Source organism: Lolium rigidum, chromosome 3, assembly GCF_022539505.1.
Source record: "Lolium rigidum isolate FL_2022 chromosome 3, APGP_CSIRO_Lrig_0.1, whole genome shotgun sequence".
NCBI lineage: Eukaryota > Viridiplantae > Streptophyta > Magnoliopsida > Poales > Poaceae > Lolium > Lolium rigidum.
In genome coordinates this window covers 172,549,335-172,619,779 of record NC_061510.1, presented here as the reverse complement: position 1 = coordinate 172,619,779, position 70,445 = coordinate 172,549,335, and the positions used below count along the sequence as shown (strand labels likewise).

Below are 70,445 nucleotides of genomic sequence, written 5' to 3'. Positions count from 1 at the left end.
ATACTTTGCACCCATTAATGAAGAAATACTTAGAGCTTGTTAATTTGGTTTGCATATTTGGTTTCTCTAGAGTCTAGATAGCATCTAGTATTGAGTTTTGAACAACAAGGAAGACGGTATGGAGTCTTATAATGTTTACCATATGTTTTTTATGTGAGTTTTGCTGTACCGTTCATCCTTGTGTTTGTTTCAAATAACCTTGCTAGCCTAAACCTTGTATCGAGAGGGAATACTTCTCATGCATCCAAAATACTTGAGCCAACCACTATGCCATTCGTGTCCACCATACCTACCTACTACATGGTATTTATCCGCCATTCCAAAGTAAATTGCTTGAGTGCTACCTTTAAAATTCCATCATTCACCTTTGCAATATATAGCTCATGGGACAAATAGCTTAAAAACTATTGTGGTATTGAATATGTACTTATGCACTTTATCTCTTATTAAGTTGCTTGTTGTGCGATAACCATGCTTCGGGGACGCCATCAACTATTCTTTGTTGGATATCATGTGAGTTGCTATGCATGTCCGTCTTGTCTCGAAGTAAGAGAGATCTACCACCTTTATGGTTGGAGCATGCATATTGTTAGAGAAGAACTTTGGGCCGCTAACTAAAGCCATGATTCATGGTGAAAGTTTCGGTTTGGACATATATCCTCAATCTCATATGAGAATAATAATTGTTGCCACATGCTTATGCATTAAAGAGGAGTCCATTATCTGTTGTCCATGTTGTCCCGGTATGGATGTCTAAGTTGAGAATAATCAAAAGCGAGAAATCCAAAATGCGAGCTTTCTCCTTAGACCTTTGTACGAGCGGCATGGAGGTACCCCATTGTGACACTTGGTCAAAACACGTGCATTGCAAAGATCCGGTAGTCCAAGTTAATTAGGACAAGGTGCGGGCACTATTAGTATACTATGCATGAGACTTGCAACTTGTAAGATATAATGTACATAACTCATATGCTTTATTACTACCGTTGACAAAATTGTTTCATGTTTTCAAAATAAAAGCTCTAGCACAAATATAGCAATCGATGCTTTCCTCTTTGAAGGACCATTCTCTTTACTTTTATGTTGAGTCAGTTCACCTATCTCTCTCCACCTCAAGAAGCAAACACTTGTGTGAACTGTGCATTGATTCTTACATACTTGCATATTGTACTTGTTATATTACTCTATGTTGACAATTATCCATGAGATATATATGTTACAAGTTGAAAGCAACCGCTGAAACTTAATCTTCCTTTGTGTTGCTTCAATACCTTTACTTTGATTTATTGCTTTATGAGTTAACTCTTATGCAAGACTTATTAATACTTGTCTTGAAGTACTATTCATGAAAAGTCTTTGCTTTATGATTCACTTGTTTACTCATGTCATCACCATTGTTTTGATCGCTGCATTCACTACATATGTTTACAAATAGTATGATCAAGGTTATGATGGCATATCACTTCAGAAATTATCTTTGTTATCGTTTTACCTGCTCGGGACGAGCAGAACTAAGCTTGGGGATGCTTGATACGTCTCCGACGTATCGATAATTTCTTATGTTCTATGCCATATTATTGATGATACCTACATGTTTTATGCACACTTTATGTCATATTCGTGCATTTTCCGGAACTAACCTATTAACAAGATGCCGAAGTGCCGGTTCTGTTTTCTGCTGTTTTGGTTTCAGAAATCCTAGTAACAAAATATTCTCGGAATTGGACGAAACGAAGACCCGGGGCCTATTTTTCCACGGAGCTTCCGAAGACCGAAGAACATACGAAGTGGGGCCACGAGGTGGCGACACCACGTGGCGGCGCGGCCAGGGGGGCCCGCGCCGCCCTGTGGTGTGGGCCCCTCGTCCGGCCCCCGACTCTGCCCTTCCGCCTACTTAAAGCCTCCGTCGCGAAACCCCTGATGCGAAAAACCACGATACGGAAAACCTTACTGAGACGCCGCCGCCGCCGATCCCATCTCGGGGATTCTGGAGATCTCCTCCGGCACCTCGCCGGAGAGGGGATTCATCTCCCGGAGGACTCTACACCGCCATGGTCGCCTCCGGAGTGATGAGTGAGTAGTTCACCCCTGGACTATGGGTCCATAGCGGTAGCTAGATGGTTGTCTTCTCCTCATTGTGCTTCATTGTTGGATCTTGTGAGCTGCCTAACATGATCAAGATCATCTATCCGTAATTCTATATGTTGTGTTTGTCGGGATCCGATGGATAGAGAATACCATGTCATGTTAATTATCAAGTTATTACATATGTGTTGTTTATGATCTTGCATGCTCTCCGTTTCTAGTAGAGGCTCTGGCCAAGTTTTTACTTTTAACTCCAAGAGGGAGTATTTATGCTCGATAGTGGGTTCATGCCCGCATTGACACTGGGACAGATGACGTGAAAGTTCTAAGGTTGTGTTGTGCTGTTGCCACTAGGGATAAAACATTGGCGCTATGTCCGAGGATGTAGTTGTTGATTACATTACGCACCATACTTAATGCAATTGTCCGTTACTTTGCAACTTAATACCGGAAGGGGTTCGGATGATAACCTCGAAGGTGGACTTTTTAGGCATAGATGCAGTTGGATGGCGGTCTATGTACTTTGTCGTAATTCCCAATTAAATCTCACTATACTTATCATGTCATGTATGTGCATTGTTATGCCCTCTCTATTTGTCAATTGCCCGACCGTAATTTGTTCACCCAACATGCTTTTATCTTATGGGAGAGACACCTCTAGTGAACTGTGGACCCCGGTCCATTCTTTTAATACTGAAATACAAATCTGCTGCAATACTTGTTTTACTCTTTTCTCTGCAAACAATCATCTTCCACACAATACGGTTAATCCTTTGTTACAGCAAGCCGGTGAGATTGACAACCTCACTGTTTCGTTGGGGCAAAGTACTTTGGTTGTGTTGTGCAGGTTCCACGTTGGCGCCGGAATCTCCGGTGTTGCGCCGCACTACATCCCGCCGCCATCAACCTTCAACGTGCTTCTTGACTCCTACTGGTTCGATTAAACCATGGTTTCTTACTGAGGGAAACTTGCCGCTGTGCGCATCACACCTTCCTCTTGGGGTTCCCAACGGACGTGTCAACTACACGCATCAGACGTCGTCTTCATCAACAACCGAACGTGTGACCGAGTACGGAGGTGCTGCCCGTTCGTGGCGCCGGAAGCGATCGTGATCAAGATCTTCTACGCGCTTTTGCAAGCGGCAAGTGAACGTCTACCGCAGCAACAAGAGCCTCATCTTGTAGGCTTTGGAATCTCTTCAAGGGTGAGACTCGATATCCCCTCGTTGCTACCGTCTTCTAGATTGCATCTTGGCTTGGATTGCGTGTTCGCGGTAGGAAATTTTTTGTTTTCTATGCAACGTTATCCTACACTTATAGTGTTGATGTTACCTTTTCCATAGGGTTTGTAATTAATTACCAAAACTACACGTGGAGACTCTTTCAGCCTTGAGGTGAAGTAGTTTATTTTATAGTTTTGAGTCACATGAACAACTTTGCTATCATGAGGAAATTTTCGTTCTTTGAAATCATCATCCTTATCCGACTGTGAAGTGCTCATGTAAACCTATACACCAAATATACATAACATATTCAAAATCCCCTGAAATCTCATGAAGTGTGAGAATAAGCTTAATATCTCGAAGCACTATTTTGCACACATGGTTGAAGCACGAGTGCATGATAGATCTAACCTATGTTGGGATCAATGCTTCATGTCTATTTGCTGATGCTTGAAGCACAGCTGTGTCTTCATGACCTAGAGAGGACAACCTCCACATTGAGGATAACCTCAAAATATCAGGACTAACCACTAAGGTTACTGTTCCACTATCCTTAGCTCCAAAGCACTTTGCATCTTGTGATCGTTACTCCACATCGTGTTACCGTTGCGATGCCTTGTGTCTACCAAGAAATTTTGTAATGGCTATGCACACACTTTATGTAAAGGCTATGCACACATGATGTCTACGCACACTTCTATTCTTATAGACAGTGTTGGGCCTCCAAGTGCAGAGGTTTGTAGAACAGCAACAAGTTTTCCTTAAGTGGATCACCCAAGGTTTATTGAACTCAGGGAGGTAGAGGTCAAAGATATCCCTCTCAAGCAACCCTGCAATTACGATAGAAGAAGTCTCTTATGTCCCCAACACATCCAATACACTTGTCAGATGTATAGGTGCACTAGTTCAGCGAAGAGATAGTAAAATGCAAGTGATATGGATGAATATGAGTGGTAATAACAATCTGAAATAAATATGGCAGCAAGTAAACATCCAGTAAAACAGTAAATAAACGGTGATTCGATGCTTAGAAACAAGGTCTAGGGATCATAATTTGACTAGTGGTCACTCTTAAATATAAGCACTTCACTATGCTACTATGAACTACTCTCCGGTTGGATAATGAACACTAATTCACCGCGTAGAGCTGCAAAAGCAAACCTTAAAGATGTATTCCCAAGTACTAATGAACACCCCACTCCGTCACTTTGAGCATTCATAGGAGGTACCAACACACCACAATTTCATAGAGACATCCAACTCAAATCATAATTCAGTGAACAAGTATTCTATGAAATATAGCCTAAGAGAGCCACACGGTGCACACACCATCATGTTTACACACGTGGGACAAGGAGTCTCCGGAGATCACATAAGTAAAATCCACTTGAATAGCATAACGACACCTAGATTACAAAGCTCATGGTCACATAAAGATCACACCATGAGAGAGAGAGAGAGATAAACCACATAGCTACCGGTAGAGCCCTCAACCCCGGGGAAGAACTACCCCCTCCTCTTCATGGGAGTCAGCAACGGCGATGGAGATGGCGGTGGAGTCGATGGATATGGCTCCGGGGGCAATTCCCATCCCGGCAGGGTGCTGAAACAGAGACTTCTATCCCCCCGGATCTTGTCTGCGATGGCGGCGGAGCTACGGAACTTTTCGTGGATGGAGGCCGATATATTTAGGGTTTTTGCGTCGGGAGCTTTATATAGGCGGAAGGGCGAGATCGGCGGAGGCCTGGTGGCCCCATACCACCCCTAGGAGCGGGCTAGGGCCAGACCGCGCCTAGGGTAGGCCTGGCCACCCGTGGCCCCCCTTCGTCTCTCCTCTAGACTCCATCTTCGCTCCGGGAAAAATTGGAACTTTGGCTTTTGTTTCATCCAATTCTGAGAATATTTCCTGTACAACTTTTCTGAAATACAAAACAACAGAAAATGGGGGAACTGGCACTGTGGCATCTTATCAATAGGTTAATTCTGGAAAATGCATAAAAGTTCCACGAAGTGTAAACAAAACATATAGCAATTGGTGTAAAAGAAGCATAGAGCATCAAAAATTATAGATACGTTTGCAACATATCAACATCCCCAAGCTTAACTCCTGCTCGTCCTCGAGTAGGTAAGTGATAACAAAATAATTTTTGAGGTGACATAAAGCCAACACAATCTTGATCAAGCATTGTAATCTGGGATTAAGTACTCTAAACATAGGCATGATAGATATAATTCTAACAATAGAACTTAGCAACTATGTTATAACATGAGAAGTAACTCAAACAAAAGAGCATGAATAATAGTGCATTGAAAACAACTGTTTGTTTATGAGCATAGAGAAAACATAGCAAAGTGGTACTCAACATGTCCTTTATGAAGTAGCAAAACATTGCTAGGACACCTTCAAAGTTAAAAGGGTGACTAGATACAAGTAATTTAAAAACAAGTAGTAGCATAATCATGAATCAATCAATAATAATTTTGGGACTATGCACATTTGATAGGGCAAAAGTGTCCGATCTTTCGATGAGATGAATATAGATCGATTTGTTGGTGGAGTTCGTGCTTGACGATCTGACTACACGTGCCAAGCTCGTGCGCCAATGCGATCGCTAGGACAATCTCCGGGAGTTACTGATCTTCCGGATGCGTGATCAGCCTGACCAGCGAGGGTCTTAATTCCTACCTGAAATCGAGAACAAGTAAGAACTAATGATGCAATCAGAATATTGCGGATATAGATGAAAGCTTTATTGAATAAGGTGGGATTCCGAATAGTCGGTCTTGTTATGGGCGTTGGCCTCAAAAGAAGTACACGAGAGTTGCAGCAATGGCTAACTTTTTGTCTAATCAAAATCCAATTTCTAATGACGGCTATAGAGGGATATATATGGGGGAAGTGAAGGGATTTTCATCCAACCAGCTAGGGTTGGGCAAAAACACCCCTAAATGGGCCTTCCTCCACTTATATGGCCTCTTAAAATCCCCTAAAATACCTAATCCAAAAATACATGGGCCTGGCCCATTAAACAAGGTGACGCAGCACCAAAAATAACTCTTTGGACGAATTTTATGATTGGGTAACTTGTATAAGTCATCCAAGCATCGTTGCTTCACTATGGTGGCTTCAATGTTCTGAAATCCTCGCTTGCAACATCATTCCGAATCCTTGCAGGCCTGCTGCCATCTCCATGCACGTTCCTAATCCAATGCTTGACGTCCATGCTAGATCCATTCCTAAATAATATAAATACATTCGATTGAGGCAGCATCATATTCTCATAAATATCAGGAAGGATTCCTAGTAACCAATGTACCTGAGATGTGGTTGTAGGAGTATTGGTTGTATCTATCATAGATATGTCCTCATCATCCTCCCCTTCTTGAATTGAAGTCGTCCTCGACGTAGTCTCATCTTTTTCACCAAGATATGCCTTCAAATCAGAGGTTGTGATGTCCTCATCGTCCTCCCTTTCTTGAAAGAAAAGCCATCCTCGGCGATGTTTATTCTGTAACATGCTAACAAAAGAGACAAGGTATATGCATGGTATATGTATATGTCATCCGTTTTAACAGCTCTGTCATGTCGCCCATTTAATTTTGTACATATTGCAGTATTGTAGTAGCTTAGAAGATCATTAGTCCCCATTAAACATTCATCACAACTCAGTTTGCAGATATAAGTGAAGCACATATTAACTCCTGTCAAATTGTAATGCTCATCATTAAACCATCCCAAAGTTGATAAACCGAAATGTAAGGTCTCAAATTTACTAGCTACGCCATGTGGATTTAAACAATTTTGCAGCAAGTTAATTGGCATAGAATGAATACCAACATTGGAGGTCATATCAAAATGAGAAAGCATATACACAAATTCAGTTTTATTGGAACTATAAGAATCTTCACACATGATGCAAATCCTATGTACCAAAAAAAAATTGGTGCTGACATACTCCCCAATCAAATTAAAATTAACATCGGGGGCGTAGACACTCTTTAAACAAGGAAGTTCTTCAATTTTATTTCTAGCATGTGACAAAGATATAGGTGGATCCATCACAACATAAAACAAAGAATTAGCAAGAGAAATCTTAGCCAACACTTCATTGTTCATAACCAGTTTTATATGATCCATACTAGAGTCAACTTTCAAGTCACAAGGTGCATTATCAGGAGGAAGAATTTCAGTTTGTACAGTCATAGATATGGAGGCATTAACTTGTACAGCAGGTGTACTCAACATAGTTGGTATATCATTTACACAAGTTCCTAACACATGGTCATCCTTGTAAACAAAAGTCTCCGTTGGTACACTCATATCAATAGAGGAATGATACGTCTCCGACGTATCGATAATTTCTTATGTTCCATGCCACATTATTGATGATATCTACATGTTTTATGCATACTTTATGTCATATTTATGCGTTTTCTGGAACTAACCTATTGACAAGATGCCGAAGGGCCAGTTTCTGTTTTCTGCTGTTTTTGGTTCCAGAAATCCTAGTAAGGAAATATTCTCGGAATCGGACGAAATCAACGCCCAGCATCCTATTTTTCCACGAAGCTTCCAGAACACCCGAGAGAGGCCAGAGGGGGGACACTGGGCCCCAGATGACAGGCCACCGCGGCCCTAGGGGGGGGCGCCCCCCTAGTGTGTCGTCGCCTCGTCGACCCTCCGACTCCGCCTCTTCGCCTATATAAAGGTCCCTGACCTAAAAACCTCGACACGTTCGACGAAACCAGAGAAAACCTTCCAGAGCCGCTGCCATCGCGAAGCCAAGATCCGGGGGACAGGAGTCTCCGTTCCGGCACGCCGCCGGACGGGGAAGTGCCCCGGAAGGCTCCTCCATCGACACCACCGCCATCTCCATCAACGCTGCTGTCTCCCATGAGGAGGGAGTAGTTCTCCATCGAGGCTCGGGGCTGTACCGGTAGCTATGTGGTTAATCTCTCTCCTATGTGCTTCAATACAATAATCTCATGAGCTGCCTTACATGATTGAGATTCATATGATGATGCTTGTAATCTAGATGTCATTGTGCTAGTCAAGTGGATTTTACTTATGTGATCTCCGGAGACTCCTTGTCCCACGTGTGTAAAGGTGACGAGTGTGTGCACCGTGTGGGTCTCTTAGGCTATATTTCACGTAATACTTATTCACTGTTATGAATGGCATAGTGAAGTGCTTATTTATATCTCTTTATGATTGCAATGTGTTTTGTATCACAATATACTGTGTGCTACTCTAGTGATGTTATTAAAGTAGTTTATTCCTCCTGCACGGTGTAATGGTGACAGTGTGTGCATCGTGTAGTACTTGGCGTAGGCTATGATTGTGATCTCTTGTAGATTATGTAGTTAACTATTGCTATGATAGTATTGATGTGATCTATTCCTCCTTTCGTAGCGTGAAGGTGACAGTGTGCATGCTATGTTAGTACTTGGTTTGGTTATGTTGATCTGTCATGCACTCTAAGGTTATTTAAATATGAACATTGAATATTGTGGAGCTTGTTAACTCCGGCATTGAGGGTTCGTGTAATCCTACACGATTAGTGGTGTTCATCATCCAACAAGAGGGTGTAGAGTCTAGCATCTATCTATTTATTCTGTTATGTGATCAATGTTGAGAGTGTCCACTAGTGAAAGTATGATCCCTAGGCCTTGTTCCTAAATATCGCTATCGCTGTTTGTTTACTCGTTTTACTTGCATCTATACTTCCTGCAATATTACCACCATCAACCACACACCAGTCCTGGACAGCAAAGCACTTTTCTCGGTGCCGTTGCTACTGCTCGCATTTATTCATACCACCTCGTATTTCACTATCTCTTCGCCGAACTAGTGCACCTATTAGGTGTGTTGGGGACACAAGAGACTTCTTGCTTTGTGGTTGCAGGGTTGCATGAGAGGGATATCTTTGACCTCTTCCTCCCTGAGTTCGATAAACCTTGGGTGATCCACTTAAGGGAAACTTGCTGCTGTTCTACAAACCTCTGCTCTTGGAGGCCTAACATTGTCTACAAGAATAGAAGCACCCGTAGACATCAAGCACTTTTCTGGCGCCGTTGCCGGGGAGGAAAGGTAAAAGGCATTCATACTCCGGTCCCAGGTAAAAGTACTTTTCTGGCACCATTGTGTAAGTGCTCAAAGCTATTTCCTTTAGATCCTGCAATTGCATCTTTTTGTTTCTTGTTTACACTAGTTTGGCATAATGGACAACAATGAGCTTCTTATTCTATTTCCTGATTTAAGACATGGATGGTTTGATGCGAAAATTAAAAAACCCATGGAACATATTAGTATGAACGCTTTGAACACCATTGTTGATAATGATATAGAAAGTTCTAAGCTTGGGGAAGCTGGTTTTCATGATCTTTTTAGTCCCCCAAGCATTGAGGAGAAAATTTTCTTTGATGATACTTTGTCTCCTATTTATGATGATTATAATGATAGTGGTCTTTTGGTGCCACCTACTATGGAGAGTAAATTTAATTATGATTACAATATGCCTCCTATATTTGATGATGAGAATAATAATGATAGCTACTTTGTTGAATTTGCTCCCACTACAATTAATAAGAATGACTATGCTTATGTTGGGAGTAGTAATAATTTTATGCATGAGACTCATGATAAGAATGCTTTATGTGATAGTTATATTGTTGAGTTTGCTCATGATGCTACTGGGCATTATTATGAGAGAGGAAAATATGGTTGTAGAAATTTTCATGTTACTAAAACACCTCTCTTTTTTCTGAAAATCTTGAAGCTGCACTTGTTTTATCTTTCTATGCTTGTTGCATTATGCTTCATGAATTTGTTTATTTACAAGATTCCTATGCATAGGAAGCATGTTAGACTTAAATGTGTTTTGAATTTGCTTTTTGATGCTCTCTTTTGCTTCAACTACTATTTCTTGCGAGTGCATCATTAAAACTGCTGAGCCCATCTTAATGGCTATAAAGGAAGAACTTCTTGGGAGATAACCCATGTGTTTATTTTACTTCTGCACTTTATTTCATATTTGAGTCTTGGAAGTTGTTACTACTGTAGCAACCTCTCCTTATCTTATTTTATTGCATTTGTTGTGCCAAGTAAAGTCTTTGATAGTAAGGTTCATACTAGATTTGTATTACTGCGCAGAAACAGATTTCTTGCTGTCACGAATCTGGGCCTAATTCTCTGTAGGCAACTCAGAAAATTATGCAAATTTACTTGAGTGATCCTCAGATATGTACGCAACTTTCATTCAATTTGAGCATTTTCATTTGAGCAAGTCTGGTGCCTCTTTAAAATTCGTCTTTACGGACTGTTCTGTTTTGACAGATTCTGCCTTTTATTTCGCATTGCCTCTTTTGCTGTGTTGGATGGATTTCTTTGTTCCATTAACTTCAGTAGCTTTGGGCAATGTACAGAAGTGTTAAGAATGATTGTGTCACCTCTGAACATGTGAATTTTTATTATGCACTAACCCTCTAATGAGTTTGTTTCGAGTTTGGTGTGGAGGAAGTTTTCAAGGGTCAAGAGAGGAGGATGATATACTATGATCAAGAAGAGTGAAGAGTCTAAGCTTGGGGATGCCCCCGTGGTTCATCCCTGCATATTTCAAGAAGACTCAAGCATCTAAGCTTGGGGATGCCCAAGGCATCCCCTTCTTCATCGACAACTTATCAGGTCACTTCTCTTGAAACTATATTTTTATTCGGTCACATCTTATGTACTTTACTTGGAGCGTCTGTGTGCTTTTATTTTTGTTTTGTTATTTTCATTCTATGAATAAATGCTTGTGTGGGAGAGAGACACGCTCCGCTGGTTCATATGAACACATGTGTTCTTCGCTTTATCTTTTAGTGTTCATGGCGAAGGTTGAAACTGCTTCGTTAATTGTTATATGGTTGGAAACGGGAAATGCTACATGTGGTAATTGGTATAATATCTTGAATAATTTGATACTTGGCAATTGTTGTGCTCATATAGATCATGTTTAAGCTCTTGCATCATGTACTTTGTACCCATTAATGAAGAACTACATAGAGCTTGTTAAAATTTGGTTTGCATGATTGATCTCTAGAGTCTAGATATTTTCTGGTTAAGGTGTTTGAACAACAAGGAGACGGTGTAGAGTCTTATAATGTTTACAATATGTCTTTTATGTGAGTTTTGCTGCACCGGTTCATCCTTGTGTTTGTTTCAAATAACCTTGCTAGCCTAAGCCTTGTATCGAGAGGGAATACTTCTCATGCATCCAAAATCCTTGAGCCAACCACTATGCCATTTGTGTCCACCATACCTACCTACTACATGGTATTTCTCCGCCATTCCAAAGTAAATTGCTTGAGTGCTACCTTTAAATAATTCAAAATTTATCACCTCTTATTTGTGTCAATGTTTTATAGCTCATGAGGAAGTATGTGGTGTTTATCTTTCATTCTTGTTGGGCAACTTTCACCAATGGACTAGTGGCTTCATCCGCTTATCCAAATTTTTTGCAAAAAGAGCTGGCAATGGGATTTCCAGTCCCAAATTAATTAACCTAAATAGACACTCCTCCATGGTATGTGATTGTTGGACGGCACCCGAAGGATTCGGTTAGCCATGGCTTGAGAAAGCAAAGGTGGGGAGGAGTGTCATCATAATAAAACTAAAATAAAAAGGCACTCCTTCATGGTATGAGATTGTTGGCGGGCACCCGAGGATTCGGTTAGCCATGGTTTGTGAAAGAAAGGTTGGAAGGAGTGCCACCCAAAAATAAAAATAATTCATGGGAGCCGCTCTTTGAAGGTTTGTCTGGCAAGGGGGTTAGAGTGCCCACTACCATTCGTTGACAACAACAAACACCTCTCAAAACTTTACTTTTATGCTCTCTTTATGTTTTCAAAAACCAAAGCTCTAGCACAAATATAGCAATCGATGCTTCCCTCTGCGAAGGGCCATTCTTCTACTTTTATGTTGAGTCAGTTCACCTATTTCTCTCCACCTCAAGAAGCAAACACTTGTGTTAACTGTGCATTGATTCCTACATACTTGCATATTGCACTTGTTATATTGCTTTGCATTGACAAACTATCATCGAGATATACATGTTACAAGTTGAAAGCAACCGCTGAAACTTAATCTTCCATTGTATTGCTTCAATGCCTTTACTATGAATTTATTGCTTTATGAGTTAACTCTTATGCAAGTCTTATTGATGCTTGTCTTGAAAGTACTATTCATGAAAAGTCTTTGCTTTATGATTCAGTTGTTTACTCATGTCATTACCATTGTTTTGATCGCTGCATTCATTACATGTGTTTACAATAGTATGATCAAGGTTATGATGGCATGTCACTCCAGAAATTATCTTTGTTATCGTTTACCTGCTCGGGACGAGCAGGAACTAAGCTTGGGGATGCTGATACGTCTCCGACGTATCGATAATTTCTTATGTTCCATGCCACATTATTGATGATATCTACATGTTTTATGCATACTTTATGTCATATTTATGCGTTTTCCGGAACTAACCTATTGACGAGATGCCGAAGGGCCAGTTCCTGTTTTCTGCTGTTTTTGGTTCCAGAAATCCTAGTAAGGAAATATTCTCGGAATCGGACGAAATCAACGCCCAGCATCCTATTTTCCACGAAGCTTCCAGAACACCCGAGAGAGGCCAGAGGGGGGCCACTGGGCCCCCAGATGACAGGCCGGCGCGGCCCTAGGGGGGGCGCGCCCCCCTAGTGTGTCGTCGCCTCGTCGACCCTCCGACTCCGCCTCTTCGCCTATATAAAGGTCCCTGACCTAAAAACCTCGACACATTCGACGAAACCAGAGAAAACCTTCCAGAGCCGCCGCCATCGCGAAGCCAAGATCTTGGGGACAGGAGTCTCTGTTCCGGCACGCCGCCGGGACGGGGAAGTGCCCCCGGAAGGCTCCTCCATCGACACCACCGCCATCTCCATCAATGCTGCTGTCTCCATGAGGAGGGAGTAGTTCTCCATCGAGGCTCGGGGTTGTACCGGTAGCTATGTGGTTAATCTCTCTCCTATGTGCTTCAATACAATAATCTCATGAGCTGCCTTACATGATTGAGATTCATATGATGATGCTTGTAATCTAGATGTCATTGTGCTAGTCAAGTGGATTTTACTTATGTGATCTCCAGGAGACTCCTTGTCCCACGTGTGTAAAGGTGACAGTGTGTGCACCGTGTGGGTCTCTTAGGCTATATTTCACAGAATACTTATTCACTGTTATGAATGGCATAGTGAAGTGCTTATTTATATCTCTTTATGATTGCAATGTGTTTTGTATCACAATATATCTGTGTCCTACTCTAGTGATGTTATTAAAGTAGTTTATTCCTCTTGCACGGTGTAATGGTGACGGTGTGTGCATCGTGTAGTACTTGGCGTAGGCTATGATTGTGATCTCTTGTAGATTATGAAGTTAACTATTGCTATGATAGTATTGATGTGATCTATTCCTCCTTTCGTAGCGTGAAGGTGACGAGTGTGCATGCTTGTGTTAGTACTTGGTTTGGTTATGTTGATCTATCATGCACTCTAAGGTTATTTAAATATGAACATTGAATATTGTGGAGCTTGTTAACTCCGGCATTGAGGGTTCGTGTAATCCTACACGGTTAGTGGTGTTCATCATCCAACAAGAGGGTGTAGAGTCTAGCATCTATCTATTTATTCCGTTATGTGATCAATGTTGAGAGTGTCCACTAGTGAAAGTATGATCCCTAGGCCTTGTTCCTAAATATCGCTATCGCTGTTTGTTTACTATTTTACTGCATCTATACTTTACGCAATATTACCACCATCAACCACACACCAGTCCTGGACAGCAAAGCACTTTTCAGGTGCCGTTGCTACTGCTCGCATTTATTCATACCACCTGTATTTCACTATCTCTTCGCCGAACTAGTGCACCTATTAGGTGTGTTGGGGACACAAGAGACTTCTTGCTTTGTGGTTGCAGGGTTGCATGAGAGGGATATCTTTGACCTCTTCCTCCCTGAGTTCGATAAACCTTGGGTGATCCACTTAAGGGAAACTTGCTGCTGTTCTACAAACCTCTGCTCTTGGAGGCCCAACACTGTCTACAAGAATAGAAGCACCCGTAGACATCAAGGAACGAAAAACAACACATGGTACACACAAATCTGTAGGTCTGTCGTAACTAGAGTCAACCAAAAGATTGCTAGTCATATCAATGATAATTTCAATGGGTGCACTCATATTCCAAGACAGATTAAAGTGATCAATTGGTACACCCAACCCAAAATCTCTCTTACAATGTAACTCATGTAGGGCACTCGAATTGATAGATGCATGAATGTCCGCAAAAGAAGCACCCAAAACATTTGGTATTGTAGCATGCAATTCAGTGGGTGTACTTAAATCAATATAAGAATCCATTTCAGCATTAATAATTTGAGTGGACGTGCACATCGTCAAAGAAGAATTGAAAACATGACTAATTGCGCTCACAACAACATCAATCTCAGTGGTATGATCACATGGTACTTTCAAATCAGTAGTATGATCCTCTAATATAGGCGGTGTGGCCAAATCATCAGCGAACTCAACACATGGTATATTAATATCAACATTGCATTCATCAATATCATGTGGAGGGATAAAATTAGTACCTTTACTTTTACCTTGTAAATCCGACTTAGAAGATGTTCGCAGGGATCATACTTTCACTAGTGGTCACTCTCAACAATGATATCATAAAGGAATATAAATATAAGCACTTCACTATGCTACTCTGAACTACTCTCCACTTGGATAACAAACACTAATTCACCGCGTAAGGCTGCAAAAGAAAACCTTAAAGATGTATTCCCAAGTACTAATGAACACCCCACTCCGTCACTTTGAGCATTTATAGGTGGTACTAACACACCACAATTTCATAGAGACATCCAACTCAAATCATAATTCAGTGAACAAGTATTCTGTGAAATATAGCCTAAGAGACCCACACGGTGCACACACCGTCACCTTTACACACGTGGGATAAGGAGTCTCCGGAGATCACATAAGTAAAATCCACTTGAATAGCATAACGACATCTAGATTACAAAGCTCTTGGTCACATAAAGATCACACCATGGGAGAGAGAGAGATAAACCACATAGCTACCGATAGAGCCCTCAGCCCCGGGGAAGAACTACTCCCTCCTCATCATGGGAGTGAGCAACGGCGATGGAGATGGCTCCGAGGGAAATTCCCCATCCCGGCAGGGTGCCGGAATAGAATCTTGTTTGCGACGGTGGTGGAGCTACGGAACTTTTCGTGGATGGAGGCTGATATATTTAGGATTTTTGCGTCAGGAGCTTTATATAGGCGGAAGGGCGAGGTCGGTGGAGGCCTGGTGGCCCCAGACCACCCCTAGGCGCGGGCCAGGGCCAGGCCGCACCTAGGGTAGGTCTGGCCACCCTGTGCCCCCCTTCGTCTCTTCTTTGGACTCCGTCTTCGCTCCAGAAAAATAGGAACTTTGGCTTTTGTTTCGTCCAATTCCGAGAATATTTCCTATACAACTTTTCTAAAATACAAAACAACAGAAAACAGGGAACTGGCTCTGTGGCATCTTGTTAATAGATTAGTTCCGGAAAATGCATAAAAGTGCCACGAAGTGTAAACAAAACATATAGCAATTGGTGTAAAACAAACATGGAGCATAAAAAATTATAGATACGTTTGCAACGTATCAACACACTTTATGCAACATCTAGATCCTCCCCTTGAGCCTATAAATAATACCGTGATCTACATTTGCGAGCCACTCCTACTTCTCTCATTTATCTAGACATATCAGTTGGGGAGAAGACATTTTTTTTTGCCTGAGCACCAAATATGGAGCATTCTGGGGTTGGAGCAAGAACCTACCCTTGGAGATTCGACATCTCCTAGACGGTTAGGTCTCAACATGTGAGCTTCCAAGGTGTGAAAGGCCGAGGTTACTTATGAGCACCCAAGGTTCGGAGCGGCCACAGAGAGGTCCGGGGTTCACCTATCGAAGATCTACCTATAGTGATCAAGCGGAGCTGATGAGCTTGCGCTAACGAGGAATTGGGTTTGGTTGCTGAGGGGTGGGGTTGGTAGAACCTAGGTGCATGCGTGCATACCCCTTCCCAACGGAGACGTAGAGTTGGTGTCAACGGCTCGAACTCCAGGAAACAAACAAGTGTATTCATATCATGTACTTTTTGCACATTTAGGAATTGTTTATTAGCTTTGTTTTGATATGCGCCGTGCGCTGAGGTAGTTTATCATCGGATTACTCATAGTGCTTCAAACACTCATATCTATTGCATGTGCTTCATCATGTATCTAACCTTTAGCTCATCGGATGTCTTTCAAGATGCCTCCATGGGCGGACCCAGGTATAGCTAAGTGGGGGCATAGCCCCCCCCCCCACTCAAAAAAATGGATTTCCTTAATATTTGTACATATTTTGAAAGAAATTTACAAAAATCTGCAAATTCAGAGAAGAACTGCCCCCAATCAAATAACATGCCCCCAGTCGGGATCTTTTGTGGGCCTGCCCTTGGATGCCTCCCTATTGAAGTTTGCTTACCATTGTTTTCATAGTATTTATCCGTTGCGTAGCTATTCACCAATATATGTGCCTTTCCACTACACTTAAATTTAATTTAATGATAGTTTTAGATAACTTCTATCCATTCTCTCTAGTACACCCAGGTCCAGCCGAAGCCTACCATCCGTTCATAGACAAGTCTTATGTGGATCCTCTCCTAGGTATTTTTAGTCACTTGGTGTATTTTGGGTGGCCCAAGCCTAGCAGTTGGCAGCCCACCGTCCGAACTAAACTTTGTAGAGAGGTGTGGCTGACAATATATGAAGTAGAGGTAGTGGTGGTATCCAAGTTAGCGATGTCCTCATTAGGTTAGCATATCACAAAACATTAGAATGACATGTATCACAAAACCTTAGATTTGGTTCAACTAACGCCATTTTCAGCCATTTTTAAAATAGCGCAAGCTTGTGAACGCTTTTCACCAAAAAGCATGCATTTTGAAGCACAGAAAATGTGATCTCTCGTTTTTAAAGTATTATATTACATATTAGTGTTGGTCAAAGTTAAATATTGTAAATTTTAACCAAGTACATAAATAATATCAACATCAATGACACCAAATATATATTGCGTACTAGGAAGTGGGAAAAATATCCATACACACGAATTCCTCAAGATTGACTCAGCTCAGAAACCAAATACAGACTAGTAGATGGGGGACACGTCAGCAGACAGCTTGAAAATTGGACCTACAATTGTCGGCATAAAACCATGACAGGGCATGTACAATGGTTGATAAGACTGTCTTATCTTAATCCTGCCACGTAATCTAGATATTACAATAAAACATGATGTATAATGGGTTATTTTTTAGTCTTTTCTTTTGTAATGAGACATCCTAAATTTATGGTGAGAGAGATTGTGCTAAGAGATCATCTCTTAGCTAAAAGAAGGCAAAGTCTTTTTTTATCTTTCTCTATCCTCCACCTAAACATTTATCCTACGTGGCACTGCTAAGATATCACCATTGTACATGGAGAGAATTCCTTATATGACACTAGTCTTAAATTTGATGCCTTATATGACACTATCAACTTTTTTGCTTCCTCATGTGACCTGTTGTGACACTGTCTTATCTTAAATTTGATGCCTTATATGACACTGTCTTATCTTAAGTGCAATGTTGGCTATTAGGTAATATAGATTACTTTTTCTTGCTTCTCTTATTATTTATTTTGCAATTACATGTGTTAACTACTTTTTCTATTGCTCATGTAGAGAACCACTAAAGAAGAGGACAAAGACTAGCAAAACTGCCCTGCCCATTGTGCCTTACGAGGATGGAGCACCAACAAGGATGGTTTTTCCACCACCAAGATTAGCACTTATAAACTTCTGCCAATGAATCTAAAAACTCAGTTTATGTCATTCTAATTTGTTTCTTTCTCATCATAGCCAAAGCTTGGAAACTACAACTAAGAAAAAGAGAGAACATGACAACACTGAATCTGGAGATTCAAAGAGGTACTTTTCTGTATTACATATCTGCTGCCATGAACTTGTTGCAGCTCTAAACTTGCAACCTTACTGTGCCAGATCAAAAACTGTCTCCATTAAGAAGGCCAAGACAAAAAACAAGGTTGTTGAGAAGATTTCGGTGCCACTTGACAGCCCAGCAATGGGCACAAGGAGCAGAAAGTTTAACCCTCCTAGCCCGGCTATGAGCACAAGAAGCAAAAGAAGGCTCAGCTTGTAATTTTCATATGCTTCTATGCTCTTCCATTGATGTAATGGTTATTTTGGAGTTTCTGTGATATGAGGGTTCTTTTGCAAGTCTGTTAGCCTAACTTATGTGAACTATTTGTGACTTATGTGTGAATTTGGTTGCTTCTGTCACTTGTTGAGATTTGTTCAATCGATTATATACATATAAACTGTGTGCAGGAAATATGGCATCAAAATACAGGGGAGGTTCTGCCGATTTTTTGATTTATCATTTCAGTTATTATTAGTATATTTATATAGTTAAACAACTCTCTTCTCTTATTGTCACATGAATTTTTGTCCCACATTGCACCAGGGGCAGAACCGACTTTGTATGTGAAAAGTTTACACCGTTAGCTCAAAAAATACACTAGAGTGTCATGTGAGGCATAAATTTTACACAAGTGACCATAGAAGGAAGCAAAAAATTAAGAGTGTCACATAAGGCATCATATTTTAGGACTAGTGTCATATAAGGAATTCTCTCTTGTACATGCCCTTGGATGCGGAAAAAGAGCAGCTACATTGCTATAACTTCGTGTTTATCAAAGATCTTGCAACTTAAGAAGTTTCCATGAACGTCTCAGCTAGAAAGCAACCCACAGTTGATTAAGTTCTTGTTCTTCACTTGTACCTAACCAACAACTGAACTTCTTTAGAAAAAAAGAAGTACCCACTGAACTTGACAAATTATCAGGCATGATTATTATGGTACTGAAGATGCCCGGATGTCCTCATACGATTGACAGCGATATATCGCTGCTTCTGAAATAGACCGCTGTGCAAATTAATTATGGTTTCTATTTGCGGAACTTGGACTGATATGTTTACCTGTGAATTCAAATGTTAACGGGGCACGTTGTTTCAGACCCTGGATAAGAAGAAGTTTCATAGGAAAACGGCGTTTGGGATGCTTTTCCATACTTTCGCCAGATAGCATGCGCTAAGAAACAAGTTTATGATCGTTAATGATCAAGCACGTGCTCATTAAAACTAACTTGAGCAACCGCTTAGACCGATACTACAATATAACTTTTTCCTCCGTGGGAACGAACATGTTTTCAGATTTAAGAGTAGACTTCGACTCTGAACATGAGATCGACTGAATTGGACCTGAACATGAAAAGTAATATTACGTACTACTCCCTCTGTCCAAAAAGATGTCTTAACCTTTTTCTAGATTGCTAAAATGCATCGAGAAATATTCATATCTAGATAAAAGTGAAACACTTATTTTAGGATGGAGGTAATATAATTTTACATATTGTGTCATATGGCTGAAATGCAACTCAGTGACGGCGTGTGTGACGTCAAATCAAAATGGAACTTAAATGTACTCCATCCGGCCCAAATTAGGCTGGGGGAGTAGTACTAAGTAATACCTCGGTTGAGGTTCTTTTCAAAAGTTCAATAGTATAAAGTTTGATTAAGTTTATAGGAAAATTTATAAACATGCACAGTACTAAATCAATATCGTTGAACATATCATCGAATATTTTTTATAAGATATCCATAAATATTTAAAGAACAGCTTATTCATTAGGATTGATGGATTAATAATTTAAGTAGGCGCATATATCGATCATTAGGTCAAGTCTCCATTCAAAAGCCGGTCACCAGATACATGCACGCACTCGTTAAATTTCATCCTGAGGCCAACCTGTAACATGCATGTAACACGTGCGGATTCGTACTCTCAACTTTTGTGTGCCTTATTCTCAAAAAAAAAAAAAAAACACTTGTGTGTGCCTTCGGTTGCCATTTCGGGGAAGTTGCGAAAGCACTGCTTAGGGGACGTGCATAACTACATGTGTCATCTTTTTTTTATAGCAAATTATAAGTTCCATCAGCGAAGTTGACCAAAGCAATTCCGGACCGAGAGAAGCCGCCCCCCTCGCGTCGCTCCTCACGCGGCGCCAGGGGAAACCCTAGCCTCCAACCCCGCGCCCCCTCCGTGTCCTTCCGCCGGCCTCTGCCGCGGCGGCGACGGGCCCTGCCGCCGAAGGTGGTGGGGGGTTTCTCTCCCGTGCGGCGCTGATGGCTGGTTATGCCGGGTGAGGTGGCGGCGGGCTGACTGGCGCGTGGAGGCCGGGGCGGCGGCCCTGGGCGAGCCGACGGCGCTTCGGTGGCGGAGGCTCGGGTGGTGGCCGCGGTGATGTGCTGCGGCGCGTCCCCGTGGATGGTGGCCGGCAACTTCGGCCACAGGGGCTGGCGGCTGGCCCAGGGAGCCTCCTTCGTGGCGTGATGTAGCCCCGCCTATCATCGACACTACACCATGGCCAAGGAGTCCCCCAAGTGGACCAACAGGCGCAACCCTGCCTATCATCGACGCTACACCATGGCCAAGGAGTCCCCCAAGTGGACAAACATCACAAACCCCCGCCATATATGTCAAGGTGAACTCCTTCCTCTCGACACTCGACCTCGTCAATACCTTGGATGGAATGCTACCTCATGTCGGTGTGTTACATGTCATTAGGTACAAGAGTCATCGAGGAACCGGAGAGAAGGAACTCCCATGGTGCAAAGAAGAGAGAAGAAGGAAGAGGAAGAAGAGGTGGGAGGAAGAGGCCCAGCCGGTCCAGAGGCCGGCCAACCGGGCCCCAGGCCGGACAGGCCGGTCCCAGGGCCGGTCAGACCGGGCCCCCGACCAGATCCACAACCAGCGTCGTACCGGCACCAAACCGGGAAACTTTTGCGAACTTCCCGGTTGGCGGCCGGTTGACCGGCCCCTGCACCAGGCTGCCCGATCTACAGCCCGGTTGAAACCCGGTCTGACCGGATTTCACGGGTAAGACTCGACCGGAAACGGCCCGAGTCGACCAACCGCGTACCTTTTCGACCCAAGTCGCCTTGTACCCCTATATAAGCACCTAGGTCATCCCCTTTACCCCTTAGACAAGATTTAGGCTTAGACATGGATTTGAGCTTTGTCTCCCTAGGGTTTCATCCCCTTTGTATCAAGGCTACCCTTGTTGGATGATTGGATTTGGTGTGTGAGATTCTAGTGCTACCCACTCTCTCTCCCACTCCTAGATTCATCTCCCTCACCAATCTCTCCTCTCGGAATTCTACCGCGTGTCTCTTCCGGGTTGATTCTATTGGCGTGGTCCATCGAGCCACGGGGTAAGTATCGATTGTATCGGGTTGGTGTGCGTGCGTGAGTTCTTCGTGTTCATCGTGTTCTTCGCGCTCTCCCTCTCTCCCTCCTTGGATTTCGGGTCAACCGCAAGATCGGGCCACAAACGGGGTCTTAGACCTCATCATATGGTATCAGCAGCTTTTGGTTTCCGCGGATTTGACCCTCCACCCACCCAATTTCGTCTCTAAAAAAAAATTTTTTTTCCAAAAAATTCCCCAAAAATAGCCCTAATTTGCCTTTGGACGGATCTGCGATTTTGTTGAGTTTTGAGTGGTTTTGGTCCATGGATTCGGTGTTGTTGTGCTTGATCTACTATTTCCCCACTTTCTAGCCTCCAATTCCATCGTTTCCCTTCGATTTGGTCGATTTGGCTTGGTTTTGCTCAAGAACAGGAGAGAGAAACGCAAACCGGCCTAGACCCTGGTCAACCGGGCTGCAGACCGGGCAGGCCGGCGCCAGAGCCGGTCAGACCGGGCGCCCAACCGGGCGCCAACCGGGCCAGAACCCGGTCAACCGGGCTGCAGACCGGGCAGGCCGGCGCCAGAGCCGGTCAACCGGCCGCCAACCGGGCGCCACCACTCCCACCTCCGCCGCCGACCACCACCACTCCTCTCCACCACCGGCAAGCTCCGTCACCCTCCCAAACCACCGGTACACACCACCGCGGCCCCATAACCACCGCCGCAACCGCAAGAGCATCGACACCATCCACCACCGGCATACCACCGCCACCACCGCCAAGCTACTTTGACCCTTTTCTTCCGCTAACTTGTGTTTGCTTGTTCCGGTTTGAGTGCCTTGTTTGTGAAACTAACCCGCAGCTCCGAAGCAAGCGACGACATCCTCGACACCCCGGACTTGCAACCGTACTCTTGACATCACCGCCATCATCGCAAGTTGTGTGTTCATCACCGCCTAACATCTTAGGTATAACTTGCATTCCCCTTGTAACCCCTCTTCTTTTGCGATCTATCCTATCGACCATTTCTTATTGAGTGTTGCGAGACATTGCACGTGGCCCCGATTGTGAGGTGTGTGTGTAGTGTGGAGTCAAGCTTCTAAGCAAAACTCGTGTGGCAAGATAGCAAGAGCGAGCTAACGCTAACATAGAGCGTGAAAAAGAAAGAAAAGCACAAAAAGAGTGCAAGTGCCATCATACATACAAAAGAGTGCAAGTGCCACCATAGATACAAAAGAGTGCAAGTGCCACCAAATACAAAAAGAGAAAAAGCTTTTAAGCAAAAAGAGAGAAGAGAAGAGAGGTCACGTGTGAATCTAGTTGTCTCTCCGTTTGCAACCAAAGCTTTGCCTCTCCTTGTGTTAGTGTGACACCGAGCACCCTTGCTTAAGGGCTTCTTACATTTTTCCGCTCACTTTTCACTAACCCCATTCATCTCGTGTGTGCGTTCCACATCTTTTCCGTGTTTATAGTGATCTTCACATTGACATTTGGATTTTTGGATTTCACCCACTCTTGACAATACACTTGATTTCGGATTTCGTATTTTGGCTTTCCACCATACTCACCTAACACCATATTTGCTAGCTTTTGCGTGTGATTTTGTGTGAGTGTCCGATACAATTGTTCTAACTCTCGGTTTTGTTGGATCACCCCAATCTTGTCATACCACGGTAAGGTTGCGAGGTAGTGTTCTTCCACTAACATACACCATATAGATCTTGTCGTGCTAACATGTATAGTGATGAAGACGACACGGATGAGTACACGGAGCACTTCGAGGAGGATACCTCTTCAAGTACCGTGGATGTGGAGGAACATGTGGAGCTCTACTCCGACTATGGCTCCGTAAGCATCACCGACATCTCCGACATCGAGGAGCCCGACAACGACCATGGATCCCCAAGCATCATCGACATGGACGACAGGGTGGAGCGCCACCTTGAGGACGACTTCGACGAGCTCTACATCGACAATGGCTCATCAAGCATGGACGACATGGTGGAGCAACGCCACAACTACGACATCGACGACATGGCGGAGCAACACCACGAGTACGACATCGACGACATGGTGGAGCAACGCCACGCCTACAACATCGACACCATGGCGGAGCCTCACCTAGTCACCTACTTGGCCAATGGAGCTACATATGAAGATAGAGGACCTCCACGATGGCACCATCATATGGATCATCAAGAGCGTCCCCATCATGAGCGTCATCGACACACTTCTCCGAGCTCCACAAGGCGCCACCATGAGAGTGCTTATGCACAAGATCGTCGACTTCAAGCACATCATGTGGAGCATCAAGAGCGTCCCCAACATGATCGTCATCGACACTCTTCTCCAAGCTTCACAAGGCGCCACAAGCAACATGCCAAGCCACATGAGCCATCCTCTAGGCATGGCAAGGACCGTCATCGACTCACACCATCTCATGATCGTCGTCGACCACCACCACCTCATGGTCTACATCGACATCCGTCCACACATGATCTTCGACGACACCACTCAAGACATGGTGATGAGGCTAGAAGACGAGAGCCTCCACATGAAGACCTTCCTCATACGGCGACTTCTACCTCTTGTGCCACCACCACAATGGCCCCTACTTCGCCATACGCCTATGGACTCCGATGCTACAAGTGCAAGCAACAAGGCCATCCTCCACGGGAATGTCCCAATCTCCTATGTGAGGTGTGCAAGGCAAAGGGTCACATGGCATGGCAATGCACAACGCCAAGCGCCAAGAAGCTCTACTTCAACGAGCTCAATACACAAGTCTCCAAGATGCCACCACTTGAGGACGACTTAGGAGGCGAGGGAGTTGAGCATGGTGAGCATGGGTTTCTCCCTTCACCTACGGAGGCGCATGGAGTTGAGCATGGTGAGCATGGGATTCTCCCTTCACCTACGGAGGCGCATGGAGTTGAGGTGGTTGAGCATGGGAACTTCCCTTCAACCAAGGAGGCGCATGGAGATGAGAAAGTCGAGCCTGCTCCTATATGCTTGATCGATGCGTTGGTACCAATCCCATGTGAGCATGAGAGCCACCTAGCCCACTTGAGTGAGAGTGATAGTGAGTTGAGTGACTCCCACCCCATATGTGAGTTTGAGTGCTTCCATTTGGAGGACATGAGTGATACACAAAGTGAGTTGAGAGAGGTAGATGATAGGTCCATGGAGGACATCGCATTTGCTAACACATTAACCTCTCCCTCGTTTGTGTCTTCTTATGTTGCACTAGGTTCCACGGAGGACAGTTCCCGATCATGGAGAAGATGTACATGGTGCATGAAGATGATGATATCTCACCATGCTTGCTCCAAGACGGACATGTTGACCACATGGATCCTCCTACTTCCACAACACCTACCTCAAATGAGTCGGCCTACAAAGGTAACAACATAGGTGTTGATGATGCCATGATCCCACTAGTGGACATGATGACTTATGAGTGCATGCATGATCTTGATGATACACTTGCTACGTCACATGCTACTTTCATTTTCCCATGCGATGCTTTGCTTGAAAACATTGTTGATCATGTGGAATTGATCACTTGTGATACCATGACCATGCCATGCTATGAGAGTTTCACTTTTTCCCCGCTTGCTTGCAATGATAATGATTATGATAATACTTGTGTTGTGCCACCCTTGATGAACACTTGCTCTTTACATAGGGTTGTCGACAACAATGATAACATGTTGAACATGCTTTGCCCAAAATGTTTGCACCATTCCATGATCCTTGCATCCAAGATTGTGAACAATTGCTCTTTCTTATGCTTGGTATGCAAGAATGCTTATTTCATTGTCCACGAGATGGCCCTCATAGCCTTCTCACTTTTTGATGATCATGAGTTACCACATGCCATGAATGCACCTTCTTGCCATTTGCACCATCGCCATGCATTCCATACTATCTTGATTGACACTAATGGTGATGTGCACGAGACATGGAACATCATGATGGATGATGTATTCCTTTACCATGCACACACGCTTTTTGTTCTCTCTATTGTGTGTATAGGTACCCGCACGACAACTTCCACCGCCACGGAGCATGAGCTCATGAAACGCGCAATTGAGAGCTACCCCAACAAGGACCCAACCCGCGGGAATCACACCAAAGGGTATGTTCCCACAAGCCTTCGCCCTCGCGTGTTTCCGACTTGTTTTGTCGAGCTTTCGGTTTGGCCCAATTCCTCGTCACCTCTTTGGCCTCTCATGCAACATAGCTTGACACATCTTGTTGGCACAATGGTTGTTGTATGTCTTGATGCTTTCATCATACACAACGACAATCTCAAGGACCATGTCATACATGTGAGAGACACCTTATGCATCTTGTGCCACATGCCACACAAAAAGTTGCTCTTCTTTGGATTTCTCATTTCATCTTTGGCAATTGCAATGGATTCTTTCACACTTGAGGACACTCATACTCGGCTCAAGCCAACCATACTCTCCCAAATTCGAAGTCTCCATCGCTTTGCCATTGCACATAACAATTTTGCCCCAAATTTTGCCGCCGACACTTGCCTTTTGTTTGTTCCACTTGTTTGGGACAATGCTACACCACACATTTTTGACACCTTACAACTCTTACATGCACAAATTTTTGCCCTACCACATTTTGGATACATCGACACTCTTTTGGTTCCCATTTTTGCCAAATGCCACTTGGAAAAACGACTTGATGCTTCGTGTTTTATTGAGAGCCTTTTGTTCGCCGATCACAAATTTGGCATGCACAAGCTTTCCTTTCGCAAGTTGTTTTTCCCCAAGCTCTTCTTCGACCGCGACTTTATCCCTCTACCACAACATGGGACAAGCGTCATGGACTACACCGTCGGTGAGGAGGAACAAGAGTCGAGGACGACTCTTCCCCAGGGGGGGGGGGGAGATGATGTAGCCCCGCCTATCGTCGACACAACACCATGGCCAAGGAGTCCCCCAAGTGGACCAACAGGCGCAACCCCGCCTATCATCGACGCTACACCATGGCCAAGGAGTCCCCCAAGTGGACCAACATCACAAACCCCCGCCATATATGTCAAGGTGAACTCCTTCCTCTCGACACTCGACCTCGTCAATACCTTGGATGGAATGCTACCTCATGTCGGTGTGTTACATGTCATTAGGTACAAGAGTCATCGAGGAACCGGAGAGAAGGAACTCCCATGGTGCAAAGAAGAGAGAAGAAGGAAGAGGAAGAAGAGGCGGGAGGAAGAGGCCCAGCCGGTCCAGAGGCCGGCCAACCGGGCCCCAGGCCGGACAGGCCGGTCCCAGGGCCGGTCAGACCGGGGCCCCGACCGGATCCACAACCGGCGTCGTACCGGCGCCAAACCGGAAAACTTTTGCGAACTTCCCGGTTGGCGACCGGTTGACCGGCCCCTGCACCAGGCTGCCCGGTCTACAGCCCGGTTGAAACCCGGTCTGACCGGATTTCACGGGTAAGACTCGACCGGAAACGGCCCGAGTCGACCAACCGCGTACCTTTTCGACCCAAGTCGCCTTGTACCCCTATATAAGCACCTAGGTCATCCCCTTTACCCCTTAGACAAGATTTAGGCTTAGACATGGATTTGAGCTTTGTCTCCCTAGGGTTTCATCCCCTTTGTATCAAGGCTATCCTTGTTGGATGATTGGATTTGGTGTGTGAGATTCTAGTGCTACCCACTCTCTCTCCCACTCCTAGATTCATCTCCCTCACCAATCTCTCCTCTCGGAATTCTACCGCGTGTCTCTTCCGGGTTGATTCTATTGGCGTGGTCCATCGAGCCACGGGGGTAAGTATCGATTGTATCGGGTTGGTGTGCGTGCGTGAGTTCTTCGTGTTCTTCGTGTTCATCGTGTTCTTCGCGCTCTCCCTCTCTCCCTCCTTGGATTTCGGGTCAACCGCAAGATCGGGCCACAAACGGGGTCTTAGACCTCATCATGGCGGATCTGGAGCTCCAAGCTCCAATCCCTGCGTCTGGCCAGGCCGGCGGTGCGGAGGCTGCGACATCGTCGGTTGGAGAGGTGGTGGCTTGGGTGGTTGTGCTGCTGGCCCAGATCGATCCATCTTGGATCCGTTGGTGCTTGGCAGCGGCAGGGAGGCGGTGTCTTGGTTGCAGATGTGCGGTCGCAGGTCATCGCCGGGCAGCTCGGGTGGTTCGAGGTGAAGGATCCTGGGAGAAATCCTCGTCCGGGCTTCTTGGAAGCGTCGTCCAGGGCTCCTCTCGTCACCTCGGAGTTCTGCCTCTGGAGGGAAACTTCAGTTCCTTGGGATCGGATGATGGAGGCGCTTCTGCGCCTCTCTCCCTGTTGAGGGCATCGTCTCGGAGTGGGCTTCGTCCTGGGGACTCGAGGATGGATGGTTGCTGAGTTGCCTCGCTTGGGGCGCTACAGGCAGTTTGGCAACGATGAGGCGTCAAGCAGAGTTTGGATCGCGGCTTGGGCTTCGATAGTCGGTTACCGACGTGTCCGACGGGTCTTCTCGTGCTTCGCTATGGAGCTGTGGAGTCGGAGCTGCGGTGGAGGGTGCCCCTGCGGCAACGATGACCAACAACCGGTGGTGTGGAGGATGATTCGGTCGGCGCAAGCCCAACATAGTTCTCTTGTGATGCTCGACGGCCAAGTCGGAGCTGTCTCTCGTTGGTGTGTGGCCGACTGTTGGCATTTGGCCAGGTCGGTCGGGGTTTTTGTCCAATATTGTCGTCTCCCATGACGATATTGGTACATTTGTTTCGGTTTTTGGCCAGTTTTCCCGTTAATAAATCGGCCGCCTTCTTCTTTATCAATGAAAATGGCAAGTCTTGCCTTGTTTCAAAAAAAAAAAAGTTCCATCAGCATCTCACTTCTAGTTGTATTGATAGCTTGGCTCGTTCCATCAGAGCACTCCAACAAATAATGTAAATTAGAACACCAAAAACAGGTGATGTAAAAATTATAGGACGATATAAAATAGGGCACATCAGCCATGCACCACTCCTCATTTTGTATACTCAAAATGCATACGTACATGTATGAAATTTCATCTCAAACAAAACTAAAAACTAAAATATAAATGTTACTTTATTATTACATCACAATACAAATAGTTCATCAAGTAACACACAGCTGAACACAACGGTCTACAATCAAAGCTAATATGTATGAGACAAACCACTACTTCTAAATTGCAACAACATGTGAATAGGAAAACAGAAGTTGAGATTTACCTCGAACACCTTGTCTTATGACCACTTTTTATGACCCTTGATACGTAAATTCTGAATCTAAAATTGTGCAATAAGAGCATTTGTAGCAGATACGGCAAACTCCAAATCCCAAATTCGCGTATCCAAGGCACCCCAACGCGGATTTGGGGTTCGAAAAACACAGACGCAGTTCAGATACGCCATATAAAACTGCAAATTAAAAAAAAAACGCGTGAAAGACGGAAGAACAGTTCGATCGGATAGTTTATGCTTGCAGTGATCCTAAATTCAACGGCATTACATCAAAAGTAACTAAAATCCGCTGCCACGACACTACATTGCATCAAAATCGGCTCCGGGATACTCACCGGAACCCTGTGTCGTGGCGGCGGCGCGTCGGAGCGGACTCCTCACTCCTCGTCGCTGACGAGGTCGACGAACACGCACCCCTGCTCGACGGCGATGTGCCTCCATTCGGCGGCCTTGTCCGCGTCCTGCTGGCTCGAGCGCGCGACGAGGCCGACCATCGTGTCGAGGTCGCGCTCCTCGATGAAGTCGCCCGACACGAGCCCCGCGTTGCGCCGAGCTGCGGGAGGAGGAGCTTCAGCTGCTCGTCGTCGAAGTAGTCAACCGGGGCGAACCGCGGGAGGCGCGGCGGCTCCGGCTCCGCGTCGACCTCCATCTTCACCACCAACGCCGTCGGCGGGCGCTGGCGGGAGCTCGACCCCGAGGACGACGAGGCCGCGGAAGGGGAGGAGGCGCATCCACGGCGGTACCGCTCCGATTCGCGCTTGGCGAAGGTGGGCGGATGCGTTTTCTCCCTCTCGCCGGTGGAGCTCTCGCCGCGCTCGGTGGAGCTCCCGCCGCGGCCAATCTGGCCGCCCCCGTGCCCGCTTAGGCTGTTCCCCGCCACCATTTTCGTCGGATGGAGCTCGGGGTGCTCGATCTACGCTCGATTGCTCGCCGGCGACGCGTCGATTTTACGTCGGCGGGAGGCGGAGAGGCGGATGGGGTTTGGCCCCCATCCGCCTCGCCGACCGTCATATATGCGAGCAATTCGCGGTTTTGGGTTGTGGCCTGGATCCGTTTTTCAGGCCAGACCGCCGATGTGGGGTCTGGTCTGGCCCAAAAAAACGGCCGAAGCCCCCATATCGCCCCGAAGTGGCGTTTCAAGGCTGATATGGGGGATCTGCTAGTGATGCTCTAGAATGCGGTAAAGTGTGTATCATTTGATGAAGAGACTTTTTTTTGCGGGGTAATTTGATGAAGAGACTAGGGCTATGATTTTTTTTGATGGAATCTCTGTTCAGTTGATTTTGTGAGCAAGTAAAAGGGATGTACACGCCGCCGCACGCTCCAGTCGCAATCTTGGAACTGCACTAGCATAACTTTCTTTACAGAAGGTTGACTATTACCCTTTTTGACAGATCGGAACGTTCCCTAGTTGCATGCCTGTTCCGGTGATCCGTCAAAATATATTCCTGTACGACCGAAAAGTAGAGCAGGAAAACACAGGGTGCGCATACACACGCCAGCAACCACGATCGGCATCCGTCACATGTGGGGGCGCTCTCAGGTGGCTCACCATCCAATCCACTCACGCTCGAGCTGGAGCTGCGCCAAAAAAAGTATACTTTTGTCGCAAGTTGCATGGAGCTCGAACCAACGTAGCAAGAGGCCGTTAGGTTTGGCCGCGCGCGTGGCGCTGACCGCTAACTATATTTGACTGAACTCACCATTAATTTGACATTTGTCCATGCCGATATATGCGTACGACTACTTCACTCCTTCCCACTGCCCACCAAACGTGCGTGCATGCGTTGATCCTTCTCACCACGTTGCTTTTCCGGCTGTCCCACCTTCCTCGAAGTCGAAGCTATATATACCACCGCCGCTCTCGCTCATCTTCCCACACCTCACAAGTCAGAAACCGATCGATCGTGTCTAGACAGCCAGCTAGCTCCTTCTTCCATCGACGTGATTCAGACCAGGATTCAGGAAGCAAATTAAGTTCCAACTTTCACCCAGCAGCCACCATGGTCGCCGCCATGCAATCCCTCTTCGACCCGACCGCGCTCTCCCTCTCCCTCGGCCTCCCCGCCGCGCCGGCGCTCAACAAGGACGACTACCTCGCCATCTGCCTCGCCGCGCTCGCCCGTACCGGCACCGGCACCGGCCAAGCACAGCAGCAGGTGGAGGCCGCCGGCAAGTGGTGCCCGCGCCCCGCGCCGGCGGAGGACCTCCGCTTCCGCTGCGCGGTCTGCGGCAAGGCCTTCGCCTCCTACCAGGCGCTCGGCGGTCACAAGTCTAGCCACCGCAAGCCACCACCCACCGGGGTAGACCACTACGCCGCCGCTGCGGCCGTCTCCGCGCACGCGTCCGCCTCGGAGGACACGGCGGCGTCGTCCGGCGGGAGCACCAGTGGCCCGCACCGTTGCACCATCTGCAGGAGGGGCTTCGCCACGGGGCAGGCGCTCGGCGGCCACAAGCGCTGCCACTACTGGGACGGCACCTCCGTGTCCATGTCCATGTCCGTTTCACTGTCCGCCTCCGCCTCGGGGTCGTCGGCCGTCAGGAACTTCGACCTCAACCTTCTGCCGGTGCCGGAGAGCGCCGGGATGAAGAGGTGGACGGAGGAGGAGGAGGTGCAGAGCCCGCTGCCGCCCAAGAAGCTTCGGATGTCTAATTAGGATCGTCTCTGGCTTTAATTCATTCTTTCGTTCTTTTAATTCATTAATTCGTTTATAACCGATAATGTGAAACCGTGAAAGCTTGCATGGTTCTGTAATATTTGATCATTCAATTTAATCTTCCACATCCCCACAGCTCCGAAAGTTCAATTGAATATATGACCAATTTAACAAAAAGATTTAATCCATAAAAACAACACGTCATTCTCATTCATGAGCGTAAAAAACAAAGATTAAATCAGTCATGCGAATTTGTATACAAGATGAACATATCACACCTAAACAAGATGAACAAAACACATCTAAATCGATTGCTAGAACAAGAAACTCTAGCATGATCTTGGAAAGGAAAGACATAATCCTCGTGATCTTCGACTTATCTTCTCTAAAAAGAATGCATGCTAGTGCTCTCAACTGCTCCTTTATTTGTTGAACTCGTTGTATTAATTCATTCATTTTGCCCCGGTGATGGCAAACATGGTCTATCTTCAAACACATAAATCTCCGATATAAATAGTGTTCATGTTGCCCTGTTGATTGGACAACACAATAAAACATGGGGGAAAATGTCTATCTTCCAACATGGTATACTTTACGATGCTCAATTCAAACAAAACAAATAGGAAAGTTGTGATTGAGGTAGTATAATGGTAAAAGAATCTGAATAGAAATCACGAGCACAATAGTACAGCATTATAAAATATATGCACATATAAAAAACATAGAGTTCCTCATGTTTGTTTCCCCCAAATAGAAAAACAGATGGATGTGAAATTTTGAAGTTCAACATATCTATAGTAATACAATGCTTAAAGCTTTTACGAAGAATATCTGTAAAAAAATGTCTAAAATAAGTGGGGCTTTAGGAAAACTGCTGAAAAAAAATGAAGTTCTTGTTTTCTACAAGCAATCATGTATCTTCACTATAGCATCACAATATCAACTACTAAAATGATATCCCATATCGAATTTTAGGACAGTGCAATTATGTATTAGCAAATAGTATTTGGTCAAACCCTCTAGAACAATGAAATGCCATATATTTTGAAACTGAGAAAGTGACATTTTTCATGTTTAGCGTATCTATGTTTTCATTTTTTTTTCTTCTTATGTGCCTAACAGGCTAATTGAAACCTTCCAAGTTCCAAGCAGCATTGTTATTCGCACGTGGAATCCTTTCCTCTGAGGTTAGAAGCTTACTAGAGGGCACCACTACCAAACTAAAAGGAATGTCATTTATTAATAAAATAGAGCATCATACTTCCTCAGTTCTTAATTACCCTGCATTCTGGTTTTAGTCTAAATCGAACATTCAGGTTTGACCACATATACTGAATAAATATCAACAACCACAATATAAATTAATATTATTAGATTAATTATAAAATATATTTCCATATTACATACATCTTATATTACAAGTGTTGATATTTTCTGTAATGTTTGACGTTGACTAAACACTGAATGAAGGTTATGTACGATACATGGTGCATACAGTGACAAAACAATTGTAGAGACAACCTAATTATGCAACATTTAAGATAAACCAATGTTCAAGAAGTCGTTAATCTTAACTTATCGATTGGACTTAAAATGAAGAGTAATCGCTTATCGGTCGATTAATCGATTTTATCGGTCAGCCATTTATCGGCTTATTTTTTTTATAAATCCTAATTTTCGACACTAAATTTTCTATAATATGCTATGGAAAAAATATTATTTAAGCATTGCACATAAGTATTACCTTGATTCCTTGCACTTGAATCAATAATAATGAAAAATTTGAGCTAATGCATAATTCTACAAAACCATATGATGAAAATATCGACTGCCATATCAAATATCATTGAAATTTCACTGACAATCAGCCAAAATATCAGCCATGAGAGTGAAAATCGAGCAAAATATCGGCTCTCATGCAGAAAATCGGCCGAAATATCGGTGGCACGATATACTGGCCGATATGCCGAAATCTTATCGGTTACCACCTGATTCACGATAAATCGGTATCTCGGCCGATTTTTAGAACAGTGAGATAAACTATGTTGAAATCATCTCGCAACAAAATTTGGTCGTTTTGTCTATTGTTTTAATGTATATGGTTTATCTAAGGATGGCTATGTCTAACTCAATTAAGGAAAGGTTATTTCTTGGCCGTTGGCCCTGGGATCAATACATTTTTATCCCTTTTGTACATGCACAAACCAAATGGTTCTCAACAGTGATTATTTCCAAGTCATGTGAGGAATGGCATAACCGTTTGCTATCTCTCCGCAACTGTGAGTGAGATGGCTATCTAGATCAACAACTTAGAATGAAAAACGTGGGCTGATCAGATGGATTTCAACGTCAATTAAACACACTGTGCATGTATCTACATGGCGTTGGCGCCTCTGGTTTACTAGTTCAATTGCAGTTTAGTGTTTGTTTTGGTTAAAAGCAGATGTTCGACAATTTGATATTGTGACATGATATATAACCCTTGGATGCAGGTCCAACGACGCTATATAAAAGACATCCTGACGAAATAGGTAGTCCCACAAGAAAACCCAATAAATCTACAATATAATTTGAGTGCTGTTCAATCTTGGAGCTGCAACTTGCCATATAACGTATTTACACGCACGTGCGGAAAACTGGAAATCATTCCTAATACACTGTATCATCTTTCCGCCCTCGTGCTACTTTGAACCGATCGAACTCCTTAATTTGGCACCTTCCTTCCGCATTCAGATATACATATACAACACACACTTGCATGCAGCCAGTGACATATATGTACACGCACACCTCAGGATTCGCTAAACCAGAATCCATATCCACTTCATCTATCACAAGCAGCGTCTCTCTTGAGTCTCTTGACACGTAACCTTAGCTTTCACGCCATGAACATGAACATGACGCAGGACGACTACGTTCAGCTGTGCCTCATGGCGCTCGCCTCCGCGGCATCGGCATCGGGCGGCGTCCAACCAGCGGAGGGGCAATGGCTACAGGTTACGCCGCTGTCGTCCGCCCCGCCAGCAGCCTGCGAGCTCCGCTACCGGTGCTCCGTCTGCGGCAAGGCGTTCCCGTCTCACCAAGCGCTGGGCGGGCACAAGGCCAGCCACCGGACGCGGGCGGCGGCGGCTGTGCTGCCCCTGCACGTAAGCGCGTCGTCGGCGGACGAAACGACGGCTTCCTCGACCACGTCCGGCGGCGGCAGGCACAAGTGCTCCGTGTGCCACCGGAGCTTCGCAACGGGGCAGGCGCTCGGTGGGCACAAGAGGTGCCATTACTGGGACGGGCTGTCAGTGTCGCTAACGGCGTCGGCGTCCACGGCCTCGGGTTCCGGGTCCTGCTTGAGGGATTTTGACCTCAACCTGACACCGGTGCCAGAGAGGGCCACCGCCGCCATGCGAAGGTGGGGAGAGGAGGAGGAGGTGCAGAGCCCTTTGCCGATCAAGAAGCGGCGGCTGTCAGTTCCTTCCTTGGAGCTTAACTTAACAACTTGATTGGTTACATAAAGTGCTAGAGCTGTCGCAACATTCGTTCGTTCTTTAGTCCTTCTTGAGTGCCCAGTTTGCGATTAATTCTTGATTTGTATCTCCATGTATACACAGTTAATTTTATTTTGTTATAAAATTTTCAGCCGATCAAGTAATGTTCGACACATTTCATGGAAGAGAGTGGACAGGTGCTCGCTGCACATACGTTTTTTGGGATGTGATGTTTATAGCGCATCATCATCCGCACTAGATATTGTTTTTCCTCTTAAACAATTTTTTTTCTTTGTATATCTCACACCATGCTATTTTTAAAATTTAAACTTTGCAGATCACTGAAACATAACATCTAGAATCTAGAAAAATAGTTCAGATTTTTTAGACACTAAAAAAACATAAAGAACTTATTATGAATTTTTAATATTAAATTGCACAGAAAATTTCCGAATTATTTTTAGCAAATTCTAGATGTTATTTTAAGTGACTTGCAAAATTTCAAATTCATACATTATATGATTTGAGAGATATAAAAAGGAAAATGTCAAAAAAGGTGTGCAGTGTCATGGTGCTCAACACATTTTCCTTCTTCATGGAAACATTTTGGTACAACATTTAATAATATATATAATCGACAGTTGTGGTACCAAATTTTTCCATAAAAAATCTACTGTTAAACAAAAATTATTGGGACGGCATTTATAGTAACAATTCTGTGTGTACCAACTCGTTAGGACTCCAAGGGCTAAGTATTGTAGTAAGCCTGTCTTTTTCCCGAAGGGTGACTCGAGAGTTTATATCAAACTCTCGGGGAAGTGGCTTAGAAGTTGAATTCTTCTTCTCCTCTTCTAGCAACCTGCAAAGAAAAGTTCTTATTTTGTGTCCCCAACTCCACCGTGTGGTTGTCAAGCACATGTTTCGTATTACTAATAAGAAATACAAGGCCAACTTAATGTAAAGTAAAGTAAACAATCTAAGCAAGCTAAATAAAAAATTGTAAAAGGAGAATGGTTTTTGGGTTTTGTGTGTGCGTATGTGTCTGGAGAAAGTATTTTTGTATTTTTGGATTAATAAATAGCAGTAAATATAAAGTGTAGTAATGGTGCTGGAAAGTTGTTCCTAATGATTTAAAATGGACCGGGGGTTCATGGATTCACTTGTCTACTCTTTTTTAAGTTGTATTGGACACAAAAATTCATCAAAGACATAATATTGGTGGAACTTCAACATGTGTTTGATCAGAATTTATACCGGTATTACATCCTAACATAGAAATGATGCAACACATCTCTCTCATACTCCTCAAGAAAGGGAAAACTTCACGCAATCTTGAATTAAGAATCAACAGAGTATATCGTTAAGTAATTTGACATAATGTTTGAATCTCAAATATACTACCTTGAACAAACAAGATTATCACACTATCACGTGATAATTATAGCACATGGATTCACTTTATCCCTAGTGAGGCTACAAAAGAAAGGTAAATACCATAGTAGATCTTAAATTTGTTGTCACTATTCAGTCACTATCACTATGTTACCCCATATAATACACATTTATGTAGGGTTCGTAGCATAGAAAACAAACAAAAATTCTACCGCAGGATTAAACAAAACCAAGATCCAATCTATCGAAAATCCAAGATCCAATATATGAAATCTATGCAACGAGATAGTTGAGAAACTAACCGTCGTAGATCCAAAGTACTAACGAGATCAGATCTCGTGGTTGATGTAGATGTACACTTGAAAAACTCCGGTTCGTGTTGAGTCCTTTCCGGTGCTGCGATTGGGCATCACTTCCGTACTCGGTCACACGTACGGCATCGATGTAGACATCCTCTCCCCGTTCATGCGGTTAGCGGATGTAGTAGATCCCCTCAGAATTCCAGCAGCACGATGGCGTGGTGGTGGTGGTGGTGGTGGAGGAGAAAACCTGCATGGCTTCGCCAAGCCTGCGTAGGAGAAGGAGGGAGAGAGGGTGGCAGCTAGGGTTGGAGGGAAGAGTGGGTTGCACCCCTGCCCCCTCCCCTCTTTATATTGGGGGCGGCTAGGGTTGCCTTGGCCCCTCCTCCACCCTCTAGGGCCGGCTTACAAGGGAGGGGGAATAAAACTCCCCCCACCCCCTCAAGTTTGCCCCTCCTTAGTTTTAGGGATTTCATCTATCCCCTAGGGATTCGATCTTATCTCCAAGGGGGTTGGTCAGCTGAGCCTTCAGGGCCTGGTGCGCCTGGCCCATGAGGCTAGGCTGCACCCCCTTGGACCATGTGGCCCCTCCTGGGGTGGTGGGCCCACCGATGGCCCTCTAGAACCTTCTCGAAGCTCCGGTCAAACACCGAAACTTTTCCTGAACCCTGGAAAATAACTTCCCTCATATGAATCTTATTCTACGGACCATTCCAGATCTCCTCGTGATAACCTGGATCTAATACAAGACTCTGAACAACATTCGGTCTCCATCTCATATTCCATATGTACTTAAACAACATCGAACCTTAAGTGTGTCACCCTACGGTTTGCAAACTATGCAGACATGGTCGAGACACCTCTCCGATCAATAACCAAACAGTGGGACCTGGAGATCCATAATGGATCCTACATATTGAAGGATGACCTCGTGATTGAAAGAACCATAAACATAAGATACCAACTCCCTTTGTCTCGCGATATTTTACTTATCCGAGATTCGATCATCGGTATCTCCATACCTAATTTAATCTCGTTACTGATAAGTACTCTTTACTCGTTATATGACATCCCTTGTAACCTAGTCACATACTTGCAAGCTAATTGGATGTCATTCCACCGAGAGGGCCCAGAGTATATCTCTCCGTTATCTGGATGGACAAATCCCACTCTTGATCCATGCGTTTCAACTCATACTTTCAGAATACCCAATGCCACCTTTATAACCACTCGATTACCGAGGTGGCTTTTGATGTCATCAAAGTATTCCTCCGGTGTTGGTGATTAACATGATCTGGTCGAAGGATTCGGTTACTATGCATTTGAGAGCTTATAGCAAAACAAACTTAATAATTTGATCTTATTGCTATGCTTATTATGGGTGTGTGTCCATGATGGCGTGTATTTCACACGTTCGTTGGGCAACCCCAAGAGGAAGGTATGATGCGCACAGCAGCAAGTTTTCCCTCAGAAAGAAACCAAGGTTTATCGAACCAGGAGGAGCCAAGAAGCACGTTGAAGGTTGATGGCGGCGGGATGTAGTGCGGCGCAACACCGGAGATTCCGGCGCCAACGTGGAACCTGCACAACACAACCAAAGTACTTTGCCCCAACGAAACGGTGAGGTTGTCAATCTCACCGGCTTGCTGTAACAAAGGATTAACCGTATTGTGTGGAAGATGATTGTTTGCGAGAGAAAATAGTAAAACAAGTATTGCAGCAGATTTGTATTTCGAGTATTAGAGAATGGACCGGGGTCCACAGTTCACTAGAGGTGTCTCTCCCATAAGATAAAAGCATGTTGGGTGAACAAATTACGGTCGGGCAATTGACAAATAGAGAGGGCATAGCAATGCACATACATGACATGATAAGTATAGTGAGATTTAATTGGGCATTACGACAAAGTACATAGACCGCCATCCAACCGCATCTATGCCTAAAAAGTCCACCTTCGAGGTTATCATCCGAACCCCTCCAGTATTAAGTTGCTAGCAACGTACAATTGCATTAAGTATGGTGCGTAATGTAATCAACAACTACATCCTCGGACATAGCGCCAATGTTTTATCCCTAGTGGCAACAAGCACAACACAACCTTAGAACTTTCGTCACTCTGTCCCGGTGTCAATGCGGGCATGAACCCACTATCGAGCATAAGTACTCCCTCTTGGAGTTAAAAGTAAAAACTTGGCCAGAGCCTCTACTAGAAACGGAGAGCATGCAAGATCATAAACAACACATGTATAATAACTTGATAATTAACATGACATGGTATTCTCTATCCATTGGATCCCGACAAACACAACATATAGAATTACAGATAGATGATCTTGATCATGTTAGGCAGCTCACAAGATCCAACAATGAAGCACAATGAGGAGAAGACAACCATCTAGCTACCGCTATGGACCCATAGTCCAGGGGTGAACTACTCACTCATCACTCCGGAGGCGACCATGGCGGTGTAGAGTCCTCCGGGAGATGATTCCCCTCTCCCGGCGAGGGTGCCGGAGGCGATCTCTGGATCCCCGAGATGGGATCGGCGGCGGCGGCGTCTCGCAAGGTTTTCCGTATCGTGGCTCTCGGTGCGGGGGTTTCGTCACGGAGACTTTTTATAGGCGGAAGGGCAGGTCAAGAGGCGGCACGGGGGCCCCACACCACGGGGCCGCGCGGCCAAGGGGGGCCGCGCCGCCCTATAGTGTGGCCCCTCCGTGGCCCCTCTTCGTCTCTCCTTCGGACTTCCGGAAGCTTCGTGAGAAAATAGGCCCCCGGGCTTTAATTTCGTCCAATTCCGAGAATATTTCGTTACTAGGATTTCTGAAACCAAAAACGAGCAGAAACAGACAATCGGCACTTCGGCATCTTGTTAATAGGTTAGTTCCGGAAAATGCACGAATATGACATAAAGTGTGCATAAAACATGTAGGTATCATCAATAATATGGCATAGAACATAAGAAATTATCGATACGTCGGAGACGTATCAAGCATCCCCAAGCTTAGTTCCGCTCGTCCCGAGCGAGTAAAACGATAACAAAGATAATTTCTGAAGTGATATGTCATCATAACCTTGATCATACTATTTGTAAACATATGTAGTGGATGCAGCGATCATAACAATGGTGATGACATGAGTAAACAAGTGAATCATAAAGCAAAGACGTTTCATGAATAGTACTTCAAGACAAGCATTAATAAGTCTTGCATAAGAGTTAACTCATAAAGCAATAAATCAAAGTAAAGGTATTGAAGCAACACAAAGGAAGATTAAGTTTCAGCGGTTGCTTTCAACTTGTAACATGTATATCTCATGGATAATAGTCAACATAGAGTAATATAACAAGTACAATATGCAAGTATGTAGGAATCAATGCACGGTTCACACAAGTGTTTGCTTCTTGAGGTGGAGAGAAATAGGTGAACTGACTCAACATAAAAGTAAAGAGAATGGTCCTTCAAAGAGGAAAGCATCGATTGCTATATTTGTGCTAGAGCTTTTATTTTGAAAACATGAAACAATTTTGTCAACGGTAGTAATAAAGCATATGAGTTATGAAAGTTATATCTTACAAGTTGCAAGTCTCATGCATAGTATGCTAATAGTGCCCGCACCTTGTCCTAATTAACTTGGACTACCGGATCTTTGCAATGCACATGTTTTGACCAAGTGTCACAATGGGGTACCTCCATGCCGCCCGTACAAAGGTCTAAGGAGAAAGCTCGCATTTTGGATTTCTCGCTTTTGATTATTCTCAACTTAGACATCCATACCGGGACAACATGGACAACAGATAATGGACTCCTCTTTAATGCATAAGCATGTGGCAACAATTTTTATTCTCATATGAGATTGAGGATATATGTCCAAGACTGAAACTTCCACCATGAATCATGGCTTTAGTTAGCGGCCCAAAGTTCTTCTCTAACAATATGCATGCTCCAACCATGAAGGTGGTAGATCTCTCTTGCTTCAGACAAGACGGACATGCATAGCAACTCACATGATATCAAACAAAGAATAGTTGATGGCGTCCCCGTAAACATGGTTATCGCTCAACAAGCAACTTAATAAGAGATAAAGTGCATAAGTACATATTCAATACCACAATAGTTTTTAAGCTATTTGTCCCATGAGCTATATATTGCAAAGGTGAATGATGGAATTTTAAAGGTAGCACTCAAGCAATTTACTTTGGAATGGCGGATAAATACCATGTAGTAGGTAGGTATGGTGGACACAAATGGCATAGTGATTGGCTCAAGGATTTTGGATGCATGAGAAGTATTCCCTCTCGATACAAGGTTTAGGCTAGCAAGGTTATTTGAAACAAACACAAGGATGAACGGTACAGCAAAACTCACATAAAATACATATGGTAAACATTATAAGACTCCATACCGTCTTCCTTGTTGTTCAAAACTCAATACTAGATGTTATCTAGACTCTAGAGAAACCAAATATGCAAACCAAATTAGCAAGCTCTAAGTATTTCTTCATTAATGGGTGCAAAGTATATGATGCAAGAGCTTAAACATGAGCACAACAATTGCCAAGTATCAAATTATCCAAGACATTTTAGAGTTACTACATGTAGCATTTTCCAATTCCAACCATATAACAATTTAACGAAGAAGAAACTTCGCCATGAATACTATGAGTAGAGCCTAAGGACATATTTGTCCATATGCAACAGCGGAGCGTGTCTCTCTCCCATAAAGTGAATGCTAGGATCCATTTTATTCAAACAAAACAAAAAACAAAAACAAACCGACGCTCCAAGCAAAGTACATAAGATGTGACGGAATAAAAATATAGTTTCAGGGGAGGAACTCGATAATGTTGTCGATGAAGAAGGGGATGCCTTGGGCATCCCCAAGCTTAGACGCTTGAGTCTTCTTAATATATGCAGGGGTGAACCACCGGGGCATCCCCAAGCTTAGAGCTTTCACTCTCCTTGATCATATTGCATCATACTCCTCTCTTGACCCTTGAAAACTTCCTCCACACCAAACTCGAAACAACTCATTAGAGGGTTAGTGCATAATAAAAATTCACATGTTCAGAGGTGACACAATCATTCTTAACACTTCTGGACATTGCATAAAGCTACTGGACATTAATGGATCAAAGAAATTCATCCAACATAGCAAAAGAGGCAATGCGAAATAAAAGACAGAATCTGTCAAAACAGAACAGTCCGTAAAGATGAATTTTATTAGGCCACCAGACTTGCTCAAACGAAAATGCTCAAATTGAATGAAAGTTGCGTACATATCTGAGGATCATGCTCGTAAATTGGCGTAATTTTCTGAGCTACCTACAGGGAGATAGACCCAGATTCGTGACAGCAAAGAATTCTGGAACTGCGCAGTAATCCAAATCTAGTACTTACTTTTCTATCAAAGACTTTACTTGGCACAACAAAACATAAAACTAAGATAAGGAGAGGTTGCTACAGTAGTAAACAACTTCCAAGACACAAATATAAAACAAAGTACTTGAGTAAAAACATGGGTTGTCTCCCATAAGCGCTTTTCTTTAACGCCTTTCAGCTAGGCGCAGAAAGTGTGTATCAAGTAACATCAAAAGATGAAGCATCAACATCATAATTTGTTCTAATGATAGAATCATAAGGTAACTTCATTCTCTTTCTAGGGAAGTGTTCCATACCTTTCTTGAGAGGAAATTGGTATTTAATATTACCTTCCTTCATATCAATAGTAGCACCAACGGTTCGAAGAAAAGGTCTTCCCAATATAATGGGGCAAGATGCATTGCATTCAATATCCAAGACAACAAAATCAACGGGGACAAGGTTATTGTTAACCATAATATGAACATTATCAACTTTCCCCAAAGGTTTCTTTTTAGCATTATCGGCGAGATTAACATCCAAATAACAGTTTTTCAATGGTGGCAAGTCAAGCATATCATAGACTTTTTTAGGCATAACAGAAATACTTGCACCAAGATCACATAAAGCATTACAATCAAAATCTTTGATTCTCATTTTAATGATGGGCTCCCAACCATCCTCTAACTTTCTAGGAATAGAAGTTTAAAGTTTTAGTTTCTCTTCTCTAGCTTTTATGAGAGCATTTGTAATATGTTTTGTGAAAGCCAAATTTATAGCGCTAGCATTGGGACTCTTAGCAAGTTTTTGCAAGAACTTTATAACTTCAGAGATGTGGCAATCATCAAAATCTAAATCATTACAATCTAAAGCAATGGGATTATCATCCCCAAGGTTGGAAAAAATTTCAGCAGCTTTATCACAAGCGGTTTCAGCGATTTTAGCGAGTTTCGAGTAATTTTGCGCGCTTTGCACTAGGAGTAGAAGCATTGCTAACACCAATTATTTTACCATTGATAGTAGGAGGTGAAGCAACATATGAATCATTAGCATTGCTAGTGGTGGTAATAGTCCAAACTTTAGCTACATTTTCTTTTTTAGCTAGTTTTTCATTTTCTTCTCTATCCCACCTAGCACGCAGTTCAGCCATTAATCTTATATTCTCATTAATTCTAACTTGGATGGCATTTGCTGTAGTAACAATTTTATTTTCAATATCCCTATTAGGCATAACTTTCGATTTCAAAAGATCAACATCAGAGGCAAGACTATCAACTCTAGAAACAAGAATATCAATTTTATTGAGCTTTTCCTCAACGGATTTGTTAAAGGCAGTTTGTGTACTAATAAATTCTTTAAGCATGGCTTCAAGTCCAGGGGGTATATTCCTATTATTGTTGTAAGAATTCCCATAAGAATTAGCATAACCGTTACCATTATTATAAGGATATGGCCTATAGTTATTACTAGAATTGTTCCGATAAGCATTGTTGTTGAAATTATTATTTTTAATGAAGTTTACATCAACATGTTCTTCTTGGGAAACCAATGAAGCTAATGGAACATTATTAGGATCAACATTAGTCCTATCATTTGCAAGCATAGACATAATAGCATCAACCTTATCATTCAAGGAAGAGGATTCTTCAACAGAATTTACCTTCTTACCTTGTGGAGCTCTTTCCGTGTGCCATTCAGAGTAATTAACCATCATATTATCAAGAAGCTTTGTTGCTTCACCAAGAGTGATGGACATAAAGGTACCTCCAGCAGCTGAATCCAATAAATTCCGCGAAGAAAAATTTAGTCCTGCATAGAAGGTTTGGATGATCATCCAAGTAGTCGATCCATGGGTTGGGCGGTTTTTAACCGGAGATTTCATTCTTTCCCAAGCTTGAGCAACATGTTCATTATCCAATTGTTTAAAATTCATTATGCTACTCCTCAAAGATATAATTTTAGCAGGGGGATAATATCTACCAATAAAAGCATCCTTGCATTTAGTCCATGAATCAATACTATTCTTAGGCGAGAGATAGCAACCAATCTTTAGCTCTTCCTCTTAATGAGAAAGGAAACAATTTTAATTTTATAATGTCACCATCTACATCTTTATATTTTTGCATTTCACACAATTCAACAAAATTATTGAGATGGGCAGCAGCATCATCGGAACTAACACCGGAAAATTGCTCTCTCATGACAAGATTAAGTAAAGCAGGTTTAATTTCAAAGAATTCTGCTGTAGTAGCAGGTGGAGCAATAGGTGTGCATAAGAAATCATTATTATTTGTGCTAGTGAAGTCACACAACTTAGTATTTTCAGGGGTGGCCATTTTAGCAATAGTAAATAAAGCAAACTAGATAAAGTAAATGCAAGTAAACTAATTTTTTTGTGTTTTTGATATAGCAAACAAGATAGCAAAATAAAGTAAAGCTAGCAACTAATTTTTTTGTGTTTTGATATAATGCAGCAAACAAAGTAGTAAATAAAATAAAGCAAGACAAAAACAAAGTAAAGAGATTGAGAAGTGGAGACTCCCCTTGCAGCGTGTCTTGATCTCCCCGGCAACGGCGCCGGAAAAAGAGCTTGATGGCGTGTATTTCACACGTTCGTTGGGCAACCCCAAGAGGAAGGTATGATGCGCACAGCCGCAAGTTTTCCCTCAGAAAGAAACCAAGGTTTATCGAACCAGGAGGAGCCAAGAAGCACGTTGAAGGTTGATGGCGGCGGGATGTAGTGCGGCGCAACACCAGAGATTCCGGCGCCAACGTGGAACCCGCACAACACAACCAAAGTACTTTGCCCCAACGAAACAGTGAGGTTGTCAATCTCACCGGCTTGCTGTAACAAAGGATTAACCGTATTGTGTGGAAGATGATTGTTTGCAGAGAAAATAGTAAAACAAGTATTGCAGCAGATTTGTATTTCAGTATTAGAGAATGGACCGGGGTCCACAGTTCACTAGAGGTGTCTCTCCCATAAGATAAAAGCATGTTGGGTGAACAAATTACAGTCGGGCAATTGACAAATAGAGAGGGCATAACAATGCACATACATGACATGATAAGTATAGTGAGATTTAATTGGGCATTACGACAAAGTACATAGACCGCCATCCAACTCGCATCTATGCCTAAAAAGTCCACCTTCAGGTTATCATCCGAACCCCTCCGGTATTAAGTTGCTAGCAACAGTACAATTGCATTAAGTATGGTGCGTAATGTAATCAACAACTACATCCTCGGACATAGCGCCAATGTTTTATCCCTAGTGGCAACAAGCACAACACAACCTTAGAACTTTCTCATCATCTGTCCCGGTGTCAATGCAGGCATGAACCCACTATCGAGCATAAGTACTCCCTCTTGGAGTTAAAAGTAAAAACTTGGCCAGAGCCTCTACTAGAAACGGAGAGCATGCAAGATCATAAACAACACATGTATAATAACTTGATAATTAACATGACATGGTATTCTCTATCCATCGGATCCCGACAAACACAACATATAGAATTACAGATAGATGATCTTGATCATGTTAGGCAGCTCACAAGATCCAACAATGAAGCACAATGAGGAGAAGACAACCATCTAGCTACTGCTATGGACCCATAGTCCAGGGGTGAACTACTCACTCATCACTCCGGAGGCGACCATGGCGGTGTAGAGTCCTCCGGGAGATGATTCCCCTCTCCGGCAGGGTGCCGGAGGCGATCTCCTGGATCCCCCGAGATGGGATCGGCGGCGGCGGCGTCTCGCAAGGTTTTCCGTATCGTGGCTCTCGGTACCGGGGGTTTCGTCACGGAGACTTTTTATAGGCGGAAGGGCAGGTCAAGAGGCGGCACGGGGGCCCCACACCACGGGGCCGCGCGGCCAAGGGGGGCCGCGCCGCCCTATAGTGTGGCCCCTCCGTGGCCCCTCTTCGTCTCTCCTTCGGACTTCCGGAAGCTTCGTGAGAAAATAGGCCCCCGGGCTTTAATTTCGTCCAATTCCGAGAATATTTCGTTACTAGGATTTCTGAAACCAAAAACAGCGTAAAACAAAGAACCGGCACTTCGGCATCTTGTTAATAGGTTAGTTCCAGAAAATGCACGAATATGACATAAAGTGTGCATAAAACATGTAGGTATCATCAATAATATGGCATAGAACATAAGAAATTATCGATACGTCGGAGACGTATCAGTCCATCATATCATTCTCGTACTGATGTGATCTTGTTATTAATAACATCCTATGTTCATGATTAGGAAATCATGATCATCAATTAATCAACAAGCTAGTTAAACAAGAGGCTTACTAGGGACTCTGGTTTGTTTACAAAACACACATGTATTAATATTTCCAGTTAATATAATTATAGCATGGGATGTAAATATTTATCATAAACACAAAGATACAACAATAACCACTTTATTATTGCCGCTTTGGCATATCTCCAACAAATTATCCAGGTATACGCAATTAACTTACTTTGTTATAAAAAAAATGGTCGATCAAGTAATGTTTGACATATTTCATGCAAAATTTTTGGTACAACATTAGCATAAAACTACCATAATCTAGGCCAAATTCACCAAATGGTAACAGTTTACATTTTCGTGGCGTAAATCTACCATCTCAGCGGATTTGTTTGCAATTCGTGCACATAATCGATTAACCATGAATAGACACCAAAACTGATAGAGGTAGGACCCAATTGTTAGCGTTGAGGTGGCAAAACATGATGTCGTTTGCTAAGGTGAGCATGGCCACACATGTCTGCCCGATGAAAAAACCTAAAAATCTTAAAATAAAATCAAAATAATTCCCTACCCCGTCTTTTCTTCCACACCGGAACTTCTTGCCTAACGCATCACCAACGCCACCTCAGGCCACAGCTCGCTGCCGCCGAAGAGCCCTGCTCCTTGTCGATATGCTCGCCTCCTGCCTCCCCCAACGTTTCCCTGATAGCTAACGCCCCGAACCACGACCTGGCTGCGAGAGGAGGGTTTGGTGTAGAGCTCGCCGCAAGCAGGGGATGGGGCGGCGTTACGCCGCGAATACGATAAACGGAGGCAACACTCGGTCGTGAACCAGCGCGAGTAGGGTGGCATGAAGGGGCCATCACGGCGGCCGATGCTCGATCACACTCGGGGGGGGGGGGCAGAGGGGTGGCCGCTCGGGGGTTGGGGGCACGACGGCAACGCGACGGTGGTGGGTGTGGTTCGCTCGGACGGGGAAGGAAGGAGCTGAACCACTTATTTTGGTGTTTCTTTTTAGATATTTAGGTTTTTCCGTATATTAACTGACCAACTTCTTCTTAATTAGCAGATAAGTCAAAGCTTTTGCCGCCGCTTTAAAAAATCAACATCTAATTAATTTCTATCTTATTTTGAAGAAACACACGGGCAAGAACAGATCAATCCTAGAGTTATACAACAGATATACTAGAACAAGAAAATAAAGTCGGCATGAGAAACACTGAAACAACGACGGCGCCAAACGCACTTGGACTTGAACTCTTGGTCACACGACAACCATATAGTTGAGGGAACTTGGCCAACTTGGGACTAATTTGCCCATTGACGAATTTACGTTACTACTAATCACGAACTAAAACATAAGAGACCATGTTATTAGGCTCAATGGCGCAGGAAATGCTAGCTGGCCACTGCCCACTGACAAAGTACTAACATCATACGTCACTGAATCGCTCATTGGAGAGGAAGGTAGCTAGCTGCAGGGTGCGAGCGGACGGCCGCACAGGCACTTGTTGGGGACGAAGTGCTTGGGCCCGAAGCGGTGCGTGTACCGGCCCTGCGGTATGGGCCCGCAGAGGCTGTTGTAGCTGACGTCGAACGCCAGCCACTTCCTGGCCGCCGCGGCCGCCGGGATGCTCCCGTAGATCATGTTGTGGTCGATGGCCAGGATGTCGAGCCCCTCCGGCAGCTGGACGCGGCCCAGGTCGAACGCGAACCGGTTGCGCGACAGCCTCAGCGCGTTCATCTTCTTCTTGGCGCCGAAAAGCATGGAGGCGTCGCCGGTGAGCTGGTTGTCGGCGAGGTCCAGGTCGCCGAACTCCGCGTCCGCGAACGTGGCCGGCAGCGGGCCGGTGAGGTTGTTCCCGACGAGGGAGAGGTCGTACACGGTGGCCGTGGGCGGGATGGCACCGTCGAGGCGGTTGCCGTCGAGGCGGAGGAAGTTGAGCGCGGGGAGGGCGCCGCGCGGGCTGAGGAACTCCGGGATGCGGCCGTAGAGGCGGTTGTAGGCCAGGTTGACGGTCTGCAGCGCGGTGAGGTTGGCGATGGCGGCGGGGACCGGCGCGGAGATGTTGAGCGCGAAGACGGTGAGCTCGGTGACTCGGCCGGTAGTGGTGTCGCAGGAGATGCCCGGCCAGGAGCAGCAGGGCACGCTGGAGTTCCAGCCTGAGAGCTCCGGGTGGTTGCCCAGGGCCGACTTGATGGCCAGGAGCGCCGCCTTGTCGGACTTGACGCAGAGTGCACCGTCGGCCCGCGCCGCCGCTGCCGCCAGGACAAGGACTGCGACGAGGACTACTGTTGTGGCGCGGCGGAACGGATTGGTGAGCTGCATGGTGGCGGTGTCCTGCTGAAGACTGAGCTGATTTGTTTTTGAGACTACTGTGTGATTGTAAAGTGTGGAGGTCGATGACCATGCATATATAGGAGCAAGTAGGAAACGAGTTAGCTGTACATTGTTGACTGACTGAGATCGGAAGCGTTCGTGATGTGGGAGTACGGTACGATGGCACACGCGCATGTCGTGCGCTCTTCTGAGTCCACACGTTACACATCCTTACACTTGTCCTGTCAAATTCCATCGGGCCACACCACATGCATGCACGGGGCATGTTTGGCCACTCCGAATGTGTGTTGTACAGCGATGTGCAGACATGGAGGAGCGCCTAAATATCTTCGCTTTGCATCATGACATCTTACTTCGCTATGGGTCCACGGCAGCACAAATTCATGGGCAGTACAGCGTGTAGCATGAGAGGAATGACATTGCGCTTTGTCACTGTCACAACTAACAATCTCTAGACTGTATCTAGTTTCACGGACTACTTCGTTGGCGAGCATGCAGCATCATGATCATACTATACTAGATTTTATTGTGCGCCTTGGCGCACAATCCCGTAAAGTTCATGTCAATGTTTATTTTATATATATTTGTAAATAAGCAAGCATAATAAAGAGTGGATTAAACACAACATATCAGTGGATTAAACACAACAATAAATTAGAAAAATACACTACATAAGTGTCAAAAGTGTCTGCAAAATGTCAGGAAAGAAAAATCAAAGTATGTCAAGGAGATGTGCCCGTCCATATGAAGTACAATATTCTCCGTTTCTCAAAAAAAAAGTACAATATTCTCCACCTTTAAGTCTTGGTACATCATACCCGAAGATAAATAATACTCCCTCTGTTCCATTCTATAGTGCCTATTGTTTTTTGGCACGGAAATTAGCGCAAGAGTATTTTTTACACAAGACCTCTTGCTGAACGATTTGAGATCAACGTAAAATTTGGTAAATCCATATCTTTATAACTTACCATAACAATTTTTGGGAGCTGAACGATTTGGGAGCTGAATGAGGAGGGGTAATTGAAAAAAAGCTAAGCTAAAACCTTATATTCTGAAACAAATGCCGAAAATCTATAGGCACTATATAAAGGAACGGAGGGAGTATTAGATAACGCCTCTGGCGGCGGCAAGACGGGAGGCGCACAAGTGCGGCGCTGTGCCGCCACATGGGGCGAGAGGATTACGAAAGGAATTTCAGTTCTTACCCGACGACGAACTGTGTATTTCATTATGTCTCCGGCTACTCGTGCTGGACAAATTAAACCGAGCTCGAAATAACAGGAAATTCTTTATCCACGATCGTTGCGCTTGGCATCTGGCCCTTCGTACGGCTGATCATGTTGTAATACACTTGATAATAAGCTAATAAAAACAATGTGTTATCATTTACACAAATCGATGATATTGCAAAGATGAAGTAGTAGTAATAGATCCTATTTTTACCATCTAATTTTTGTCGCTTGCATCCTCACGAGTGTGATATAGTACTCACCAATCATCTATTTTGTCTTATCCTTGCTCCTCACAGCATTTCTCTCGAGGAGTCCTAGTACGATCCCCTTTCTCCTAGCTCAAGCACATCGCGATCCAGCAAAATCCTCTCTCCTATTTCCGAGAACTACACAACTATTTCCTCAATCTAACTATCCTCTTTCCTCCCCAATGTCTCCCGAAAGAAGTGGCATCCCCGATAGCTGAGGCATTGGTTCGCTACTCTCAGAGCCATATGCTCCACAAGCTTACTACCACTATTGTATCTTTCAATCTCTTCCCAAAAGCTCTTTTTTTCAGTGTAATCGATCCGATGTATTCCCGCAGAGTTCATTGGCTACTGCAATTTTCTCGTGCGGATTCGGTCGCCTTGGACCAAATCGAGGTAATCCCGCGCCCAGCTGCTACTCGCCTTGCTATTCTCCACCGAGCCGTCACTATCAAGCAACAATCCATGTCGTAATTCTAGGTCTCTGCTATCCTCTGGAGTTGTGAAGGGTGGATTGGTTATGCACTAATTTAGCACTCTCCTACTTGCTACAGATGTATGTGGGCGGTGCTTTCCTTTTGCCGTTGTATGCTCGTAGAGTTCACCGGTATATCGGAACATGGGAGGAGGTTGGACGGAAATGATGGATGCAGAAAGCGGATGAAAGCCAAGGGAGAAGCAAGCAGGTCGAATAAATACACCGGAGGCAAGCAACACGAAGGAGGCTTGAAGGCAAGCGGCGTTGATCGAAGCAACACGCATATGGGCGGAAGCTGACTCGACAGTGCCGGTTTTCACCTCTTAATCAATCGTTCATATTGCAATGCGCCAAAGGTAAATTTACCTTTGAATCATAATTATACTATCTTGTGAATTGATTGTGTCATGAAAAACCATGCAAGGAATTGTATACTATAAGACTCGTGCGATCTGATCGCCCGAGTAGTGTTCCTATATGTGGTTCCCAAGACCTGTTTTTTTGTCTCTATAGGGGGAAATCATCACGGTGAATGAAATTTTACATAAAGCTAAACAAAAAAGAACATATCAGGTCCTCCAATCATATTTTTCGACATATATAACCGTTGAATGGAGTAGCACTTGTGGAAAGTAGGCTGAAGCTGTGGAAAGTAGGCTGACAATCCGATTGATGTCATCCATAACAAGGTAGAGCATCATTCCCACAAGACGTAATAATAAAATGGGCCATAGATGAAGAATATGGCTACCATCATTCGATACGAAAGCCTCGTTCTTATTAGAAAAAACTTCGAGTACAAGGTAGATGCCGACTGAACTTTTCAAAGCAAGTTTTGGCAAACACACAAGCAACAATATCAAGATTAACCATGAGCATCAGAAGAAAGCAAAGCGCATGACCATCAAGATCAACTACAACTAAGACTACCAATCAGTCATGAGAATCACAAAACAAAAATCTTCAGGTGCACAACATCCATACGTTTCTAGCACATCCTACCAAGAGTCCAAAGCGGAAAAATACGACAAACCACCTGACGTACCTGCTGAAATGCATCCTGAAAACAAAGGAACAACGGACAATATTAGCTCTCCGAGTACACACCATATATACATTAGAAAGCATAAGAACACAAAGAATTTGTAGAAACATTCAGAGAGGTTCTACACATTTGAGACCACATGAAGATTTTTTTGTTTTGTTTATATGGTCTGTCACCCACTGCTGGAGAAATGCTGTCATCTAAAAATTCTATCGATGGGGGGTATTTTGTTCAAGGGGCAAAAAAGTCTAAAGCTGTTTATTAATCTCAATGTTACATGGTTTATTACTCATTAGGACAGTCAAGTTTCCACAAAGCACTTCATGCTGCGGGTATTGTAAAAGTTGTCAACTGGAGCTTGAGCATATGATGCACAGCTGAAGCTTTCCCACGATGTGGTGCCCCAAATTCCATGAAAACTTTCTAGGCATGGTCTGAACAACCCAAAGCAGCAACGAGTGTCAAAAATGTCACAATATTGTGTGAGCAATCGTAAAATAAATAACAGAGCATAATCACCCACGTGGCAAGTACATGGATACCTACACAGTCGATAAAGAATACGAAGTTAATATGCCAATAGTATGCTTCATTTTTAGCACTCAACGTATGATGTTCTTATGCACAACAAAATATCTGGTGTGCTACAATCCTCCAAAAATAACATTATCTTTACCGAGCCACAAAAGGAATTCTCAACTTAGTACCAAAACCCAAAACTTTGGACTAACACTACTGCATACTCCATAGGTGTTGCCACTGGAGTAAAAGATATCATGGCAACCTTGAATCAGTTGTGAAGACATACATTCAACATGAGAACTTTATAAGACCCGAAGTGTTGCAGTTGACATGGTAGTATGGTACATAGCCGGAAGAACAATTTTAACTAACTTACCCGTAAGGCCAATCAAATCTTCGCCTTTACGTGCCTACGTATCGTATGCCATAATAAACCTACAAATATGTATGTAATTACAGGCGTTTCTACCTTAATTTAACAATGGCATGCAGTATTTCTACCAATTGGAAAGGTTGAAAGGAAAAATAATCCAGGAGAGCTAATTTCTATTTTGATGCGGTAGTACTACCTTTGTTTTTTTCTCAAATGAAACAATATATAACTATGAAGGCCAACTTAAGAAAAGTGCAATAACAATTAGAGCTAATAGGTACAAACATACCTTGTCTCACGTACAAAATATAATAATCAGCAGGCGATAGGCATCCACAAAGGCTATTAATGGCGCCATTTATAAAATCCAACATGTGAGACAACCTAAATTGATATAATGCATAACTGTCAAGCATAACCTAAAAAGGAGCATACATACCAGGATGCATTAATAATAGATCAAAGATACCCCAAATAAATCATTCTGATGCTAGATATATCCATTGTCATTCAGTTTAGGCAAACTAAGAACCTCTGAATATATTACTCTTTGTTGCAGTCATTTATAGTTATTCATAATTTATCCTGGGATGCTATGAGATTGCTGGAAATGATGCATGATCAGTTCCTTAAACATACTGTATACTCTTCCTTCTTAATAATATTAAGCAAATACTTAATTGATGTGAATTTCAAGTTGTGAGCATTTTGTTAAGAAAAAACATTATCTACCATCAAAGCCCTCTCGAGATTCCAAGTTGTGAGCATTTCCATTATTGTTATTAATGTGTTAGTTGTCTCATAAAAGGACATCACTTTAATCACAACTCCAGGTGATGTTTTTTTTGGTTCAAAGAAGCTACTTTTATTCTGCCTTCGAGGGAATATGCTTTAATCCGAGGAAATTACTGGGGACCCTTGCTATATTATGTGTGGTGAAATTTGTACATGGTCTAACAGATAAATAAGGGTTCCGTTTTGCACAGCTGCTGCAGCCCCTCATCTATTTTTGCAATTGAATTATCTTAATTTTGATGACTTTATATTGAGAAATTTATTCCTCATTTGACAGATCGAAGCATCTATAGATCCATGAAAGTGCCCTCCTAATTTTCACTGACGGTGTCAAATATATGATCTAACTATTGCAACAAGGTAAGATATTATATATGGTTATCTGCTTCTCAATTTTATTTTGGCATCCATACATGATACGACATATTCTTATTTTATAAGAATTCTCTTGAATTATGTTCTTAAGTACAAAAATAAAACAATAGAGCACACATCAGATATAGATAGTGATCCATCAAAGCATATATAACATTACAAATGTCTAATAATTCCTCAACTCGGTAGCTGCAAATAAAATAGTAGATAACTAAGAATGCTAAGTTGAAAAAAAAAGTAATTGCGGTGAATAAGCGAAGCCTAATTTATCGCACAAGAGGTACAAAATAGTAAAGCAAAGCAGCAGGTGGTAAGGAGAAGCTAACGGAACAAATACATTAGAATGTATTAAGAAGATGAAAGTTACCTCCAAAGTCATTATGAAGCTAGGTAATTCCTTAGTCATTCAGTTGAGGTAAAGTAAGCACCTGGAAATATATATATATATATATATTACTGTTAAGTTGCAATTTAACTGTGATTATGGAACTAAATAGGTAACTACTGACTGAGAAGTAAAATATATTAGGATCAATTATCTATGCCAAGTGATGAATTATTGAGGCCTACCACTACAAGTGACGAAGTACAAACCATGCCAGGTCTTGAGCATGTCGGTTGTTACCTATAAATACGATGCCGAGTCCTGAAATATAAATACCATCCGCTTTACTATATAAAAGTTAGGATAACAATATCATGAGCATGTCTTGTAAAAAGGAAACATATTGGCATTGGCATATCATATGGTGAAGGGAAACATTGGACTGAAAATGTCAATGGTGAACCAATATCCGTCAACAAAACTAAATCAATGTGTGATCCTAGCGAGGTAAAAGGTGCATCAGTACACATGAGTCTGTCACTTTTTGCTGCATAATTCCAAGGAGGGCCTCGAGCCTCTCGTTTTCACATAGATTGACCCAATCCTAGTGCACCAAATCTTGGAGCATGCCAAATAAGTTTAATTAAAAACATTGTTTACCTTGTTGGGATTCCGCATGTCAAAAGTAGGGTAACACATCAAAGTTTGAACATTGGCTACATTTCCATGAATGTCTGGGGTAGCTTGTAGAGGAAACCACTATTTACAACCTATTCGGAATATGGACATGTATAAGCTCATATGTCATAAAACTGATCTCTACTTCCGTGGCACAATAAGATTGTTTTCAAAAAGCAATAATTCTACAAGTAGCAATCAACTTACCAAATAGTCATTACACCACTTGTTATAGAACTCCAAAAGGTCATCGTCCCAAACTTGAAATGAGTTTTGAGTGATGATGTTAAGGTAGCAAACGGATCGATCATATTAGTAGCAGAGTTGTATTCACTCACTGTAAGATCAGTGACCAGATAACTTACAAAAATTTCTCGAGAATATATTAAGATACATTGCACGGAACATAACCCACATGCTGGAGCATGCTTTTGAAAATTAGAACATACCAAGACATTTACTTTTCAATGCACCGCCCGCTGCACTATCATGGTTAAATGTGTAAGCTACAGAATTTCTATCGCTTGTTAGCTAAGATGAACAAAAATAGTTAAGAAAAGAAAACATACCATCCTCATCCTCATATCCAACTGGGATCATGCCAAGATGAATTTCACGCCTCCGAGCATCCACATCAATGGAAGACTGAGCACGTGGAATAATCTCTGCATGCAAAACAAAAGACATGCCAATTGGCAAGTCCGCAAGTGAGATGGAAAAAAGCAATCCCATCATCTACCAGGAAGATAAAAAACATTAAGTGAAATCCTTCTTTATAGTAGTCCGAAATTAAATATAAAGTAAGTGTGTGAACAATATTTTTCAGCGGAAATACCTGAACACATGAAAAATTGGAGAATCCAGAGGCTTATATCACTCAGCATAGAATTCACAGGGATGTATAGTTTACTGCTGGCATAGACTTGCATTTTGTTGGCCTTCCCATGGTTTGACCACTTACAGCTTCAGCCCATCTCCACCTCTGCAAAAAATGCTAGTGCTCAAACCTGCGTGGAGTATGCAAAAATGCTAGTTTACTGCTGGCATAGACTTGAATTCCCTGTAGCAAAAAGACATTCAATATCCAAATAATCCGAGTCACCAAAATCATAACAACTATGCAATTGACTGCGTGGAGTATATGAGGATCCCAACTTATTCTAGTAAAGTATATTCCTGTGACATATAAATGGCCTTCACCAGCACACAATATTTTGGTACACAAAACATGATTTTTTGCATTGAATAGTAGGCAGCCGCCACCGAGAATTCCTATTAAATTGTTTTTTGGATCAAATAATTAGCTGGCATCACCGAGAGTAACCCGGGTGCACAACAACACCTGCATGAGAAAACAAAATGTCCAATATCAAACAATGACAAAGTATGGATGTGGTACGAATGGAATGCCAAAGAAACCAGTGAGGAAAATTTAAAAGACAGAGATTAAACGTTAGCTAATCGACCACTGTAACCGAGAAATCCAATATATTGTCATCTTATTTAACTTGGAGATGAAACATGAGCTAATTGACCACTTTATCAAGCACTATATAAGCAGTAGAAAAGGATCCACACAAACCAAAACGTGATGGCGGCTAGGGTTTTCAGAGCGGGTCGCTGGCCCGCACTTGACCTGCGCTGATGAAGATGGTGAGCCTGGAAGTGGTTGTCCCCTGTCGCTGCTGGCCTCCATGGCAGGCTGATAGGTGAGTTTGGAGGTGGCGACGACCCGTATTCTTGCTCCTTGCCACCATCTATCTTCGGCGACCTCAATCCCCTTCGCGCCACCTCAGTCTCCGGCGGCCTCCGAAGAGTCTCCCGCTGCTGAGCCCCGCTCTGGCACCTCCTCCTCCACCTCCTCCTCTCTTGGGCGGCGCGCTGCTCCTGCAAACGCACGCCCCCATCTGCTTCTCTGCCTAGCGAGCGGCGGAGGGGATCCTCGCCGGCCGCCCCAGGCACAACGGAGTTGAGGAGGACGGGCGAGGCAGAGGCGCAGGGTATGGCGCGAGGTGAGAGAGGAGGGCGGGCGAGGATGGGAGAGAGGAGGGACGGGCGAGGCGATGGCGGCGATGGGAGAGGAGGACGGGCGAGATGGGGGAGGGGCGCGGCGTTTGGGGGAGCGTGGGGATAGGGTTGAGGATTTTGTCTCACGTTGGGCTCAGCCCAGCCAATCAAATGGCGACACGTGGCCCACTCGGTGGAGTAAGAAAAGAGGAAAACTGCCCAGCCGGGGCGCGCGACGTGCCTTACGTGGATGCGCTGTGAGAGCTCCATGGGAGTGCAGCAATCATACCTTTAGATGACGAATCAATCTGTAACCGACGAGCGGCAGCTAAAGGGGCCAATCCCCTTGTGGCTGACTGGCTGCACCGTGGATTCTTGCAAGCCTGCAAAAGAAACTTAAATTAGCACCCGAGGTAGGCTGTGCCATTGGAGGACGCAGCGCAGGATAAGGTTGTTGGAAATGGCATGGCAACAGGCGACAGATAATGTAAGATACTGCTGCCATTGTTGGCCACTTACCGAGCAGGCACCACCGTCCACCGGACAGCAGCGAGAATTTTTAGCGAGAATTACCGAGCAGGCAATCCCCTTGTACCAATTCAGATTTAGATGTGCGCCTTGGCGCACGATCCCGTGAAATTCGCACCGATTTACAGTTTGTATAACGATGATAGAGCGCGCCCAGACGCACGTTCCCTGGGTTTCACATTATCAAGCATTTTATAGAACGTCGTAACTACATGGTGTACAACAATCATCAAAACTGCTGCAATGCAAAAGGTAATAAACAACAGTACAACAAACTATATGGGCTTGGTCATACAAGCATAACAGAAAAGATCTATAAGGAAATATAGAGATAACACTGAAGGCACACAAGCACCATAAAACAAATATGAATAAAACCATGTCCATAAACATATAATTGCTTCAAACCCAAGATAGAGAACAATCTTTTTTTTCTAAGGAAGGCCCAGTGGCAGTGGGAAACCATGGATAAAAGAACGTTAATAATAAGTAGATAGTGGGATCAAACCAGTAGATGCAGAATAGTTTTTACCTTGCGCAAGTCATGGTCTAGAGCAAACTGCACACTATTAAGTATATAAAGTAGCATTGTTTCAGGAATTTACAATAGTCCTTTTTCTGAGCAAGGCATTACATGATAGAACAAACTACATAGAAGCAGCTGATAGCAGGACGAACCAAAAGCATGCCCACATGGCTAGCATTAGGAGATGGTAGAACAAGCATACACACGAGGTGCACAGGGTAATCGCTGCACCAGGAACTTAGTTCATATTTACATGCCAACTACAAAGGGGAGGACTGCGACCATCGGATCTCACGGTAAGTAGATGACTGAAAGGAAACAACTACTGGCAATCTGTGTCACCAAAAGAAAGACCCCTAAAAGGCAACCATAAATCAACCAGTCATAAATCATAACTGAAACCTAATATACAGTAGAGAGCATAGAATTAACATGTACTTCCTATGAAAAACAGAAACCTATTTAAAACTGCAAGAGTATGCAAGGCCAGACGCAAGAAAATTTATGGAACTCATTTTAGATATTATACCTGCTTTTTATTTAGGCATTCTTCTTCTTGGCCACCACATCCGCCTGAGCTTTATGCGACAACTGCCTGCAAATGGTTTACACAACACTTGAATCAGCATAGGACATGGAAATGAACCAGATAGGCTTAGTATATGCAAGACTTATTCACCAGTACATCAAAGACTGATAGAGCCCAATTATATTCATGAACATCTAGTTTGTCTTTCTACGGTTACTGCCCTCATCTCAGACCACATGGAAAATGGATCTGAACAGTGGTTTCGTTTAACTTTATAATTCCAACAAGGCAATATATTCCATCCAAGAAAGACAAGTTCAACAAAGGTAGATACCACTACACAGGAATGAAGATCTGAAGCACATTTCAATTACCAATAGGTTCGATAGAACTGTTAGCTGTTGGTTCAGTTGGTTACCCAATTAACTCAGCTTTGTTTCCTATCTTTCGTCAACCAAAATGGTTGAAGTAATTAACAGGTATGGTTCTAGATATACCCTGTACCATAATATACTTTTCTATGTTCAAGTCATCACACCAATTATATTAAAAACCTATCGACAGAAACACATTTCCTCAAGTATTCATACTCTGTAGTGCACTGCATCGATTCTGATATGATGATCTATGCGAGTTTTGCAAATGATTACTACAAACCTTCCAAGAACTTTCTCTGATGAAGCCAGAAAATCAAGGGTAACTTTAGGTTCTAGCGTGCAGCAAGCCGTGTTGGTAAAAGTCGTGACCGAAATCCTGCAAATCATACATGTAAGATTAAACACAACTGCGCTTCCAGATGATTTGCATGTCCTCAACTATACAACACTAAGCAATTCAGGAAATGGAACTTGGACCAGCAATAGGTGCTGAAGGACCAGAGCAAAAATAAACCGTATTCATGTTACAAATGGTACTCAGCTATTTACCTGGCTGGACCCGAACTGTGCTATGAACCTTGTCAAGGCAAGTAGATTAAAAAAATATAGGCATGAGAGACCAGCCAAACCATTAGATATACGCATTGTAGTCCTAGTAGTCTAGCATTTTATTAACCTTTAATTCTTTCGAGCAAACCAAACTATCATATAACTATGCATGCTTCTTTCATTTGATTCAGTATGTTCAATGTGGGAAAACCTGACTTACTAAAAACCCTAGGAAATATATGATCAAGCTGCGCATAATAAGCGGCAGGCACTGCTAGACCACCCTAACTTGCTGCCTAAGACTGACGGAGAAGATTCAGGAGATAACTATGCAAGCTGCATATTTGATTCAATATGTTCAATCTGGAAAAACCTTGAGTTACTAAAAAAGCTATAAAATATATGATCAAGCTGCGCATAATAAGCGGCAGGCACTGCTAGACCACCCTAACTTGATACCCAAAAAGTAGCAACTACCTAAAGGGAGACATTAAATATAAACAAATTGTGTATCCCGATTATATGTATTCTTATGGAGTAGGCAGTGGTGTCAAAAAAAAGAGCAGATGAATTTTGTTATTTTGCAAACTAAGCAGGACACTATAGAGTAAAATTAATTTCCTTATAAAAGGGTTTCTGCTCTTATTCACCGGTGGCAGAGAAATACTAATTATCAAGATGGTTTTCAAAATATAATTCAAGGTTCGTCTTCATTCAAGGTTGACAATTTTGAGCAATCAATTTCATATTCGGTGCACGCCTTGGAACGCGGCTCCCGACTTTTGCATTGAGAAACAATTTGTAAAACAGTATATTAACCTTATATGAAAAACTATTATATGTAAAATTATGCATTTATAGAGTTAACCTATCATAGACCAACCATCCAATGAAATCATGTAATATCTTAAATATGCTTAGAAAATCTCTGAAATGAAGACGCATCTAATATTCGCAGATAATGACCTCAAAAGACGCATCTAATATTAACTATATTAACTGAGGTCTGCAACACATGTCAAAAGAACCATAAAACTATCATAATCAAGTCTATTGCAAATGCTGGACCACTTTTTGAATGCATAAACAAATCGGTGTCACAAAGCAGAGGTGGATAATGTGCTGGTGTTAGCCTTGCATTACCTGTTGTTTCCGTGGAAGAAAGACGCAGTGAAAAAATGCCACCAACATCTGAAAGAGGAAGAGAACGAATCTGAATTATTTGGCCCCATATGGTCTCTGTTAACCAAATATGGATCGACAACTGAAAATGTGGATATGTGGTAATCATAAGTAAGCCAAAGAGTTTACAATAGGAAATATAAGATGAAATAGGTGTCATCTAACCTTATCTAATTTCATCTAATGTCTGCCCAAATCCAACATCCATCAGCTTATCCTGAAAATCAATATACAGGAGGTCAAGTGGTGAGGCAGAAACTGAACCATCAGGATACTACAGAAGTAGGCTAGCCTGAGATATGTAAAAAGAAACTAAGAACTCAATGACATTAAATCTGCATATATTTCACTCTCCTCAACCAATACTTGTAAAAAACTAACAAATGCACACTATTGCCCATTGACATTTACGCAAGCACATTGTGTACACACCTGCAACTTCCTGTGTGCCGACGAAATCGAGGATGGTGTTTTTTGGGACATCAGAACGTAACAGAAATTAGAGCAGTCATCAGTGATATTCAGTTGACTGCATTACTCATGAAGGCAACAACTATAGGCTAAAAACTATCAAATTGATAGCAACCAATACTTTGCAGCTTGTGGTGCTAAACTACTGAAACACAATTACTGAGCACGTAGCTAGGTGGTTGGTACCACATAACAGATTGAGCAGCCAGCCAGAAGTTGTCAAAAACAATTGCATGGAACATTGCCATCGGATATGCTATCTTGACTTCCTTTTCTTGGTAAATTGATCACCTAACAATGCTACAGACAACAAATAGTAGTGTTAGCCACAGCCTGAAAACAATTACTCTATAATCGAGGTAGGTCATTCTCTCATGTATAAGTATCAACACTTTCAAGTAAAGTTACTGCAGCTTGCCCTCCTAATTAATCTGACCCGATTGTGTTATATCATGTGAATAAAAATTCATTAACATGAGAGTTGCAGCTTCTGGAAGGTATCTTGAAACATGTTCTTTGGTGCCTAATTTAACACAAGTCCTAGCAGGTCCATTAGTCAACCTGCTTTGATATGCTAAAACAACTTCATGTACAGCCAACGAAAGTATAACAAGCAACAAAGACTGCAGCTTGTACAATAATTTATAAGACCGTCTCTCAGTTTATTTGTAATGGTTTAGTTTCAGTGCTTTCTCGATTACTGTCACTAAGCTATATTACTGAGAGCAATGATGTCATATTTAGTTGTCCTTTCTATAGTCAAACTTTCTGCATACTATGGTCAGTATGCTATCTATTAACACAAGAACAAAATTGAGAAATATAAACTTTACGTAACACCTCTCACATCATCTCATATTCTCATGAATTAAAATTTGCTGAAACTGAGACCATCAACCATCAGCAAAAAAAGGTTGCGTGGTTTAGAATTCCATGGTTCCTATCAATAAAATAGGTAGCATCTGGAATAACCATGAGTACATAAGCAAGAAGACACGATGAAGTAAATAAAGTGCATTTTTCTGCCCAATGAAGTAAACATGAAGAAACATAATTCACTCAACATATTACATGGTAACTTTATGTTAGAAACAGGCTTAAGGCCTCATTACAATATAATAACCGAAAACAAATGAGAAGTGAAATCTAGGATTCGCTGGGCTCCATTTCTATATTTGAATCTAGGATTCGCTGGCACAAATTCCCGGAAACTACACACATGAAAATTTAGAGGGGGCATTGTTTAGTTACAGATAAATAATAAACACATGCTTTCCTCATAGGGCAGCTGAGCAGACGTACAACAGCCAAGAAAAAACATCCTCCCATACCTCCTATCATTTAATTTCCAATCAAAACAAATACAAGGATATAGATTAAATGCACTTACCACCAAGAGAGGAAGGCTCTTTGCACAGAGAGAAAAACATAGACCATGATCATATCATATTCATAAGTCATACTACCTCACATCCAAAATCACAGCAACCAGTAGAGTGTAATAATAAAACAATATAAGCACTAACCATCCCACTGACCATAAGAGGTAATAAAAGCCAGGAATGGAACAGAAATCATTAAACATCCCATTAACCATGTGCTTATATAGTATCTTTGAGGTCGTTGTCTTTCATCTGACTCAACGTAGTCATATCCACCTGACTACATACTAAATACAGAGCAAAATAGTGTATTCAGAAATCCAGTGACCATCATTTGTACTTCTTCCTGCAAAACCACATAGAACAATGTCAAACAACTCCAGAGGCAATGTTAATTACAGAATGTAATACCAGAAGCCGTGTATGCTTAGATATAAGTAAACATGTGCATTCATGTTGATACCACAGGGGTAAAACCAAGGTACTTATTGTGCATATTTAACTTTCAACCCCCGAATCAAGATCACTTCTGGTAATAATAAACCAAATTTTAACTTTGTCAAGTGCAAAGGATGTGATCTTTTTTGGTGTGTGGCTTGGTACATGATTATATTAGTGCAAGGATAGATCACATGAAACCATGTTATCTACAGAGGCAAGACTGGTAGGCACAGAAGTAAGTCCAAGATACATGAAGACCAAAAGGTGAAGAACCAAAACAAATTTTCCATGGCATAAAGGTAAATAAAGACGGAGATCTGATTAAGCATCATGTTTCACGTACACAAGATCGGCTAGTTGATAGGAATGAAACATAATTAATGTAATTGTTCATGTGTGTGAGTGCAATTTCATTTTGTTTTCTAACAAAGCTATCACTACTACTGCCAAACAACGTAGGTGCAAATACACCTGCAGGTTCGCGGTTCTCACTTAAATTTTGACAATAGCTATGACACTCTTCCTTATATGAGAACCACAGCTGAACCTGCACTTCACCATGTATATGAAACTAATCCAATCAATCGATTTCCTGAACAGAAAAAAACTAAGTCAGGATGTACCTCATACAATATTAGCAAGTAAGAAAATTAGCTAAAAATGACTCCTACCAAACAGTCGTGAATATGGAGCCTACTGGATAACATTTCTAAAATTTGGTTGATATTCAAGGCATCATTTCAGCATATAATTGTTCTGGATAGATGTAAATTGAGTGTAACAAGCTACTGAGTGTTCTGCATATGAGTAGTATAATTGGTAAACAAAAAAGCTTTTGGCTTGCTGTGTTGACACTTCTTTTTCATCAAAATTATTCAGCTCAAGCCATATCAAGACTCACTACTCAGTGCTTAGTGATAATCAAAGACTATACTACTCCAAACAGAAGTGTGTCCTGAGAACAATTTTCAATTAACCAACATGCAGTACTACTCCAAATAGAATAGTTTTACTCCACGCGCATGAAGTATGTGCAGGGGGAGTACATGAACAAGAAGTACAGGCGTGTATTCAGACCTGTAGAATCAGGCGCCATGGGCAGATCACCGCGAAGTTCCTGATTTTCTCGGCCATCCCTGCCAGCGTCTCGTCCATCTGCAAGCAAGGCTCGTCCCAGTCGTGGCTGAAGCGGATCATGACGAGCCACTCGTCCTCGGCGACGATGACCCGGTCCACCGCCCATCCGGAGTGCAGGTGCGCATCCCCTGGACGAGGTACCTCCGCGGCAACCGTATCGCCGCCACCGGATCTCGGATCTCTGCCACCAGATCTCGCATCGTCTCCACCGGATCCGCGAAAAAGGTCAAAAACTGAGGGGAACGACATGGGCGACGGCCCTGCTCCATCTCGAGCTCGTCGACGATGGCCAGCAGAGCACCACGAAAGATCGAGATCCATGGAGGAGGCCGGCCGGCGAGGTGAGGAGCCGAGGCCAGGGAGGAGGAGAAGGGAGGGTGGCGGCCAGGGAGGCGGAGCAGCGCGAGGTGGTGGAGCTGCGCCGTCCTCTGCCTCCAGAAATGCGGCCAGGGAGATCGCCCGCGCTGCCGATGTGGAGGTCGCCCCCGCTGCTCCTGTGGATGTCGCCGGCGCGAGCTCGAGCCCGCCATCACCATCAAGGGCGGAGCTCCAGCAGCCCCTCCTGCTTGGCGGTGGGTCGAGGCGGCGGTCGAGGCGGCGGTTGAGGCGGCGAGGGAGCAGGGCTGGAGGTGGCGCGAGGCGGCGGCCGGCGGCCGGCGACGAGAACGGGGCAGGGACGGTGGCAGGGCGGGGGCGCGAGGCGGAGCGGGGTAGGTGCGGGGCGGGGGCGCGAGGCGGGGGTAGGGGCATGGGCGGCGGCTAGGGTTTTTTTCGGCCTGGGCCTCGCTTTTATACGAGCCGCGGCGAAATACCTAAAATACCCCTGCGGGGTGGAGATCCACTACCCGATGACAATGTGCACCGACGGAGATCCTACTCGCAGTGGCTGACGTGCGGGGCCGGCAAAGGTGGGGCCCACTTGCAGCCGGAGGCGGGTAACAATTGGCCGTTGCATGGAGTTAGCTAGTAGATTCTGAGCCAGGAAGCAACGGCTGAGATTCGTTACTGTGCAAATCCAACGGCTAGCATGCTCAAATCGCTGTGAGGAGCCCATGGGGGTGCAGCAATCATACCTTTAGATGCAAAGCAAGCCAGGACATGTTCAGTTGTTCACATTATCTCATTCTCAAAGATCACAAGCAGTTCGAATACTAAGAGCATTACCGGCACGCCCCATACCGGTCCCGATAGCGATTTGAGTGGCGGGAGCAAAAATGGGCTCACACCGGCGCGCCCCAAATGGCGCCCGGCGATTTTTCGAGCCTAATAGAAGCGCCGGTAATCCCGTGCCGGCCTCTTGGTCAAGCGCGCGAATCGGGCACGCCGGCGCCTCGCGAGGCTAAAAATTTTGGGCGTGGGAGTCGTCTTCCAGCCACACATCCCAAAAGTCGACACCAGAGGGGAGTGGCAGGGCCGATCGTTAGCGGCACATTCAATTTTAACCTAACCGTCGCCTACCTCGCGACGGGAGTTATTGGGGTGCAGCGGCAGTGCAGTTTTCGCAGACGCGCATCGAACCGTCCCGTCGCGCCTTGCTCTTCGTGCCGACGATAATGAGCACCACCGCTCCCTCGCCTCCCCCGGCCCATAAAAAGGGCCGCCTCTCATCGTCCCTCTCACACACAAACCCTAGCGCCTCTCTCCCCAAGCCTAGCCGCCACCATCTGAAGAGACGATGCCATGTCTGATCGAGGCCGAGGTCGTGGTCGTGGTCGCGGCAGAGCTGCACGCTCGGCATCGCCTGCGACACCGTTATCTTCATCATCGGATCTACATGAGGAGGAGCGGCCGGTGGTGTTCGAGTTCGTCGTCATCCTCAAGGGCGACCCGCACGCCATCCAGAGGCTGCCAGACACGTTTGCCGACTTCGTCGTCGGCGACGAGCTGGGCTCCACTACAAGAAAAGTTGCCATGGCCGACGAAGTTGAAGTCGCGCCGTGGTTGCTGGTGCACCATGGCCGACGATTTTTGGTCTCTCCATTGTGCATGTCAAAACGTTTTTTTCTCGTTTTTGAGGCCACCTAGCCCGACGAAAACGGCCAAAACGTCGCGTATGGTGTCCCGGGACGTGGTGCATCTCGAATTCTCGGGTTCGCCGGCCGAGTCAACGCAAATCCGCACCGCCGAGGGATGTAGGGCCCAGATGGCAGCCTCTCTGACATTGTTTTCTTTCTCGATCGCGCCATCTCGTTCAACGCTCTCCGATCGAGCCGTTTACGATGCAGGATGATGGGTCCCGCATGTCATCTTCTATGAACCAAAATTCTTTCTATTCTTGAATTTTTTTTGACCCCCTGATTTCTGGCTACTTCCTTTTTCTTTTGATCCCTTGCCACCTTGGAAACGTTGAGACCGCTGCTGCTAATTGGGACCCGCATGTCATCCTCTATGAGCAATCAACTTTCTTTTCTTGGAGTTTTTTTTGGCACCTCAAATTTGGTCACTTGCCTTTATCTTTCGATCCCCTGCCGCCTCTCAAACGGTGATACCGCTGCTGCTAAATGGTACCCGCATGTCATCCTCTATGTACTATAAAACTTTTTTTCTTGGATTCTTTTGGCACCTCATATTTGGTCACATACCTTTTTCTTTCGATCCCCTGCCGCCTCTCAAACGGTGAGACGGCTGCTGCTAAATGGGACCCGTATGTCATCCTCTATGTACTATAAAACTTTCTTTTCTAGGATTTTTTTTTGGAACCTCATATTTGGTCACTTGCCTTTTTCTTTCGATCCCGTGCAGCCTCTCAAACGGTGATACCGCTGCTGCTAAATGGGACCCGCATGTCATCCTCTATGTACTATAAAACTTTCTTTTCTAGGATTTTTTTGGAACCTCATATTTGGTCACTTGCCTTTTTCTTTCGATCCCGTGCAGCCTCTCAAACGGTGATACCGCTGCTGCTAAATGGGACCCGCATGTCATCCTCTATGTACAATCAAATTTCTTTTCTTGAATTATTTTTGGCTCCTGATATTTGGTCACTTGCCTTTTTCTTTCGATCTCATGCCACGTTTGAAACGTTGAGGAACCTGCAGGCTCATGGGACCCGCATGTCATCCTCTATGTACTATAAAACATTCGTTTCTTGGTTTTTTTTTACTTGTTTCTTGGATTTTTTTTGGCACCTCATATTTGGTCACTTGCCTTTTTCTTTCGATCCCCTGCCGCTTCTCAAACGGTGATACCGCTGCTGCTAATTGGGACCCGCATGTCATCCTCTATGTACATTCAAGTTTCTTTTCTTGAATTATTTTTGGCTCCTGATATTTGGTCACTTGCCTTTTTCTTTCGATCTCATGCCACGTTTGAAACGTCGAGGAACCTGCTGGCTCATGGGACCCGCATATCATCCTCTATGTGCTATAAAAGTTTATTTTCTTGGGTTTTTTTCACCCTCTGATTTTTGGCTATTTCCTTCTTCTTTTGATCCCCTGCCGCATTGGAAACGTTGAGTAAGCTGCTGACTCATGGGACCCGCATGTCATCCTCTATGTACAATCAACTTTCTTTTTCTTTTGATCTCAAGCCGCATTTGAAACGTTGAGACCGCTGCTGCTAATTGGGACCCGCATGTCATCCTCTATGTGCAATAAAGTTTTTTTCTTGGATTATCTTTGGCTCCTGATATTTTGTCACTTGCCTTTTTCTTTCGATCTCATGCCGCCTTTGAAACATTGAGTAAGCTGCTGGCTCATGGGTCCTGATAACCCACAAGTATAGGGGATCGCAACAGTCTTCGAGGGAAGTAAAACTCAAATTTATTGATTCGACACAAGGGGAGGTAAAGAATACTTATAAGCCTTAACAACTGAGTTGTCAATTCAGCTGCACTGGAAAAGCACTAGTAACGGGGTGATGTGAAAGTAGCAGTGATATGAGAGCAATAGTAACGATGAACACGTAGCAGCAGTAATAGTAACACAGAGGCAATGGCACCAGAAAATAGTTGATACTACTTCCAATGACGTGTAGAACGAGTATATGATGATGAAAGATGGGCCGGGGTTCCCAGCTATCTACACTAGTGGTAACTCTCCAATAACAAGTGTTGGGTGAACAAATTACAGTTGGGCAATTGATAGGATTGAAATAGCATTAAGACAGAACATCAAGATTATTAATCATGTAGGCATGTTTTCCATATATAGTCATACATGCTCGCAATGAGAAACTTGTACAACATCTTTTGTCCAACCAGCCGGTGGCAGCCGGGCCTCAAGGGAATCTACTGGCAATTAAGGTACTCCTTTTAATAGAGCACCGGAGCAAAGCATTAACACTTGGTGAAAACATGTGATCCTCATACCTAAGCCTTCCCCTCCAGTTATCCCAGTTGATGTCACTCTGGGCCTCGGGTTCCGGACATAGACATGTGCAAATAACTTGTAGATACAATCTAAGCAATAAGTATAGAGCTTAAATCTAAGATCATGCCACTAAGGCCCTAGTGACAAGCATTAAACACAACAAGATTGCAGCAACAATAACTTCACAAACTTTATAGATAGACTAATCATAATGTAACAATCCATCGGATCCCAACAAACACAACACCGATTACATCGGATGAATCTCAATCATGTAAGGCAGCTCATGAGATCATTGTATTGAAGTACATGGGGGAGAGAATACCAACTAGCTACAGCTAGAACCCGTAGTCCATGGGGGAACTACTCACGGAGCATGATGGAGGCGGTGGCGTCGATGGAGATGGCTTCCGGGGAACTTCCCCGTCCCGGCAGGGTGCCGGAACGGAGACTTCGTCCCCGAAACGGAGTTTCGCGATGGTGGCGGCGCCCCTGGAGTCTTTCTGGAGTTTCGTCAATTGGTATCGAAGTTTTAGGTCAGGACGGCTTAAATAGGCGAAGAGTCGGAGTCGGAGGGGCCACGGGGCCTCCTCACACTAGGGGGCGCGCCCCCCCTGGGCCGTGCCGCCAACACGTGTGGGGCCCCCAGGGCTCCCCTCTGGTCCCTCTCTGACTTTCTGGAAGCTTCCGGGAAAAATAAGGTTCTGGGCGTTGATTTCGTCCGATTCCGAGAATATTGCCCGAACAGCCTTTCTGGAACCAAAAACAGAAAACAGGAACTGGCACTTCGGCATCTTGTTAATAGGTTAGTTCCGGAAAATGCATAAAAACATCATAAAGTGCGAGCAAAGCATGTAAGTATTGTCATAAAACAAGCATGGAACATCAGAAATTATAGGTACGTTGGAGACGTATCAGCATCCCCAAGCTTAGTTCCTGCTCGCCCTCGAGTAGGTAAATGATAAAAAGAATAATTTCTGCAGTGACATGCTACTTACATAACCTTGATCATACTATTATAAAGCATATAAGATGAATGCAGTGACTCAAGGCAATGATCTATAGTTCACTACAAGAAAAGTTGCCATGGCCGACGAAGTTGAAGTCGCGCCGTGGTTGCTGGTGTACCATGGCCGACGATTTTGGTCCCTCCGTGGTGCATGTCAAAACTTTTTTTTTCTCGTTTTTGAGGCCACCTAGCCCGACGAAAGCGGCCAAAACGTCGCGTATGGTGGCCCGGGACGTGGTGCATCGCGAATTCTCGTGTTCGCCGGCCGAGTCAACGCAAATCCGCACCGCCGAGGGATGTAGGGCCTAGATGGCAGCCTCTCTGGCATTGTTTTTTTTCTCGATCGCGCCATCTCGTTCAACGTTCTCCGATCGAGCCGTTTACGATGCAGGATCATGGGTCCCGCATGTCATCCTCTATGAACCAAAATTCTTTCTATTCTTGGATTTTTTTTGACCCCCGATTTCTGGCTACTTCCTTTTTCTTTTGATCCCTTGCCGCCTTGGAAACGTTGAGACCGCTGCTGCTAAATGGGACCCGCATGTCATCCTCTATGTGCAATCAACTTTCTTTTCTTGGAGTTTTTTTTGGCACCTCAAATTTGGTCACTTGCCTTTTTCTTTCGATCCCCTGCCGCCTCTCAAACGGTGATACCGCCGCTCGCTAACTCGGGACCCGCATGTCATCCTCTATGCACTATAAAACTTTCTTTTCTTGAATTATTTTTGGCACCTCATATTTGGTCACTTGCCTTTTTCTTTCGATCCCCTGCCGCCTCTCAAACGGTGATACCGCTGCTGCTAAATGGGACCCGCATGTCATCCTCTATGCACTATAAAACTTTCTTTTCTTGAATTATTTTTGGCACCTCATATTTGGTCACTTGCCTTTTTCTTTCGATCCCCTGCCGCCTCTCAAACGGTGATACCGCTGCTCGCTAAATGGGACCCGCATGTCATCCTCTATGTACTATAAAACTTTCTTTTCTTGGAGTTTTTTTGGCACCTCAAATTTGGTCACTTGCCTTTTTCTTTCGATCCCCGCCGCCTCTCAAACGGTGATACCGCTGCGCTAAATGGGACCCGCATGTCATCCTCTATGTACTATAAAACTTTCTTTTCTTGGAGTTTTTTTTGGCACCTCAAATTTGTCACTTGCCTTTTTCTTTCGATCCCCTGCCGCCTCTCAAACGGTGATACCGCTGC

General features: G+C 43.9%; 3 protein-coding genes across 3 annotated transcripts; 2 read left to right on the top strand and 1 right to left on the bottom strand.

Moving 5' to 3' along the window:
* The first annotated feature begins 30,842 nt into the window (after nt 1-30,842).
* Nucleotides 30,843-31,612, top strand: LOC124698649 (zinc finger protein 36-like). The gene has a single exon (XM_047231121.1). The coding sequence runs from the start codon at nt 30,951-30,953 to the stop codon at nt 31,602-31,604; it is 654 nt and encodes a 217-aa protein (XP_047087077.1). The 5' UTR covers nt 30,843-30,950; the 3' UTR covers nt 31,605-31,612.
* Nucleotides 31,613-34,400: 2,788 nt separating this feature from the next.
* Nucleotides 34,401-35,190, top strand: LOC124698648 (zinc finger protein 36-like). Its single transcript, XM_047231120.1, has one exon. It carries the CDS (start codon nt 34,490-34,492, stop codon nt 35,096-35,098), a length of 609 nt encoding a protein of 202 aa, XP_047087076.1. The 5' UTR covers nt 34,401-34,489; the 3' UTR covers nt 35,099-35,190.
* A 12,539-nt stretch (nt 35,191-47,729) lies between these two features.
* LOC124698647 (polygalacturonase inhibitor-like) lies at nt 47,730-48,748 on the bottom strand. Its single transcript, XM_047231119.1, has one exon. The coding sequence runs from the start codon at nt 48,704-48,706 to the stop codon at nt 47,849-47,851; it is 858 nt and encodes a 285-aa protein (XP_047087075.1). The 5' UTR covers nt 48,707-48,748; the 3' UTR covers nt 47,730-47,848.
* Between the last annotated feature and the right edge of the window lie 21,697 nt (nt 48,749-70,445).

Bases quoted from the DNA above. Each gene is read 5' to 3' on its own strand.
- LOC124698647 (XM_047231119.1), bottom strand. From the start codon at position 48,706: ATGCAGCTCACCAATCCGTTCCGCCGCGCCACAACAGTAGTCCTCGTC.
- LOC124698649 (XM_047231121.1), top strand. From the start codon at position 30,951: ATGGTCGCCGCCATGCAATCCCTCTTCGACCCGACCGCGCTCTCCCTC.
- LOC124698648 (XM_047231120.1), top strand. From the start codon at position 34,490: ATGAACATGAACATGACGCAGGACGACTACGTTCAGCTGTGCCTCATG.